The sequence below is a fragment of the Ctenopharyngodon idella genome, chromosome 9 (genome assembly GCF_019924925.1).
Source record: "Ctenopharyngodon idella isolate HZGC_01 chromosome 9, HZGC01, whole genome shotgun sequence".
In the NCBI taxonomy this organism is placed as follows: domain Eukaryota; kingdom Metazoa; phylum Chordata; class Actinopteri; order Cypriniformes; family Xenocyprididae; genus Ctenopharyngodon; species Ctenopharyngodon idella.
In genome coordinates this window covers 5,456,959-5,529,047 of record NC_067228.1, presented here as the reverse complement: position 1 = coordinate 5,529,047, position 72,089 = coordinate 5,456,959, and the positions used below count along the sequence as shown (strand labels likewise).

The following is a 72,089-nucleotide window of genomic DNA, read 5'->3' as shown; positions in this document are numbered from 1 at the left end:
GCTGATGACCACCCCCTACCCAACCTATCACACCCAAAACAACTTGAAACAATTGGTTATGCCTTAGGTCAAAATTCTCAAAATTCTAATTCAATTTGGTGGGATTTTTCTAAAATGCGTTTAGGTGTACAGCCTAAACGTTGAATGTGCTTCTGTTTTTACAGCTGAATAATTCCTTTGATTTCATTGTAGAGCATGTGCATGAGTGAGAACAGAAACGGCTTTTCAAAGGATCCTTAACAGCTCAGAGCAGTACTTGAAGAACTTTGAAGTCACAATAACCAAAACACCATGACAACCCCAACCTTCTTCTACAAGAATCTAAGGCTGTGTATGTAGTAACTGTCTACATGCATCCAGGGAAAATGTGGAGATATTGCAGAACAAGTAATTCAAGCACATATACTTTGATAGTAAAACTCCACAGGATGCATGCTTCTACTTCTATAAATTGTCTTTCCACTGAGGTCAAATACTGTTGGACAAAGCTGAGCTTCATTAATCTGAACACTTGAACCATGCAGAGTGAAGCCAAACATAGTACATCCAGAGCAGATTAACAGATCATTAACACTAAGCATACAATATCAGGAGATAAAATTAGTCACCCAAACCAGTAAAATCATCTAATAAATGAATATTTATCATAGTTTCAATACAAAATGCCATATTAAATAGGAGTTATTATATAAAGTGTTTTATATTATTGGCAAATTGAGTAAGGTTTGTCTTAAGCACATCACAAAGCAATTATTATAATACAGTATATAGATTGATATGATAGTATTTTGTTGATGCTGCATTTTATAGTGGCCTTAATCGAGAATCAGAATGGAAATGGACATACGGATTCAGGCCTGAACATCAAGTCTGTTGGGGTGCCAAGTATTTTTTGTGCATATAGCCAAGAGGGCATTATCAGACAGCTGAGGCAGCCAGTAGAAATGATTGAGATAACTGCCCTCGCAGTCCCTCTGAGCTCCAGTGCTTCACATTGCTGCGGACTGGGGCAGGGTGTTCTGGAGCGGCCCGGTGGTGAAAGAGTCTGTCTGACCTGGAGACGTATGGGGCGGGTGCCTGGTCATTACAGGAATTGGTTTCCTGGCTTCTGAAGTTACAATCAGAGCATGGTGCTGTCTCTTTGAAATCAATCCCGCAACCCATGACTTGGCAGACTGAAATTTCTGTACAGATTTCCCCGCAGGTTTGGACTCCTGAAGCCACCGAAATTGAGATCACCTCATGGAAATGTCGAAGGGACGTTTGCCTAGAGCGAGATTTACATGGCTTAGAAATGTAGACTTAGAAGGGAGGGTACAGGATGACTGGGTTGGCAAAAACAAATTCCTTACGGTTGTTTTCGTGATTTTACTCCTTGCGCGCGGTCCAAATGCATCGCGTTTATGAAATCAGCAAAGCCTAGAGTTTGTAAACCACTAAATTCGTCTTTTCTGTTGCAGGCTTTTCGGAGTGAGGACCAAAATCACTTTTTCCATGCTCGTGGTCCCCAGCTTGTAAAGGTTTAGCGGGTCTGTGTTTAACATCTGACACACAGCCAAGATCCTGGAACCCGGCCAAACCAGACGTATCACGTGTAGCCTGTCTATTCAAATGAGCTTTGGAAAGAATGCTCAAGAGGTATTGGTGTCTCTCCTCTTGGTCTTGCAAAACTTTTCATTAAGATAAAGGGACCCGAGCCTGGCCAAAAGAGATGCATGTGATAGGGCTCTGTTTAATAATTTACATGTGCGCTGGGCAATTATACTTCATGAATATCCACCGTTTCGTACAGCTTGGGGGCTGATGATGAAAGCAGATCCCCTTTTTGAGTTGCGTTGTCACCTTGTCTGATTTTTTTCTTTCTTCAGAATGTGCTGCCAAACAAACTGAGAAATGCAAATACAAGGTGCTTCTGAGATCCTTAGGGGCCTCAAACCACGTCTTTTAGTCTCTTATTAGCATGCACGGTTAGAATTAGGTCTTGCTATTGTTAAATATTCAGACTAGCTCTCCTTTGAAAGTCGTTCTTGAAGCAGGCCATTCTGCTGGGCTTGTCTTTGTCTTGCATTCATTGTCACAGACCAACCATGGCATCCCTGGCAAGATTCCACTGCTAAATATTTAAAGCCTGGACCGTGTCCACAACATGTTCGGGCCGCTGTAGCAGAGAAGCATGCTAGATTAACAGAAAACCACCACAAACGCAACCGTGCACTAATGCGAGCTAAAATCGGGGTAATTTCAAATTACAAAGTAATGTTAAGAGATAAACTTTGGGATAAAAGTTTCCATGTTGCAATATGCTATCGGTTACAACCAAGAAAGTCATCATATAACTTACTATTCAAACAAGTCCCCTGTAATTCAGGACAATGCAAAGTGATGACACCTGTCGATGCCCTTCAGGCTGAAAGCACATGTGCGCACCTCTCCATCGCCTGACCGTGTCTCATGTCATCAACACTCCGAAACATGAACTCAGGAGGTGCTCTTCAGGACATCAGTCGATCACTCCCAGTCGCTGATTTCAATTAGCTCAGACAATGGCAAGAGAGCGATACTGTCTGTAAGCTCAAGGCATCTTTCCATCAAGAGTATCTAGGTACAATCTTTCCTCTTCCAAACTATCTCAAGATTATATATAATCATTTATAGGGGATATGTAATTGTTCACGTGTGGCTTAAAGTGAAAAAAACACCTTTGGATGTGCATAATTATTAGGCCGCTTTTTTCTCTACAGGTAAAATAGGCCTTAAAAAGATTTTTAACTGACACTGAAAAGCCAAAAATTATTCAATGCCCATGAGAAAGATGCATTGTGGGATATATTGAAGGTTTTAAACTGTAGGAAGTACGACTGGGTGTTATGATGGTAGAACTGTGTCAGACAGAGATTTTGCTATACCATTTCAACTGTGGTACGTATATTTGCATGGCTATCAGTGGACAGGACTTACATTGTTTACACATGAGAGCGACAAAGAAACAAGCAGTAATGTGAAAATGCAGAGTGAGACGTGTCCAAAACAAGTCGAGAAAGTTTTGTATATTTAGGGGAGTAATATGAAGAAAATTTTGCTTGTTTAGTTGAGTGTAGGCTTCATTTGTGGCTCAGAATTTTTTTTTACTTCAATTTCCAGCAAAAATAATTATAGTACATTGCAATTACAGTGTCAAACTTTGGTAATTTTACCCACTTATGGTAGAGTAGTAAGTAGATTTGTTATGCACACAAGTAAGTGTTGTTTAGAGAATGAGCTTTATCAAATCATTTTCGAATAAATTAGCTATCCTGAGCAAGCCAAATTTTGAGTCTAAGCCCCAAATGTCGCCACATCAACAACCAAATGTAAGAACTGTAACAGAGCTAGGCTACTGCAAAGTAATGATTTTGTCTTGTGCTGTATCTTATCTATCCACTCGAGAATCCTGCAGGGCACATAATTTGAGGCAGTGCTTTGGAACCACATCTGAACCTGTGCTTCAGGCAAGAAATTAGGCACCTTTTGTTCTCCTTCCCTAAAGAAACGTGACACTGCGGCTCCCCCTCCACCACCCCGAAGCACATGACAGGAGGTTTCAACAGGTCGGCGTCTTCTGCTAAACCACATGGTTACAGCCCTGCTGTCTGCTTACATTCTGTATGTTTAATTTTTTAAACGTGAGCTGTAAACCCATAGATTAAATAGATTGTTTTTGTGCGTTCACTGTTTTGGTCAGCCTAACATGTGTTCCTATTTAAGCAGGGCCCAGCGTGAGGATGTCGCAGCCTGGGAATCACGTTTCTGACAGAGACGAGACTACTGTGCAAGCTGATTTTCTTCACAGCTGTTGCTCGCTAGCTTTCCAGGTGCCAATGACAAATACACGCTGGGCAGATTGCTGTTAAACTTTACTGGAAGAAGTCATTCAAGCGTGCCAAATAGGTTCCCTGCTTGCATACCTCTGCAAAGGATGACTGGGCACTTGATATATGAGCGCTGTAGATTGTAGGTTTGGTTTATGGTAAAAAACTGTAGAATGTACAGATTATACAAAGTTTCAAAAGCTGGGCATCACTTTCAAAAAGTTCAAGAGATCCATTCAGGTTCTTTTCAGTGAAGAGAGCCGTATATCTGTCAGTGTCAGTCTGATGTTGCAAGCAAGTATATGTTTCTGTGAGTTGGGCCTTTGGCATAATATAAAAATGAAATGACAGACAGGCAATAGAAGAACAACTGCGTTCCATTCCCTTGTAATCGTTGTTTAGTTATGGCTACGGCTCTAGTGGGTAAATAAAACGCATAAAGCACAGAAGTAACCGAATACAACAGCCAAGTTCTTTTGGCCTGATTCTTTACGTTTGTTTATTTGCACGCTCTTAGATTCAAAAACGTCTATGATGTGCGATCGGCGTTGCTAACGCAGACTTAACGGGCAAGTAGCCTGTAGTCATATCTGTAGGCAATTGCATCCAAGATCCACATGGCATGTCCAAACAGAAAGTCTCCCATGTGATAATCGACAAATTTGCAGTATTTGCCAATCATGGAGCTGGCATCACCTTTTGTACATGGCTCAGAACACTGAATCTTTAAACCATGAGTGCCAGCATTCAAGACCAAGAAGGTATGACACTATTCACATGTTATGTGATTCCGTTTTAAACGTGTATTTCAATTTTATGTTTGCATAACTGTGTAACTAAGGGGGAATAAAAATGGATCAGGAAGACATGAGCCACAAGGCTCTGAATCCTAATGCGGACAAGGACGCACGACCTCTCTCCCTCTCTCTCTCTGTCTGTCCTGCCCAGCTAGTAAAACCAGGCTGAAACCAAATACCACGGGAGGCTAGAAGCGTCCCTCTAAATTCATCCCCATGCTTGACGAACAGCTCTTGATAGATCGGCTCCACAGACATTTTGCTGAATCACAAGGGCTCGACTGTGTGCCCACTGCAATCACAGAAGGGGTAAACCAGCAACCGCACTCATCAGAGGACTTCAGATAGGGACAAACGGGTTTCTGATGTGCACCTGTGTGTGAGGGGGTTGTATTTGTGTACAAACGGTCATAGCGAAAGCCCACGGCTGAATTAAACCTCATCTGTTTTACAATAATTTTCTCTGTTTCATGCATTGCTGTTGTCTAAAAGATAGTTTTGTAACATAGAAGTCTTTTTTTGTTTCTGTAGCTCAACTGGTAGAGCGTTGCACTAACAACGCCAAGGTTTAGGGGTTCGATTCCAGGGGAAAGCATGACTTGAATGCATTGAATAAAACCATTTGCCAAATACGTAAATATAAATAAATACACATGCTGTGCATGGTTATTCTTCATAAATGTGTGATTTTTGCACACAAGAAGGCTTGTAGACACAATACAGCTACCCTCCTTCCCTTGGGTTTAATCTTTGAACGGTAATCCGACCCTCAACACCACCCACAGACTTAGACCTAAATTCAGAGCAACCTAGAATCTCAATCAAGAATATCATGAGGCGTGGGCACACCGTACAATGATGAGAGGTGTGATCATAACAATGGAGGAGTCACTAATGTCAATAGAGCACCATTGCCAAATCAAACACTAACTATGCACAAAACAAGACTGTATGGAGTTATGCATCTTGAGGCTCTTTACACAGTTCTGAGGAGCATACTAAATTATGCAGTTCTGGTGAGTCTGATGCTGCTTTGCTTCTGTGCCAATGAAATGCAGCATCAGAGCAGCCTTAAACTTTGCCATGATATATATTTAATTAATCTTTTATAGTTTTTATTCACAATCAGATTTTTTCATGAAATTTCACTTCAGATTATTTCTATGCACATACATTATATGCTACTTTAGCAGCTTCGGTACACAAAAATGGTACAATACAGTATTTCTTACAAAAAAGTAGTAATGCCATATAGGACTCCAATAATGGCATTTATTTGGTACTCCAGGTACGTCCAAAACAATACTATGATACTACTACGTTAAATGACAAAAAAACATGGTAGTACCATAGTATATGTCCAAAATACCATGGTACCACGGTAAAAAACATGGTACCTTTAGTAGTAGTGTTTGCTGATAATTGTCTTTGAATAAAACAATCTACACTAATACTTATAATGCGCAGCACTCAAATATGGAAGTACCAGGTTATAATACAATGGTAACTGAATTGCATTTACATTATATGTCCAAGAATACCATGGTACATTTCCAGAAAACGCGGTACTACCACGGTGCTTTTTTGCAGCGTAAAGATGGCATTGGAAATCGTTTGTTAATGATTGGCTTTGGATGAAACATAAACAGGCTTCACTAATCCTAATAATCTACAGCGGTGGAATATGATGGAAAACAGCAGTGAGCAGCACAGACCGGCCACAACACAGAGAAGCTCATGCAGAAACATGCGCACGCAATAAAACTGGATCAGCGCAAGCCACAAAGTTCCCACCAGATACACGATCTAAACGCAACAATGCTTCCGTGCAACAAATGCACACTGCTTTCCAGTCAACTTACCAATTGGTGGGTGCGATGGTTTGTATCCCTTTTCGTTCGTACACACTCCCCTGCCGTGCAACAGGGCATGAAGCGGCTTCTCCTCTCCGTTGCGCGGCAGGCAGCGCAGCCCATGCGTGCATGTACCGGTGTATACTCCGCACGCCTGCCCCTCCGCCAGAGCACAAGTCAAGCAGCAGCCACAGCCGGGCTCCTTCACCAGCTGACAGCCCACCGGGGCTTGAGGACACATGGAGAGCGCCTTCTGATCGCACGGCTCGCACGGAACATAAGAGCCTCCACTGATGGACAACGCCGTCAGAAATGTACCCAGCACAAGAAGAGCCATACTTCGTTTCAAAGTGAATGAGGTCCGATGGCGGAAAAAAAAAAAAAAAAAAAAAAAAAAAAAAAAAAAAAACTAGAACTAGATATGAGAGCGCATGAACGTTTGGCTCAGATTCGACTCAATGGGAAAAAAAAGTCCGCATGCAAAGTGAAAGCACTGGTTGGTGTGTTTTAAAAATAAGAAGATAAAAAAAATAGTTTCTCTAAAAGATGATAAAGAAGAATCCGGTGGATTTTCATATAAATACATATAAAATAAATGAATCACTTGGGTATTCTCCAATAGTCCAGTTTGTGCGCAATTGGTTGCGCACTGAAATTCTGGACTTTCCGATTCCAAAACACTTTCCCCTCTGGAAGTTTTCTGAGCAGACTGATCAACTTCACAGCAGTGCTTGCCTTTTTAAAAACAGCCAAACCCAAACCCCTAACTATGAATAAGCCAAACAGCGGTGAAGGGAGGCGCACTTGCCAGATCGTGGCTCAGCGCCAGCGCCTTTTTTCCCCCCTCGGCAATAGGATCAGTCTTTTACGCAGTGATGCCAAGAGCGCAGAGCAAAACACAAATCCATGCAAAATCGAAGATATGCTCCTCTGAGATCTTCCGTGCACTCTGTGGCTGGTCTAGCGTCAGATTCGTGCACGAAGCTCAGCGGCTTTCCAGCAGATTCAAGACAAAACGCGTCAGAAGGCAACATGGATGTGACATGATAAAGGCGCTCGCTCACATATACATGCGTTATTATGGAGAATACACGATTAGACCGTATATATTAGAGAGCGCAGAGGACATATATGAGTAGGGGAGAATGGGGAGTGTTTTGTTTCAACGACTGTGACTCTGCGTTGTTTTGCTGTGTGTGTCTCAAACTGTTACATATTATTCCCAAGTTCGGCTTCTACAAATTAAAGTAGTTTAGAAATCTATTACTTATCCACAAACTGTTCAAATGAGTGTTAAGCACAAAGTGTGCATAGACAATCAAATTTACTTGTTCAAAATAATGACAATGCCATTTGAAGCATTTCAATTAGGACATATTTTCATTCTAAACATATAAAACAAAAGACTAACAAGTGTCAGTCACACAGAAGTAGTTTTGAAGGCTCTCCCATGCAGAGAGCTTGTTTGAATGTTATATCTCAAATGAAACAGGATAACCTGCTGATTCAGATACTACCAGTTATGTCATGTAATCTTCATTAACGTGATCACAAATTGACCAGAAAGCCAGACGTGAAAGTATACTTTCCATCTCTTCTCATTAGGATGACATGTCAGTCATCAAAAAGTGATTTCATCCAGGTAACTTGTATCTTAATGGTTAAACTGATGGGGTTACAGCTCATTGTGTGTTACACAACTCCTCGGTCTCCCCTAGAAACTTATAACCAACATAGCGACTGACTGAAACCGTGAAGACAAATCACTGCAGTGCACAATTAAAACCAGCTGAGGTGTGTGGTAAATACTGTGGTAAATGCTTAGAATCTCTTTTCTCTCATGCAGAGAGGCTTTCGTTGAGTTGCCAAGTCTCGTTCGAGCTTTAATTACAGTGGTCTTGGTGGTAGTTGAAGAATAGGCAATCTACACCCACCTGTTCCAAACTCTGAAACCACAATTTGAAAAAAGATGAGATTTAACAGACACAATTGTTCAATCATGCCATTCGTTCAGTGTCCAAGTGGCCCTCTGCTGTTTACATGTCCCTGATTTGCCTTATAGAGTGCTCCAAAATGGCATTTGCACATGTCACATATGTAAAGTTCATCAATGCTGCAAAATGAGTTGCTCTGCTTTGCTTTAAAATCGCTTTGTCAGATGTGTGATACCGAGTTTAAAGAACCGCACACGATATTTCATTTCTTTTGATTGTTCTGCTGTGTTTTTCATACATGCTGTCTCTTGTTTTACCCAAGGCTGAGTGTCTGTGTGGGTCTTGCTGCTGGATTTAGTTCACCTCTGAGATTTTGACCACTAGAAGGAGCTGTTAGCAATGGTAAGAGGCTCACCGTGGAATGAACGCTGGCCCGCAGACGCTGAATGTTTCATTACCAGAGATTTACACAGTGCTGCTGTACACATCTCACACTCAGGAGTCAAAGAGACAGACATCAGCTGTCAAGAATGTACATGCTGTTTTGATACATGACGTTTAGTGATCTGTTGTCTCTGTATGCATGTTTAGAAAACTTTATCTATGTGCTTTTGTCAATCATTTATCATGAATTGTTTGACTGATGTCATCTTTACGCTAATGGGTCCACAGAGTAAAGATGACATCAAATGTCCAGAAAGCTTGCAAAGATGTTTTGCCGTTCACTGAATTATGCCTGTTTTCATATTAGTTCCTGCGTGTCTTCATGAGTCATCTATGATCTACCATTCTGGACCTGAACCGGGACTGTTTTCCAGTCGTATAAGATATCAGATTGCCCCGGTTCACTCACAGTGTATTTATCCCTGCCTGGATATAAAACAAACTTAATGGATGCAGAGTGCACAAGTTACTGGAAACAAGCTGGAACTGTTATACGCTCGCTAATGAGGAGATAAACGGTTGCAAATTACTGGTGTGAACATTACTAACCGCCATTGTATCACGTGGACGTGGTTTATTGATGTCATCTTTTTTTTCTTGTGCATATCATCTTACAATATATTGGATAAAATATTATCTAAAAAAAAATGTCATATTTTTTAAAAAGATATTAAATTATTATTTTATACATTTTTATTTTTTTTATAAAACTATTTTTTATTTTATAAAAGTATTGTAAATATGTATATATTTTAAAAGACATTAAAAATATAATTTTATACATTTTAAAACTATTTTTTATTTATTTTTTTAAATATTGTGCATATCATATTTTCATATATTGAATAAAATATTATCTAAAAATAAGTCAAATATTTTTTAAAAGACATTAAAAATATAATTTTATACATTTTAAAACTTTTTTTATTTTTTATAAAAATATTGTGCATATCATGTTTTAATATATTGGATAAAATATCTAAAAAAATAAGTCATGTATATATTTTAAAAGACATTAAAAATAATATTTTATACATTTAAAAACTTTTTTATTTTTTGTAAAAAATATTGTGCATATCATGTTTTAATATATTGGATAAAATATTATCTAAAAATAAGTCATGTATATATTTTAAAATACATTAAAAATAATATTTTATACATTTTAAAACTTTTTTTTATTTTTTATAAAAATAATGTGCATATCATGTTTTAATGTATTGTATAAAATATTGTCAATAAAGTAATATATTTTTAAAAAATATTAAAAATATTATTTCATAAATTGTAAAAAAAATTATTTTATAAAAATATTATTTATACAATTGTATTAAATATTGTATTATAATAAAAATATATTGTTTTTTTCTTTTATCACAATGACACAATTAAGTGAATGATTTCGTTGTATTTCACAAAGAAATTATTTCAGAGCAGATTAACTTTTAACATGAAAAACTGACCATTTATTTAGAAATATTTATTAAGAAAGTGTTTTTTTTTTTTTTTTTTTTTTAATTCAAGTGCGCTCCTTTCTCAAATCAATATGCTTAAAATAATATTTTTCATAACTTCTCAGAAATGTTGTCATAATCGGTCATCTATTTAAAGTTTTTCCTGTCCTCAATATTACTTTCCATCCTGTTAGTCTTTTCTAAAATCCTTTTAACTAACAGCCACTTCCCTAATGACATCATTCTCCAGGAAGTGACTTCATTTTGGAGGGAAAGCAACAGCACAAACATCTGTGAGTATGAGCGGTGGTTTGCTGTGTATGTAGCAGTCTAAAATATTTAATATTCTTTCATATGATAATATCAATGTTTCAAAATGTTAAAATGCACTTATAGTTAAGCGAACTCTCAATTCCCCAAAAGAAAGTGCTAATTGTAGCGCTATATTTCTTGCCATTGTGTAAATAATCAAGTTATAATTAATAAAGTTTAAGTGTTTGGTTCTTGACGTGTATTTAATTGAGCAAGATAGATATTGTTGACACTGTATGTTTATATCTTGCTACCTGAATAACAACATAGACATGTCTATGAATAACAACACATGGGGATGAATGAGAGACATTTGAACTTTATCGCCCCCTAGAGTACTGAGGGTTATTATCATTAAGCGTTTGTGTTCGTGGACTTGTGTAAAGTGTTTCGGCCTACTTCGTCTACTAGTACAGGTCCAGTTGAAATATAAAAATGTATGTTTTTTACTTTAATGGCTTAATGACATGATTTGCATGTATCTTTTGCTGTTTGTTCGCGTTAAGACCTTTTACACTGTTCTGACAGTGATATCTCAATCTTAATCACATTTTAATTGTGTTGTCTGGTTGTTTGAATATTTACGGTGCTTAAATGTTTCTTCAGCTTGCGAATGTAGTCGCCCACATGGTGAAAAATCGATGGAAAAATGTTGTCAGTGGAAGAAAGGTGTCTATGTACAAATATTATGAGTAGGATGTGGTCCGTGAACATCAGTGTAGGAATTTCTCGCACTCCATCATGTCTGCGTCACAATGAAAAACGCCTTAATTGGTAAATGAATGTCTCTCGTCGTGTAATGCTTCCATCTGTCTTTTATTCATTCAGGCTTGTGGGCGTCGCACTGTTTACACAAACTAATGATTTCAAGCGTTAACATGTATGTTAATATGTGGCTGTGACTGTACAATGGTGTTTTCGGTGTGGTGAGCTGCTCCCGTGTTATTTTAGAATTGTTTATATCCTATTATTATAGTATTTATTGCTATTTTGAAATAGCTGTTATTTTTTAAGTTTTAAGTTTTTATATTTTTGTTTTTAGTTTAAGTTTGAGTAATTTTGTGCTTTTGTCACTTTTTATGAGTTTTAATAGAAAAATCTTTTAGTAATTTAAATACTTCAACTTAAAATTATTTTATTTTAGTTAGTTGCCAAGGCAACATTTAATAAACAATTTAATAACAATTAATAAAAAACTATTTTTAAAGGGTTAGTTCACCCAAAAATGAAAATTCTGTCATTAATTACTCACCCTCATGTCGTTCCACACCCGTAAGACTTTCGTTCATCTTCGCAACACAGATGAAGATCTTTTTAATGAAATCTAAGAGCTTTCTGTCCCTCCATTGACAGCCTACACAACTACCACTTTCAAGCCACAGAAAGGTAGTAAAGACATCATAAAAGTAATCCATGTGACTCCAGTGGTTTAACCTCAGTTTTATGAAGTGACGTGAGTGCTTTGTTTGTGCAAAAAAAAAAAAACAAACAAAACATAATTTACTACTTTCTTTACAAAATATTAAAGGGTTAGTTCACTTAAAAATTAAAATTCTGTCATTAATTACTCACCCTCATGTCGTTCCACACCCGGAAGACCTTCGTTCATCTTCGTAACACAAATTAAGATATTTTTGATAAAATCTGATGGCTCAGTGAGGCCTCCATTGCCAGTAAGATAATTAACACTTTCAGATGCCCAGAAAGGTACTAAAGACGTATTTAAAACAGTTCACGTAACTACAGTGGTTCAAACTTAATGTTATGAAGGGACAAGAATACTTTTTGTGCACCAAAAAAAAAAAAAAAAAATAACGACTTTATCCAACAATATCTAGTGATGGGCGATTTTAAAACACTGCTTCATGAAGCTTCGAAGCTTTACACATCTTTTGTTTCGAATCAGTGGTTCGGAGCATGTATCAAACTGCCAAAGTCACACCCCCCAGTGGTGAACCATTGAAATTTCAAAACACCTATGACGTAACGAAGCCTCGTTTACTGAAATCATGTGACTTTGGCAGTTTGATACGTGGTGCTCTCTTGAACACGTGTTGGAGATTAAAATTTTATGTGGAAAATTATGTTTTTTTTGCGCAAACAAAGTACTTGCGTTGCTTCATAAAATTGAGGTTAAACCACTGGAGTCACATGGATTACTTTTATGATGTCTTTACTATATTTTTCTTGTGCTTGAAAATAGTTGTGTAGGCTGTCAATGGAGGGACAGAAAGCTCTCAGATTTAATTAAAAAGATCTTCATTTGTGTTCCGAAGATTAACGAAAGTCTCACGGGTTTGAAACGACATGAGGGTGAGTAATTAATGACAGAATTTTCATTTTTGGGTGAACTAACCCTTTAATAGTTTCAGTTAACAATAATAACAACACGGGCTTCTCTCACAAATGGTGCAATTCTTAAAAGAAATGCTCTCAAGTCAGACAGTTGAGAGATTTTGATTGTACACCGCCTTACAGATTTCCTCTCAGTGTATCTAGCCATTTAAATTTAGTATGTTTTGCTCCACTTCTGAATTTCAGTTTCCTGAACACTTCCACTGGTTGGTCAAACAGATAGTACCACCCCACTGGCTGAGTCGGTATTGGTTGAATCACTACATGGTTGAGATGCTCTAAGCTTTTCTTTAAAGGATTAGTTCACTTTCAAATGAAAATTAGCCCAAGCTTTACTCACCCTCAAGCCATCCTAGGTGTATATGAATTTCTTCTTTCTGATGAATACAATCGGAGAAATATTAATAAATATCCTGACGCATCCGAGCTTTATGATGGCAGTGATTGGGATCAACGAGTATGAAACTCAAGAAAGTGCTTCCATCCACATAAATAAAGGCCCTCTGAAGCGAAGCGATGCATTTGTGTGAAAAAAAATATCCATATTTAACAAGTTATAATGTAAAATATCTAGCTTCTGCTAGACCGCCTTCTGTATTCAGCTTACAAAGAAAGTGTAAAACTCTTGCAGTTCAAAACACTTACGCTATGTCCTACACCTTCCCTATTCAACTTACGGAAAAAAACTTAAATGACGTGATGCCAGTTTACACTTTCTTCGTATCTTGAATACAGAAGGCGGCTCATGCGGAAGCTAGATATTTTACTTCATAACTTGGTAAATATGGATATTTTTGTACACAAACGCATCGCGTTTCTTCTTCAGCTCTTCTTCAGCTCATACTCGTTGATCCCGCTCACTGCCATTATTTTAAAACTCGGATGCGTCAGGATATTTATTAATATTTCTCAGATTGTGTTCATCAGAAAGAATAAAGTAATATACACCTAGGATGGCTTGAGGTTGAGTAAAGCTTGGGGTAGTTTTCATTTGAAAATGAACTAAGTCTTTAAGTTTAGTTCTACAAAAAGTGTAAGATTGTAGAATTGAGGCATAGTTTGTGTCCAGATGTTTTAGGATTGGCCAGTAGTACTGGTCACAGTGATCCATCTCTCCATAGTTCATCTCGGCCTAATTCCTGGGATTACATGGCTTTCCTGATGAATAGAAGCAGCATCAGAGAGACAATGAGGGTGCTGGATGTCTTAAACTCACACAGCTAATTCTTTTCTAAAGCTCTCCCTCATGTTCAGCCACCCAGTAAAGCCCTCAGGCATATATAATATATATATATATATATATATATATATATATATATATATAAAACATAAAAAATCGTGCACTTTATGTGAGAAATGCTATTTGTACGATGCCTATGTTCCAAACTGGTAACTTTGGATTTAGGATGCTGAGCATGATGCTACATATACAGCATGTAGTTGACAAAAAGGCAGCTCACTAACCTTGATCAAAGCAGGTTGCTTTCTGAGGATGTACAGCTAAAATAGAGTTTTTAGCTTTAAAAATAAAGTTTATTTTGAGTTTTGCTGTTGCTGATTTATAGTTCATATTTTTTGCTGATGCATGAGTGTCCTTCTCTAGAAACGCTTGCATTTGATCTTTCTGTTGATTTTGAAAAAAATCCTTTCCTCTCATCCATCATTTCCCACAATATCAGAGTACATATAGACGTTACAAGCGCCATGAGAAAAATATCATTAATTTAATGCAAAATCAATAATACATTGTTTGTCTTTCATTTGCATTTCTGATGTGTGTTGGGATGTTTGGCCCAGGGACCGTGCGCATTCTAAGAGGTCAAAGCCGTGGTTTTTGCTGGCACAAAATAGTCTTCCACACAACGCATGTAGAATTTGTTCTCAGCTAACCCACGTTTCCTGACATTTAAAAAAGCACAGGGTTGACTAAATCATTCCTGACTGAGGATTATCCTACTTATAAAATGCCTAAGGGGCCTTTTTAAAAGGACATTATAAGATGGATAGCTTTGACTTGACTTAGATGGAATTTGCAGACTTTTCTGGGCAAAATCTTTGGATTTCTATGGAACACCTTGTAGATATGGTTAAATATGGTACACAGAGCTGAACCATACAACAGTTTAAAATTTGGGGTCAGTAAGACTGACAGATTCCAACATTACAAGATTCACAACTGTATTTACTATGGAAGCTTGTTTCCGCCACAAAATAAAAAAGGTAATTTGCGATTATTTATTTATTTTTTTTAATCTCACAATTCTGACTTTTTTTCCCCCTCAGAATTATGTGATATAAAATCAGAATTGTGAGAATTGTAAACTCACAATTCTGAGAAAAAATGTTAATTTATTTTTGCTTCACAATAGGTTGTTTGCAATCATGTGGTTCTGGTGACGCGTGAAATTCAGTTGGAGGGCAAGCAGTGAAAATTAGAATGGAAGAGATGGAGAAAAGTCCGTACTGTGCTGGTATAAACAGAAAATCACAACATATGTTGGACATGATCCTTATATTATGAAGAGGAGTGATTTTTCTACTGAATTGAAAGACTTGCCTGTCAGAGACAGTAGATATAGAGAATGTAAAGCTGCCGTCACGCCATGTTCAGTTCTAGTCTGGTTTTTTTATATCGCGCTGCCTTTCTGCTAGTGAGTTTAGGGCAGTATTTTGATTTTTGTCGTGATTGTGAAAAATGTCGCCATTGTAGGTCGTTTATACTGAATCGAGAATTGCAATAGGAACTCACATCATCGTTCAGGGAAAAAAATGGATGGTGTAATATAATTTTCGCCTTTTCTACGTGTCAAAACACTTAGGTAAGCAGGTTGAGGAGGTGACGGGGAGACGCCATATAGCAAATCTAATAATGTCACTGATTGATCCCACTGCCTATCACTCAATAAAATAATCACAGCTGAGTGTTTTTGAAAGTTTTGTATTTTGTTTGGTTTAATGATTAACATTACATTTGCAAGTATGACACTCGCTTGGCTTGTGAATGAGCATAACTTGCACGCTGCCGTTTCAAAACTGTTCACAAGCTTCTATGGGTTTGATTTTGGTTGTCATTTGTTAAAATAAATGTTAAAAATACAGTGTGTCGGTGTCTGTCCGCTGAATGTGACCCTCCGATTCTCCTCCGTCGTCATATGGGGAAGTGAATATTTACAAAGACAACATTAAAACTACAGTTACATTTACACCCTTTCAACAAAGAAATCGATTGACTTCTGTCAGCTTATTGAACACATTTTTATTTGTTTATTTATTTTTCTACCACATGATGGCTGAAGAAGCAGCGCGTGACACTGTTTTCACAGTAACCAGATCAACATTGTGAACGGAATTCTACAAAACTTAAGTTAAAACACCAAATGATCATGCAATGGGATAAAATATCTTCTCTTTCCTGCAAACGATACCATGAAGAATGTGAATAATTTAACCAAGTCAAAAACAAAAAAGGTAAGCAGGTATCCATATTCATTTCAGTATCAGCAGACGCAAAACGCTATTAAAGTTGACAACTTTTAAAGTTAAAAAACTATATAAGTTACGTGAACGATAAAAGCTCTTTGTGGCATCACGGTTTGAGAGATTTGATGCAATTCTGACTTTATAACTCGCAATTCTTACTTTATATCACGCAATTCTGACTTTATAACTCACAATTGCAGCCTCAGTTAGCATAAAGACTTCTTTCAAAAACATTAAAAAGTGCAATGTGCTCTGATTGGTCGGCTGGACCAGTGTGTTGTGATTGGTCAACCTGATTGAACATGTTTGGGAAATGTCACACCCTTACCATAACCCAGAGTTTCAACACACTACTAACGCAACTCAACCAGGCCTCGTCCCCTTTATTTTTGAGTATGCCTTGGGCGGGAATTATTTAAATGAGGAAGAACTGGAGACTACAATGGAGGTGTTTCAGGGAGTTCAGAAATAGAGCTTACTTATTTAGAGAATAACTCCCTTTGGACTGGAATTTGTGCTTTGTAACTTTGCAGACCTTTTTCATGCTCAAACAGCCATATTAAAGAAAGTTGAAAATGTAAAAAAAAAACATAATAGGTCCTCTTATAGTTAATCAGACAAAATAGTATGGAATCTTAAAGAGGTATATTTCTATATTGCTCATTGTGACAAAATACATGGCCTCTCATGGTACATGCTGCTCAACTTGAGTCCAGGCATCTGTGCCCTGCATTCCTTGCTCGTTTCTTTCCTCTAGGCCTGTCAGACTCCTGGCCCGCACAAACCGATGCATGTTTGACACGCTCTGCTGTCCTTCATAATGTCGTCACTACTTAAGCACCATTGTTTTTTCTACTTCTAGCAATCTGTCTTCTCTGACAGTATACCCCACCAAAGATATGCACCATGCGCACACTACAATGGATGTATTGTTGGAGTCTTGTGTTCACCCATTCAGAAAGGTGGCTGTGCTTTGACCACAATGAGGCCACACCAGTGGTATGTTCTGCTTTCTCTCGCACTGACCCAGCCAAGAGGAATGCTGGGACTTGTGTAGAACATGGCAGCCATTTGTAGGGGAATCGTCTGGTTCTTGGTTTTTAGTTTATGACCGTTCGGTGGGTAAGAATTGCAGTTTGGTCGTGGATCCCAACTGCGTCTACAGTTCTACAGAGACTCTCAAATAGTTCTAGAGAGGACATGGAGGCTTTACAGAGTATATAATTATGTTGCAAATTTTCCTGTGGTAAGAAGGATGTTTATCAAGGGCCCTCATTTTCGAACCCGCATACGAGAGGCTCCCGTCTCTGCAAAGGGTTAAGGCAAATTCTTGACCGAACTTTGTCAACCGTAAACCTGGCAGTGACCTGTTTCTTCCCCTGGCTTGTCTTAACGCAACACTTGAGTGTAATTAAGACAAACGTTAAATAAAGACAAGCCTTGCTGCGACAGCACTGATAAGCAAGTAAACATTAAGGCCACTTAAATGCACTCATTTCACAATGGTTCTATCTCAGCCGTGGAGAAAGTTCACTTAGCATGAGATTTTATTTGGAAGAGGATACGGTTTCTCTCATTACCATTTTTATTTTCCGATTTTAGTATGCTGCTAGAGTTGCCAGCCAGGGTGGAACCAGAGAAACACAGTCAAGGAGAGCATGAAGCGCTTCAAGGTAATTTATGTGCAATTTCAGCTTGGTGAATGAAACTTTTTGGCTCCCAGTTTAGCTCACAGGGAAGATGTCTCAGCGCTACTGTCAAAGTGGTTTGTTATTTTAGCAACCTGAGCAATATATTCACCCAACCATCCCAGTTCTGAACTATTAGCCCTCATATCTTTTAGTTTTCAGAGTGTTTAAATCAACATGAAATCAAAAATGATCCTTTTTGCCGTTCCTGGTCTTATTGTGCGTGTTTTTTTGGTGAATATGATTTCAAACAATTGAAAAAAGTTCACCTTTTCCCCCTTCAGTAACCTTGCTCCATTTTGATTTGTAATGCTCAGTTTTCATTAATCCTCAGTACATTTTATTTCTCATTTAATATTCTGTTTGACTTATAAATATGGCAAATTACTTAAGTAAAATGAGTTGTGAACATCTGCAAAAAGGACTGTTATTGAGTTTTCAAATGTATTCTTTTTTTTTTATAGACTTTTTTCCATTAAAAAAAAGTCTAAAAGTCTAAAGGCCTTGAAATAAAACAAAGTTGCAACCCCTTCAGCTGTGACTTATTCACGATACAGCACAAGCCTCGAGTTACCTTATTGCTTTTATAAAACGGTTACCACACAATACACATATTAAAGCCAAAAATATGTATCAATGCAACTTTCAAGTAAACTTTCACTAAAAGCCTTCCTTCTGCTGGGAAAAAATAGTCCCTGACTGTGAACAGCAACAGAAGTTACATTATTACGCCATTAGATGGCGGCAAAGATTGTCTTTATGAGCGTGTCAGTCAGTAGCGAAGACTTTTACATTGAAAAGACTGAATTGTTTTGAACACAGAACAAGACGCAACTGACAAATGCTTTGACTAGCGCTGTCAGTCACGGAAAACCCCTTAACTGTTAAAAGGACAAGATAATACATCGGGAAAATGCTAAATCTGAATGCAGGTAATAAACTCGCTCAGTCGATCTCTTTCTCACAATACTCTTCTAGTTCTAAATAATACAGTAAGCTTTAATGAACAATATCAATTGAGAACAAACAGTTTACATTGCTAAGAGTGGTTGCTAAGGGTGTTGTGTAGTGATACACAGAACCGTTGGGTGAAGCAGTCATAGCCGTGTTTTATTGTGAATAAAACACAGCTATTGACCAATCAGAATCAAGGACAGGAACTAACCGTTTTATAAATACTGAAAATATCTATAAAATCCATTACAATCATCTATTACAATCATGGTTGGTTATAGGGTTTGGGTAAGGTGTTGGACTTTATGGTCAGATTAAGGTTTGGGGCATACGTTTTTGTATTACCAAACTCTGTTCAAAAACGTGTGTTATCTATGATGTATTGTTGGTCTTAGCTGGTTTAAGATGGTCTTGCAGGTCTTAGTTCACTTGGTTTAGTTAGCTGGCCAGCTGGTCTCCCAGTCTGACCAGTTAACAAATGACAAAAAATCAGTCTAAAACAAGCAAAAGATGGTTTCTTCAGCTGGGTTTAAGACATCCAGAGCGACATTCAAATGATGTCTTAGCTTCACAACAAACTTTTACTTTTGTTTTGATATTATCAGTAGTTTAAGTGTATTTTCCTTGCTACTTTAAACAGTTACTGCTATTCAGGTACTGCTTTCATTTGAGCAGATATAGACCTTGTATTCCTGGAAAATTCAAAGCCACAATGAACATACGCTAGACATACCTCTCCTTGAGATGGTTAAAAGCTTAGCTAGCAGCCCCATTCAGAAACCCAGGGTTGAGCTTGGCCCTGAATGGGCTTTCAGAGATTTTGAAGGCATAGATTTTATCTGGCTTCCCTGATAATGTCTGTTGGTTGCTTTTGCCCTCTTCCCACCAGGAGAATGTGTAAGCTTTGGGAAGCAAACTGCATCCAGGCAGTTCCTATAGGGGCACAGCCTACAGTAGGAAGGGAGCTTTTGTACTCATTGACTGTAGCCATAGTCACTGATGTTTGTCACTGAGGTCTTTGTGCCAATGTATTTTGGCATGTTTTTGTATTAATTTAGCTGTGTCCATGGTGACAAGTTTTTGTTACTATGGCAATAGCAGACAGAAATTATGTTTCTGACAAATCATGTTCAAAGGGCCACAGAGAAGCTAACTCTGAATGCACTTTTCTTCTCTCTCACCATCTCCAGGTGATGTGCATGTTGTGCCATCAATGCCATCTTTTTAAAGGCCATTGATTTACCATTTATATGTTTTGCCAGTGTATTCCAATTTTTAGTCAACCTGGATAGTTGTTTCTGATTTGTAAAAGTTGATTGTCATCAAATCTTAAGTGGCCCTATTATGCTTTTTTGGATGTTACCTTTCATGTAGTGTGTAATATAGCTGTTTGTGAATGTAAAAGGTCTGCAAAGTTTCAAAAATCAGATAAATCGATTTGTCTCCCAAAAGAAAGAATCGATTCAGAACTGACTGAAACTAGTCCTCAGTAATTCAAGCCTTACTTCCTGCACGAACCTACATAGGTTTGTAACAGTTTTGCAAAATGTAAATGCTGTGGTCTTCAATGGCTGCCTATGAACAACATCTACAGTACTTTGACCTGCCATCAAACACTGTAGTTGTAGCTGAGGCTTGAAAGAGTTTGGTTCTTGTCGACATGTCGAGAAGAAGCTGTTTTCTGTGCTGCGAAAGCAAAACTTTGCATGCTTCAAAAGGATGAAGACTCTGGTTCAAAATAGATACAGTAAAAACGTTGTTACTGTGATAATGGGTGTTTCGTTTCAGACACGCACTGTAAGTGGTAGGCCAATCACAACAGACTGGGCCATCTGACCAATCAGAGCAAAATTAGGCTCTTGAAAAGGAGGGGTTTAGAAACACTGAACACTGAACACTTGATGCTGCAATGGATAGACCTATTATGAGGAAAAAAAGTGTTTCTTTCTTTTTTGTAATGCATGTAAACCTATTGTAGGAGACCTCCGAAACAAAATTAGGAAGCTTTTAAAACCGCATAAAAGGGGCTGAGTTTTGTATATTAGATACCCATAAGCAGAAAAATAAGTGTAAAATAAGCTTACTTTTAGGCAGGCAGAAATTCTGATGAGTCTAAACTCATCATTTTGTGATTTGTATTCAACTGTTTGCAAAGACTGCAATGCCATTATTTAAATTTTATTTTCTGTCACATTGGCCTATTATTGTGGTGTAATTGTACAGAGCGTCAAGCTGACATTTGCAGAAAAAAACCCCCCAACATTTTTAAATGCGAGAAACTTCAGCATGCACACAGGAAAAACTAGTGCAAGCTTATGAACATTTTGCCTTGTGCATTTGAAAGAATATTTTATGGAATATAGATTTTTTTTTTTTTTTTTCTGCAAATGCCATTTTAGGGTCTCTAAATTCAAAAACAAATCAAACCAAAATCAAATCGAAACAAAACAAAAACTGCGGTTGGTCAGTTCACATATCAATCTTCCTGTATAAATGGGTGTTCCCAGTAAGTAAACTGCAGTGTGGACCATTGCATGTTTGTTTATTGAGTATTTTGACTAATTTGAATATGCATTCCAATTATCTAATTTCCATTCAAACAATGCATTCCTTCAAACTCATTTTACCAGGTTTAAATGGGGAAAAAGGGTCTGTGGATCCCTTATGACCTTCCTTCACAGTCAGTGCCAACTCTGCAGTTTCACTGAGCAACTGTTTACATCTTTGGCCCGTTTGAGTAGTATGATAGCTTTTGCTGTACTTTACATTTAGGAGGTATTGTTAACAAATAATGTCAAATTCTATTTGATCAGTTTTTCTGTCATTACTTCTAGATGCCAAAACATCTGGAATATTGAGATTAAATTGTGTTTGAGGTTATATCCCTGCTCCTTTGGTCTGCTCCTGAAAAGTACATAGCTCAGAGTTCATCAGTAGCATATTGTGCATGATTTATGACATGTGAAGGATAATTCCTCCCATCTATATTTATGCTGTCCTACTAAAAAGTTTGAAGTAACGTTCACCTTGAAAGAAATGGGATTGTATTGGCATACTGTGCTGGAAAACCTGACAAATGACCAGCATTCTTGTGAGAGGGAAGCAACATCTGTCTGTCAGTTGTACGTTGGAAGAAAAAGCATGATAGAATGTAATGCTCTGGCAAGTCATCCCAACATTATATTCATATTAGTTACTCTGTCCCAGGGCAGAAATTATGAGGCTTTGGGTATTTACAATTCATGAATTAAAATTCATATACACTTCATTTTAACTCATGTTTTTTTTTTTTTTTTTTTACTACACAAAGATTGTCAAGCTTTGAATTTTGGCCTTTGTTTTGAAAAAAACGTATAAAGAGCTTAAAGTTTTGGATGTATGGATGGACGGATGTATGGATGGATCGAAGCATGTATGGATGTATGGACGCATGTATGGATGGACGGACGGATGAACTGGATGGATGCATGTATGGACGGACGGATGGATAGATGGATGGATGGACGTATATGGACGCATGGATGGATGGATGATTGGATGGATTGACTGGACGGACAGATGGATGGATGTATGGAAGGATGGATGGACAGGTGTATAGATGGATGGAAGCATGGATGGATGTATGGAAGCATGTATGGATGAATGGACGGATGGATGGACGCATGTATGGATGGATGGACAGTTGGATGTATGGATGGATGGACGGACAGATGGATGGATGGACGGATGATGGCTGGATGGACTGATGGATGGATGGATGAGTGGACGGATGTATGGATGGATAGACTTGATGGATGGATGGATGGATGGACGGATGGATGGATGGACAGATGGATGGACAGATGGAAGCATGTATAGATGGACGGAAGGATGGACGCATGTATGGATGGACGAACAGATGGATGGATGGACGAACAGATGGATGGATGGACAGATGAATGGATGGATGGAAGCATGGATGGATGGATGGATGTTTGAAACGCCCCCTTTAGAAGATTGTATTTTAGTTTATATATTTGATCGTATTTAGAAATTTAACTTTTTTGGTTCAGGGTGGAAAAACTCTAATATTTTCTAGAATGCATACTAAAATCATCATTATGTTTAAATTCAATAAATTCCTCTTCCTTTCATTTCAATTCCACTTCCTGTGGGGTTTGGATAATTCAATTGAAATTCCAAATTCTGAACCCTATACCATGGTATGACTTACAATAGTCTTGGTTTAGAAAAGTTTGTCTGCTAATATGGCAGACGGCAACAGTTGCTACAAGGTTGGACCGGTCAGAAACGTTTTTGAGGTGCGGCCTTGCAAAGGGTCAATTGTTTTAAATAAATGTCTCATTTGGGATACAAATCTAAACTAGCTTGTCTAACATGTCTTTGCAGAACTCTTTATCATTTAGCCTTGGCCGTGAGAGCGTCGCCTGGGCCTTGTAAATCCTACATTGCACAAGAAACTTTACAAATCCTAAACACCATCACCTACAAAGGATCAATTTGCAACTGGGTGCAATCAAAACATCCCAGAAAATATACATGGTCCATGTGGTCACAGCTCATGTGTTGATGTTACTGAGTCAGGACTGCTTCAGTATGGTTGGATTGTCTTGGATTGTTTACAGCGCATCTGTTCTCTCTCAGAGCTGAGCTGTTGTGAAAGATTTATGTTGCAGATCTGACATTAGCTAAGCTTGTGATGAGTTGCCATGGAGATACCAATTAGTGGTTACACATCATCTTGCCTCAGATATGGTAAGATAATGGATGTCGTCCACAGTGAAATCACTGTAGGGGCTAGTTTTCTCTCCAAGAATTACTCCATTTTTTAGCGCGCTTCAGAACAAATGTGTCCGTTGCATGTAATTGTATGCATGCAGCGATGATATCAGCACGGCGCACGGCCGAGCCAAAATCAAGAGCAATTTATCTTCATATTCCCTTTTCTGTCCTTTTCGCTTACTTTCTCACAGCAATGCACACAAGTAAGCAAAGCAATCGTTATACTATCTGCATTTCCTGAAGGAAATAACAGTACTTGCAAGGAAGCAAGTGAATAGTGTTAAAAGGGTTGTGCTAACCAGCCAAACCTTGACCACTTAATTCAGTATGCAAATATTATGATAACACCCAGCCCTTTGCTAAAATTTTAATGTCAAATCTGCAAACGCCACTAATAAGAAGTATGTTGCGAGCAATTCAGTGATTTACAGTGTGCATTGTAAAAGAACTTAATTGCTAACTTGACTATTTTTTAGTAGAGTGACAGCGTTTCAGCTGTTTTCAAAATAGTGTCGTTCCACTTCTTCCAACAAATTTCAGTGTAGCATGACAAAATGCTTTTATAGCAAATTGTTTGCCCATATTCACCTTTACAATTGAGTTATTAATCAAATGAACTCTCTTAAACCCACATCTATCTCATATGCCAAGTAAATGAACTCAGTCAAAAAGAAACGCCAAAAGGAATGCAGTTAATGTCTAATAAAGGTTGGTTTAAAGCACTTAATAATGAAATTTTACTATTTTCTGTGTCCGAATGAAATAATACTATGTCCTACTGTACCTGCCTGTCAATGTATGTTTTTTACATACCTTGTTCAAGGAGACATCATACGTCATCAGTGCGTTTCATGCTATGCAGAGTTTATGTAGACAGACGTCAGTCACCGAGCACCACAAACAAACAGCAGCCACCTTTTACAGTTCTTACCGAATCAAAACAACGAGCTTATGCTGCATTCACCCCATAACTACCATAATTAAGAGATGGCAGCCCGTTACGTTCTAACCGGAGCTGTTCAGTCAGACTCGGAATTATGCGTATCCGCGTCAACAGTATCAATACCGAAATGAATCTGCAGCAGTCAGGTACAAGCTCTCAAAGTTGTTTATGATCATTATTTGTGTAATGTTATGTGCTTTGAGACTCGTCGTAGTTTAACGCTGTCTCTTTTGACGCTTTGTCGAGAGCAGCTGTGTGTGTGTGTGCGTTCATGTGTTTTGGAGGAGGTTGCTGGGATTGCATGCTTTCTATGCTAGCAGGCTAACGTTAGCATTTCCCAGATCACCTACCCCACCTTTAACTATAGACTAATAGTTTGATGTGTAAACACTTTATTACTGTATACTTTTTATAAGGTGTTACCACATATCCTTTTAACTGTGTTTAGATCTGTTCATATTTTGAGATTCATTCATTCAAAAGCTTTTTTTTTTTTTTTTTTTTTTTTTACCAGAGAACTTTTTGTTGTAGCTTGTAGTATTGCTAACTACTTTTGCACAAAAAGAGTAGCTTGACTCCTAGTTTTACAGTATACTAATTGCAGGGAAGCTCATATAAAGGCTCAAGAAAGCTCTGAAAGCTTTTTGTCACCAGCTCAGATCCTTAACTAATTAGCTATGGACACCCTTAAGACTAACACCTTAGTTCTAATGACCTATATTCTTCATGGATGATTAAACCTTTGGATGGTTTCTGAGAGAAAAGCCTTGTTGCAATAGCTTCGGCTCTCCCGGGCCACTTGGAATTGACAAATACATTTTGGACCAGAGAACAGAAAGCGACATTACTCAAAGATCTGGCTTTCATAAAGCCTCTGTCATTACCAGCGTGACTTGCCATTCCAAGCTCTTGCCACAGTTTCTCTTATAAACTCGGGCCGTGCAACAGCCATGTGTCTTTTTGTATTAGACGGGTGTCAGTGTACCCACATGTCAGCACCCTGGACGTCAGAGAGGTTTAGTCAAGCCTCACGCCTGACCCCAACATGTGACCATTAACCCTAGAGTCACATAACCTTGCAGTTATTTAAAAGGTCATGACAGGGGGCCCCTAATGCCGTTTGCCACTCCTGACCCCTCACCTTTCGAGACACTTGCTCAATCTTATAATAAACATTAGGGCCAGTGCAGCTGGTCACCTGTGGGACATCTGCTTCAGAAGGCTGGCAATTGCTTTTGAGGTTCGGAGATTTTAAGAGGCTGTTGGAATTCATTAACGGAGCTGAATGCATTGATTGTGTATTGTGAGCAGCAGTGATGGGGAGTGACTGACTGACTGAAATTCGGAGATGTTAATCATTTAAACTACATTTTTCAGTAGCGTGACAGTAGTTCAGCTTTCAAACTAGAGCTTGTCCAGTAATGAGCAACTTTTGGTAGTGGAGGCATAGCGTGACTACATGCTGCATTGCTGTCTTTTGTCATTGTATTGCGCATGAAACTTAACAACCGGGCGAGTTGAGGTAATAATCAAATGCACTCTCTTAAAGGGATAGTACACCCAAAAATGAAAATTCTGTCATCATTTACTCCCCTCAAGTTGTTCCAAACCTGTATAAATTTCTTTGTTCTGCTGAACACAAAGGAAGATATTTGGAAGAATGTTTGTAACCAAACAGATCTTGCCCCCCATTGACTACCATAGTAGAAAAAAAAATAAATAAATAAAAATACTATGGCAGTCAATGGGGGGGTGATATCTGCTTGGTTACAAACATTCTTCCAAATATCTTCCTTTGTGTACAGCAGAACAAAGAAATGGCTTTTTGTTGACCAAACTTTTATTTTGGTGCAAAACCTTTTGATTTTCTGTATGCATCTGATGATATTTTATCAAATGAAGTTGTGAAATGCCCTTTAATTGACTCTTAGAGCAGTTCTGGACTTGAAGAGCGTCCTCATACAGTGAGACGGCACATGCTGAAAACACCACGAGCGAGTATCAGTAGACGAAACTATGCCACTTATTCACACAAAACATGCTGGCTTCTAATTTAAATAGAAGTCTTTTGTGGTTTTATATTCATAGACACTATAGTCCATATTGTGAATTGGTCAAGTACACCAAATTTTGCCAAATTTCATGACATTCTGAATTATAGAGTAAATAAAATTTTTATGACTGGATTCCACGATTACGTACGCATTGTGGCAATCATAGGCCCCAACTTAGCCTATATAAATTAGTGTTAGATGTTTTATAGTTTATTTGTTGAATGGCAGACCAGTAACAGATAGGTGGACGTTTTTGCATTGTTTTTGCAGTTGAGTTTGGTGAGGTTTGCATTAGTCTAGAACAATTACACACTTCACTTTCAGTGATGATTGTTTTGTCATATTCAAGTACTGCTTATCCAATATCAATATGCTATATCATTTTATATTTATTTATTTAAAAAGCCATTGACGCCTTAAGTAGCTTTCATGTAGTCAGCTACTTTAACTTGTAGTGCTTCAAACTAGTTTTGTGTAATACTTTAACCTACTATATCCAACAGAATAAATTGCTGTTGACATGTCATCAAGAATCAAAGCTCATGTTGTTATTCGTGTGTGAACACATTTTGTGATCAGAACTACAGTTGGGGAGAAAAATGATCTTATAATTGATGTATCTTGACTGCTATTAGTTGTGTTAAGTGCGCTCTAACATGTCAGAAGTCTTTAAGTATGTGTTGTGCAGCTTGTCTTGGTGTTTTGAATACACATACAGCTCATGGAAATAAACACAATGGCTGATACAATATTAAGAGCTGTTGCTCATAGAGGTCTGGCTCTGGTTTTTGAAAAGAGATGAAAAGCAGGTTCGGTTTTTGACAGCACTAAACAATTTCTGGCATCATGATTGAGAGCAAAAGGGGTAGTTGGGCTGTGCTGCTTCAGAGGTTTGTCCTGGAGAGCCACAGTCCTGCAGAGTTTTGCTTCAACCCTAATCAAACACACCTGAACAAGCTATTCAAGGTCTGAAGGGTTACTAGGAAGCTACAGGCAGGTGAGTTTTTATCAGGGTTGGAGATAAACTCTGCATTACTGTGGCTCTCCAGGACTGGAGTTCACCACCCCTGCAATAGAGGGTTAAAAGATTCAGTGATGCTTATCATCAAAAGATTCTTCTAATAAGGGAACAGTTTCATACCTGAAGGTCATTAGATGCATTTGTTAATGCCAGTTTTGTCTCAGAAGTGGACTTCTCTGTATTTTTGGCTCCAGTGTGCCAGGCAATTCAGTCTTGAAAAAATCATCCTGGCCTTGTGAACGTCCTCGGCCAAGCTTCACTCATCAGCTTCAAAGTGCCTCGTGGGTAGTTTTAATGTGCTATTGTGATGCTCAGCAGTTTGCGGGCATTATGGATGGAAGTCACAGCTTGAGGGAGTCTATGGGAAACGGGCCATGACACGGTGAGATGAGTCACTGAGGAAAGTGCTGAGTCCCTCGTTTTCGTCTTTAAAGTGTGAAGGATGAGAATCATTCAGACTGTAAAATGAGTCAGTAAAAGCATTAAACTCAACCACAATGTTTCCCTGTCACATCTTATGTGTGATTTTCATTTATTTTATGCAAACACAAGCTTTGAATACTGGGAAAAAATAATGTTTTTCAGTGATCGGCTTTGCACTTGCAAATATTAGCCATTTGGGAGTTCATTGCTTTGCCAATAGCTTTGATTTAAATATGAAGCAATAACTAATGGTAGCAAATCAATCCAAATCATTTTACTAAAAACATAATAAATGCTTCTGTCATGATATAATTCCCTTGGTAAGAAACATTTTTGAAACAGCCATAACTTACTTGAAAGATCTGTTCTCATTGTAGAGAAGACCAGCTTGTGTTTCTAAGCTTGTTTGAGTTCACCAGCAAGCTGATTTGCTAAGTTAAGCTAGTTAAAAAGCTTGGTAACTGGTTGGTAACCAGCCATAATCAGCCTAGTTTTTTGAGCAAGGCTATGACAAATGCACCATTTTTTTTTAAGACTGCATAGTTTTAAAATTAAAAATGCATGTTTTTCTATATATAATCTATTACATATCACTCTCTAAATCAATATTTTAGTGTTAAAAATGTAAAATATCACTGCTGTGTCCAATTATTTTGATTCACTTTAATCTACATGGATGGTTCATACATTGTAAAAAAACAAAAAGACATTTTGTTTCTTTATTGCATGTGTGTTTTTTTTTTTTTTTTTGGTTTACTTACTTTTATAGCAGATGAGAAAACTTTTTTTTTTTTAAATAGTCAATTCAGATACATTGGACAAATCAGTTGGATGAACACAGTAAAGTAAGTTTATCTTAAGCCCTGGATACACTGCACGATTTTAGCAATCCTATAAGATCATTACGTTATCACACCATGCGACATGGATCTACTAAACTTGGGTACGACATGCATGTAGGCTGTACGATCATGACACCTATTGAATCGTAGGCTACGATGCAAGATTCTATAGAAGAATAAAACGTCATCAGCATGCGCTAGTGGTAAACAAAACACCATGTTGAATCACACTTTGGCAGTTGTAGTTTTTATATGTGCTAAAATGATTTGAAGTGTCCTTAGATGGGTGGGACTTTGCTAAAAAACTGACATTACTTCTAAAATAAACTAAAGTAAGACTAAAATATTGTACAAACATTGCATTTGTCAAATATATGTGTGTGTGTGTATATATATATATATATATATATATATATACAGTATACATTTTGCCATTGATAAATGCACAGAAAGTTTGCAAGTAATCTCCAAGTGTGCTTGTATTTTGTATACTTATTTTTTTTAAGATTGACATTCATTTTAGGATCCGGTATGCTCATCATTAAGTCATTTTCATCATTTGTACCCTCAAGCACAGTTTTAAGTTCTTCTTCCAGAAGTTTTAAGGATTTGGATCCCCCTTTGATGTTGATTTGAATGAAATGATGATCAGGCAGGCCAAAGAAATGACAACACTGAAACGTACACCATCACCCATTATGATCCTAGAGTAAGAGGTAACCTAAGACCGCCAGTCACTCCGGTGTGTCCTCTGAAGAGTGGACTTATAGTATTTCATTTATTTATGTTTTTTTGCCTTTCCAGAGACATAATGTAGAAAACACACAAGCTTATGCATGTTTTGAGGATGATAGGTTTATTGAGAGATCATAATTAAGACTGTGGTTATTTGTCGATCCAACAATCTCATTGAATCATCACGGGAGGATTTTAAAAGCAGCTTAGATTACCCCTTTTTTGTCCTGGTTTGAATTCTACCTTGACTTTGGCCCATTCAGTTTGCCATCTACTTGAGAAAGATTCCTCACACATTCCCAAACACGTGCCATGGATGTGTCTTTCCACTGGTGCGGAAGCGCTTTGTCTACTATATTCTCTTACAGGGTTCCATTTCAATAAGCACAGGATCTATATCTCCGATGAGTGAGATGTGCAGACTAAAGAAAACAAATAAACTTTGGCAAGGGTAGAGAATCTGAGAAAAGACTATGTCGAAGAGTGGTAGAGGTGGGTAGGCCTGAGCCAAGGCCTTCATTGTAACCCAAGTACTGGGTATGTGGGTGCACTCTCCAGGTTTTGGGCAAGCTGCAAGCTAAAACATGTCGGAATATAATCTCTTCCATTGGCAGGACGGTGAAGGAAGCCGTGAAGATAAACAGACACGTCAGTTACAACACTGGCCGAGTGTACTTTTTTCCTTGTGTCGGACCTACAGCACTTGAAATGTGAACGCTGATATGGATGGCAATCATGTATCAGATAAGCCCGTTGGGTTCAGGCACGCCACCGATGAGTGAGAATTTGCACCCTTCAGTCACCTTCATGCGTCATTCAAGGCTGCCTGAGAGCTTTGACCACACCTTGGGTTTTTGATTTGGAAACCATCAAATATGATTTTTTTTTCTTGATGTGCTCCACATTTTAGTGACAAAATATGCAGTGCATTACAGCTGCATAGAGAGTTTGAGTGGGTGGAATATCTTTCTGATAGCTTCCAGAGCATTTGGCACTTTGTGATGGATATCAATGTGAGCTAGTGTCAAATGTTGTTCACTGCGCCATCTTTGTGTTTGTACAGTAACTGTTCTTGTATTCTTTTTAAATATTTTAACATTTTTTTAATAATATATATATATATATATATATAATATGGGTCAATGATGTGACGGGTCTTTTTTTTTTTTTGTCCAAAGGCCTTAATAATAATAAAAAACAAAGATTTGACATCCAAAGTATGTAAGATAGTACAACTAGATCTCTTTTATTGAATCCAAAATGTTTTAATTATATTTAGCTACATATAAAGGTATTTTAAAGATTTTGAAGTGTCAAAGGGTCATTCGGTTTAACCGTCCAAAGGCCAATACAGCCATTTCATTTGTGGTTAAAATATCTTAAAATGTAATAAATGTATATAATTTTTATTCTGGCATGATTTCATAACATCATATATCAACACAGTGCAAAATGGTTTTAAAATTATGTGTAGAAGTCATTGCTTTATGAGAAAGAATGTCTGGAAAAATGAATTTCATTGATATAATTCAGAGTAACCAAAATAAAGGGGCCATTTTGGATCGCGTCATGCGTTAAATATCATGTGACAGGATGTGACATCATTCAGACACCTGCAAAGGACCACATGGTCATGAAGCAAAGTAACTAACTCTCTCTTAACTATTTGAAAAATTCATGTTTTCACTTGCTCATACACACGTCCTGAAACATCAGGTCATTCGGTACAACCGCTATAAAACATGGAAAATGTTGTGATATTTTAAAAACTTGTACTAAATATAAAATGTTTGATTGTCCTTTTGCTAGCTAGCTAGATATCAGCCTGTTAGCATTGTTTGAAAATATCGTCATTTGGTAAAACCAAAATGTAGGTAAAACCGAATGACTTTTTTGGTGACAAATTTTGTCCATCTTGTAAAAAATGACAAAAGCAGTGATTAAATTGATTATAAAAACCACATAATCTCATTGTTAACACTTAATACAACTTCAAAATTAATTATATCTGGTTTTTTTTTTTTTTTTTTACACTTTTAAAAATCTTATTCATCAATGACCCATTTAATGACCTTATATTTTAGCAAGGTAGTTCCATGCATAATCATATATGAGGGTCCTTGGCATCAACTCCTGACTTAACCAGCAAGACTTACTTGGTTAACCAGCTTCACTAGGAAGACCATGCTTCTTAACCAGCACAAACCCGCCTGGAAATTCATTCGGGTCTAAGCTGGTCTTTTCAGCAAAGTAGGCAAAATCCCAGAGCGATAGGAGCAGTGATTCTGTTTGCTTTGGCGTCTGCGTGTTATATGTCAGTCAGCCACGTCTACAGAGCATTTATGTGTTGGCCTTGGCTAATGCTGCTCTGACAGGCAACAGGATATTTCTGTTATTTTCTTTCTTCCAGAACTCGGATGCCTCAGGATTGGGTTTCCAGAGATGGCTACAATGACAAATAATTGTCAATGGTACAATACCACAATCACATTATGAATGCAGAGAACAAGTCCTTTTGTTTCTAAGGAGGTTTGGAGACAATAGTTGAGAGGTGCATATTTATCATTCATTTCATTATTCTTGAAACCAAAGCACCTCAAATAGATACCTAGCTATGTTATATCAGCTTCTCCAATCTGGAGAAGGTTTAGTAAGATGTCTAATAAGCTAATGTTTATGACTACAGACTGCAGACCTTTATTTTAAAGTAGATGCTAAACCCGTGATAGTCCCAGAGAGTGGTTTCAGTAACCAGCTCTGCTTGAGCTAAGTGAGACATAATGTCTGTGGAGGTTCATGAATGGGTCACCAAAAGGGTTTTGGGGGCATACGGGAAGAACAGTGTTTTGGCGTTAGAATTGATGCCAGGGTCATGACTAACCTTCCCACACCTGACCTCTAATGACTCATGGATGAAACTGGGGAAAAGTCATGGAAATATCTGTGTCTTGATGGCGTAACTGGTTGTGGAAAAACCACTCGTGTTTTTCTCTACGGATTTAAGCGAATCTGACTCTTCTTTGTTATTGTTTAATAAGAGGGAGTGTATTCACCGTGATGATATAAAGCTTGAATGGTGTTGTATTTAATCATGATCACACCAAGGGTCCACCCTTTACCTCCCCAAAGACGACATATGAGGAGTAGAGTTTGAGGGCCAGCATTTCAACCTTTCTCTTAGCATTAAAAAAAACAGTACATCCTCTAAAATGGCCATCTATGACTGATTTGGACAAGTTAACCTTTTGGTACTGTGGTTTCATGCATCTAGAGTTCAAAATAATAATAATTAAACATCCCTAATTGTGACACCATTAGCTTTGTACAAGTCTGCTCAAATGATTCTAGCTTGCAATGTCTTTCTCAGCAAGGTTGCAATCTGAGACCAAACAGTAAGCCAACTCTTGTTGTAAATGTTTAGCAATTTGGAATTACAAATTGTACGTTTTAAATGTGAAAACCCTGCTGAGTCAGTGTTTGCCTTTTCTGACCTTGCCCCTGGCGGATGTTGAGTGATTCAGGCTAGAATACAGTCAGCAAACATTTTTAGATAATCAAAGCCAGACTGTAACTTACAGGCTAAACAAACTAACCATTTCTTTCTGATTAAGTAGGGTATAAGCTATCAAATTTATACAGTTAGCTAGCAGGTAAATGTTAGCGATTTATTTGTTGTTAGCATTGTTAGCAGTTTCTTTATACATGAACTTTTGACGTGCTTCTTGTTAATTCAATTCAATTCACATTTATTTGTATAGCGCTTTTCACAATACATATCGTTTCGAAGCAGCATTCCAGAAAATGTACGTGACTACATTACAATTTAGAGTGATCTTTTATCAGAGGTGACTGTGTCCAAGTAATGTTTTTCAGAAATATACATACAAATCATGCAGTTGGCTAACATAATGTTTTAATTTTAGGCAGATTGTGAACATAATGATTACAATATATAGAAAATTTAGCATTGGTGCATGTTGATTCATCATCTGAAGTCCTCACAGGGGTTGGAGTCATCTCTTCACAGGTATTGGGGCATCTGAAGTCTTCATAAGAGGCTAAATCCAAACTGGAGCTGACATACTCTCTAGTTACCTTGGGATGGGCATCCAGAGATAAAACAGAAAAGCAAATGGAACATAAGTAGCATAGCTGCTGTTCATAACATTTCAAGCAAGTATAATCATGTGCATTTGATCTGATATAGCTGGAGTACAAGGTTATAAGATATATTATGTGATTGCTTGGCTAAAGAGATGTGACTTTAATCTATATTTAAACTGGGATAGTGTCTCTGACCCCCGAACATCATCAGGAAGGCTATTCCAGAGTTTAGGAGACAAATGTGAAAACGCTTTCCCTCCCTCCTAGGACTTAGATATCCTAGGTACAACCAAAAGTCCAGAGTTTTGTGATCTTAAAGAGTGGGATGACCGGTTAGATAGAATAACGGTTAAATAAGTGTGTAAGAATGCACCAAAAAGCATCACAGTTGTTAGCAAAAAGTGATGGAAATGTTTCTACTTTAATGTAAAATCTGACAAATTTTGACATGGGATACCTTCTGCTGAGAAAATACATTAAGACCAGTGTTGTAGGGAAATGAATAGGGCCTTTTGGGATGACTGTAGAATGAATGAAGACAGTGATCTTCATTAATGTCACTTTATAAAGCATGATTTTCTTGATCGTTTCTCATTGATTATCATTGTAGGTACTGCAAGCTATTATTTTTAGGTCAGGTGAGTGACTTACACCTTTTCTTTTCCTTTTTTTTGCCAATCAGAGACACTTTCTTCCTGTCAGTATTTTCTTTGCTGACATGGGGTTGGCTGACATGTCTTTGGAGGTGGGTTTTGGAGAGAGAGTATATGACTTAAGTTATCAAAACAAATGAAATTAATTAGAACACTTTTGATGACACCATTGTCATTTACAGACTGCAAGTAATCAATTTGCCTATTAATACAGCATATATACACATGAAATATGAGCTATTTGTGTTTCTTTTTCTTTTTAATTATTATAATTGTTATGTGCAGTTCTCATAAGCATTTGCTCTTGCACATTTTCTCAAATACTGTAGTTAGAGGCATTAGTAGAGGTGAAGTAGAGGACCGTTTTAGTTGTACATGGTAATTGTGTTTGGAGTAGCATACTACCATACTACACTTAGTATTTCTGCATTATAATAATATATATACTTTGCACATAGGCAAATTTTCTCTGTGAACAGAATAACTGGATGGTCTACAGTATTATTTTGACCAAAATATGCTGTATGCAACAAAGCATATTACACTTTTTATTCCACAATGTGTTTATCCCATAATGTGCAATGTGCTCAACACACTGTGTTGAGTGTTGCAGGGATGACACTTTTGTAGGCCAACCCGGAAGTTAGCATCACCCTAGTTCCCTCAACAAAAGGCCTATAGAATTATTTATTGGGTTTTGGATTATTGCAGAAAATAAGCTCTGTGACCAACAAAAGTTTATGAACATGTTTTGTCCATCAAGATGGGCACAAATAAACAAGTTTTATTAAGTTTGAAGTCTAAATTCAGTAGCCAGAAGTAAAAAGCTATAATGTTAAAGGGTTAGTTCACCCAAAAATGAAAATTCTGTCATTTATTACTCACCCTCAGACTTTCACTGATCTTCAGAACACAAATTAAGATATTTTTGATAAAATCCGATGGCTCAGTGAGGCCAGCAAGACTTTCAGATGCCCGGGAAAGGTATTAAAAACATTTAAAACAGTTCATGTGAGTACAGTGGTTCAACCTTAATATTATAAAGTGACGAGAATACTTTTTGTGCACCAAAAAAACAAAATAACGACTTTTCAACAATATCTCGTGATGGCTGATTTCAAAACACTGCTTCTTGACTTTGGTGCTCCGAACCACTGATTCGAAACAAAAGATTCGTAAAGCTTTGAAGCAGTGTTTTGAAATTGCCCATCACTAGATGTTGTTGAAAAGTTGTTATTTTGTTTTTTTGGCACACAAAAAGCATTCTCGTAGCATTAAGGTTGAACAACTGTAGTCACCTGATCTGTTTAAATACGTCTCTAGTAGTTTTCTGGGCATTGAAAGTGTTAATTATCTTTCTGGCAATAGAGGCCTCACTGAGCCATCGGAGTTCATCTAAAATATCTTAATTAGTGTTCCGAAGATGAACGAAGGTCTTACAGGTGTGGAACGACATGAGGGTGAGTAATTAATGACAGAATTTTCATTTTTGGGTGAACTAACACTTTAAGCTATAAATAACACCATGGTCGCACAACTTCAATGTCATGACTACTAAACTTCCAACAACTCTTTCAGTCTTTATTTAAATAAAGTATTTTATTTATATATTGTATGTTTATGCTGAAATATAATTCTATAATGGTTTGTATTTAAAAAAAAAACACATCTATCACGTGTCATTATGTGTATTGAGTTGGCTCACATGAATTTTTGTTTCATGCTTCAGAATTTCCGTTAAGGGAATATAGTGAGCATTGATGCTCCCTGGTTTTCACAGTGTATTTTGAGAGTTTTTAGGGAGCGAACGTTTCAGTGCACTGAAAGGATTTTGTGATTTGAGACAACCCTTAAATGACTCTCTGATCAGTGTCCATACTGAACTAGGGAGCTGATTGAGACACACCCTGAGACTACTGTTGAGCCTGCCTGAATCCTGTTTTGTATTCATGTTTCCATAGTCTTGCCTTGGTTAGGGAACAAGATTGGAATCAGGTGTGATGAATTACCCCACCTACAGGGTCTCCTCATTTCAATGGAAATACCTTTGAAGTTGTTTCTATACAACAGCTCGATACTATTTCAAGGTGTGTATATACACCAAATAAATCTTGCTTTTGTTAGGACACAAATTTGCAATTGGGTGTGTTGTATTACCTCCACAGATAGGAACTCCTTATTTGGAAGCGAATTCCCCTGATTCCAGCCAAGAAATTTCCCTGCTTCACACTTTTGGTTTGGTTTTGTATCCAGTATCCAGAGTAGTTAGTTCAGTGCCTGAGGGTATAACAACACAGTTTTGTAATTAGGTGAAACCTCCCTGTCAACCAACTAGTCATGATGTCCATGGAACATATTAGCAGGTCTTGTTTCTACCTCGCTGATTGATTGTACCTCTGGAAGAATTGATGACGTACAATTGCGATCAATGAGAGTATGGGAGAGATGAGTGGGACAACCATGGTGGGCTTCCTCGTGTCTCTGCAGCCCCACTCTGATCAAGCAGATGACATCACTTCTTGTCCCTGGCGGAGAGAGGTATGCAGAATAGACATTTACAAGGAGGAGCGGCACTGTTGTCCAACTGCGATCGGTAATGGAAGAGTTCTTAGTCACACAGGGCCAAACCACACAGCATCGAAATAATTTGCTAAAATGATTTAGATCAGACCACATCATGCAGGAATTAATCTTTTACATCATCCGGACAGCTTCCAGTTATCACAGAACAGTTGCGCAAAATAATGCATTATGCATCAATGAGCACATTTTAAGTCATTTCAAATAAACAGAATGGAAACAAAGGCCTGTTCACGTTTTATCTTACCTTACCTTTATTTATTTAATTTACTGATTTGATGCCAAGTGCTATCAAGGCCAGTATTGTCAATACCAGTACCTTTAATTTTTTTTTTTTTTTTTTTTTTTTTCAATTTTGAAAGGAACTAAATGAATAATTATGGCCATTTAATATTTATTTATTTATTTAATAGGCCTAACAAGCTTTGTGAAAAACTCCCAAAATGTACCTATACATACAATTTACTGCTGTTTCCAGGTGAAATGAATACTAGTGGTAGTGAAACCATCAACCTTCATTCATTTGAACACAAATTATGATTTCGGGGCAGATTATTGATTAATAAAGACTTATTTTCGCATGGTTCCTTACACAGTGTTTTATGACTATAAAACACTTTTACCATAGTGCATGATTTGTAAACTAACACATTTTGATGTTTGCTTTGATGTTTGTTTCAGATAAAACACGCTTTTTGCAGACATTTCACAACAGAAAGCATTGTGAAATGTGCAAGAAGCAACGTAATATCATTTTTGCAAAAATTTTGCTCCAGCTTCTGGCTCTATCAGTCCATCTCTAGATGTGATCACTTGAGGCCAGATATGCAGATGGGTTTTGTAAGTACAGACATGTTCGCACAATGTTTCGGAATAGTACTTGATCAAAATGGGTTTTCAGTAGCCAGTTCTTAAACTTTTACATTTGGTCACCCTAAATCTCAACAATTTGCTTACATGTTTGTATGAATGCATTCATATCTTGCTATGTTAATGTGTTGATGCATGTTGATGAAGTTCTAAAACATTGAACAAATACATTGGCATTTTAATCTAACAACAAATGATGTTTGGTGAAGAATTAGCTGTTTTAGTTGAGTAGCTGAACATCGGATTTGGTTCACTTTACGAAGTTGACAAATCTTTGTATTTAGCAACATCCTATTTCAAATATATTGTCTGAAATGGATGCTAATACTTTGTGTAAATGGGTCTAATGTGCCATTTATGCATAACCATGAAGTAAATATCAAGAAGACATTGATTTGTCACATCTCTGTGATTTCAGCTTGCTATTTGCACAGGTGGATGATGCAAATCAAGGGAACGCTTCAACTGTTTTAGAATCGTTCGTTTACAGTTGACCTGGTGTGGTCTAAAGCCTCAGCTCTGACTAAACCCAAGGACAAACACTGACTACATTCAAACCCAATTGTCTAAGACAAAATAATGAATGCAACCGTCTCTGGTGTTTCTTTCTCTAAGGGGGTCAGAAGAATGGGATAATGACATAAGGAATGAGCAAACACATGTAAGGAAGCCATGGGTGATCCCACACTGCGCTTGTCAACACTTTGTCTTGGAGTGAGGAATGTTTTGCTCTATTGTATCAGTGTAATGGTGTGGCCATGTGTAACAGGTCTGGTGATGCCTCGAATATTAATTAATGTGCTTTGACTTGTGGAATTCGGGGAAAAACAACGTTTATTGTGCTCTCTAAAAGATTTATTTGGTTCTTGGAAAAGAGAAGGTTTGTTTTTCTACTGGCCTTTTAGTATTATCCGTAATTTGGTACAGCTATATATTTTTTAGCCCTACAGTGGAACTGGAGCTAATTGCAATTTGTGTAATTTTGGGATGGAAGGGATATTTGCTTGTCTGATTGATTTGAGTTTGATTATATGTATATACTGATCAGGCATAACATTATGACCACCTTCCTAATATTGTGTTGGTCCCCCTTTTGCTGCCAAAACAGCCCTGACCCGTCGAGGCATGGACTCTACTAGACCCCTGATTGAGATCTGGGGAATTTGGAGGCCAAGTCAACATCTCAAACTCGTTGTTGTGCTCCTCAAACCATTCCTGGACCATTTTTGCTTGGTGGCAGGACACATTATCCTGCTGAAAGAGGCCACAGCCACCAGGGAATACCGTTTCCATGAAAAGGTGTACATGGTCTGCAACAATGCTTAGGTAGGTGGTACGTGTCAAAGTAACATCCACATGGATGGCAGGACCCAAGGTTTCCCAAAGCATCACACTGCCATAACACTGCCAGCTTCCCTTTTTCCCATAGTGCACCCTGGTGAAAATAGGGACTACCCTATTTTCAATCTCCACCCATGTTGACATATCCAACAAATTTATTGCAATATCTTGAGAACAGTGAATAACCTTGAGTTCTCAGGACAGACATTTGACCACTTCCAAAAATATTTCTTAGCATAACAGGGGATTTTAATCGTACTTTTGATAAAACGGTTGCCCACATGACATTCAAGACCTTGGGACACCAGCATATAAGGTCAAAGGGTTTGTTCTCAGAAGAGCAGTTATGTAGCTATGTGTCAACTGGAGACCGCAACAATGATTCAAATTGAGATGCATAACAACAGGGATTGAAAATAGATTTTTTTTTTGTGTGTTTTTCATCACTCTGTAAATAACCTTTAGTGATTCGGTGGCTTCTCAGGCTGGGCTGGTTTTGCGAGCTCAGTGTTGATGGGTGCCATGTGTTCCCCAGGTAAGCAACGCACACGTAGCCGGCCATCCACGTGATGTAAAAGACAACATGATTCATCAGACCAGGCCACCTTCTTCCATTGCTCCGTGGTCCAGTTCTGATGCTCACGTGCCCACTGTTGGCGCTTTCGGCGATGGACAAGGGTCAGCATAGGCACCCTGACTGGTCTGCGGCTATGCAGTCCCATACGCAACAAACTGCGATGCACTGTGTATTCTGAAACCTTTCTATCAGAACCAGCATTAACTTCTTGAGCAATTTGAGCTACAGTAGCTCGTCTGTTGGATCGGACCATATGGGCCAGCCTTCGCTCCCCACGTGCATCAATGAGCCTTGGCCGCCCATGACCCTGTCGCCGGTTCACCACTGTTCCTTCCTTGGACTACTTTTGATAGATACTGACCACTGCAGACCGGGAACACCCCACAAGAGCTGCAGTTTTGGAGATATGACCCAGTCGTCTAGCCACCACAATTTGGTCCTTGTCAAACCCGCTCAAATCCTTACACTTGCCCATTTTTCCTTCTTCTAACGCATCAACTTTGAGGACAAAATGTTCACTTGCTGCCTAATATATCCCACCCACTAACAGGTGCCGTGATGAAGAGACAATTAAGTGTTATTCACTTCACCTGTCACCGAAATATTAGCACTTTTGACACTCATGGGTACATGCAGTAAAGATTGGCATAGCAATGCTGAAAGTGTTTTCTCAGCTTTCTTAGTCAAGTTTTGTACACGTCAATTCTATCAACTTTTCTGAGCAATAGGAAACGAAAATGAACTGATAGTTGTCAATTCTGAGTTGTAATGTGATCAGTGAAACAAGTTTTAGAGTTGGTAAACTGAATATTGGTACAGGGTTGTAACATCACTATAAAGATAGTATGCTGATAAAGTCTTCTATAGTTAGACACCATAAAAAACAAATCAAAGTCTGGGACATTTGATTTTTTCAACAATGAACACAGAAGTCAGTGAGTTTCAAATTCTATACAATAGCTTCCACTTCCTACAGTTGGATTCTGTAAAGGCTTCATGCAGATATATTCCATTTATTTAGTGTAGTTTCAAAGCAACTTTGTGAATTAAAAATCAAATGACAAGACTGAACGCAATACTTTTAGTTCATGCAAAGAGATTGAGCAAGGAATACAATTCTCAGTGCTTGCTTGGCCTTCCTGCCAATTTCCTTGTTATTGTACCATGTCCTTCATTTTGGGCGCTTGTCTGATAAGCCCAGGGTGGCTGCTCTTTTCATGAGGGTGAACAGAGCTGGAAAAGTCCCCATCCTTCCCGGGTGTCATCTGAATCACCGCTGCCTGGCATGAACTTGAAAAGACAAAACCACTGACCAGGAGGGGAATTCTCAAATGTGACGAAAGAAGAATCCGATAATTGCTGTGGGGCATCAGATTTTCCTCAAATTGACAAGAAGTCAGACCAGTTTCTTAATTTGAGAAAAGGTGAGCTGTACTGAAACACAGCCTTCTAGTTAGTTGCAGGAAGTGAACAACAACTGGAAAGTCCCTGTGAGGGAATCAATGTGGAACTTTCCGGATAGAAAAAAATAGCTACAATACCGGTTTTGTTTGTTTTGACAATTTATATTTAGTTTGAACCGAAGGTTTGCTATTTTAAAAAAGAATTACATATTGTAGGTCAAAGATGAGTCATTTTAATCATGCATATGAAATCACTGCGGATAACTAAATTTTTTGCCCACATGTGGCATTAATTTATCTTTGTTTATTGAGCTTCTGCGTAAACCTGTAGGATACGTCCCACCTCCTTCAAAGGTGAAAAAATGGTGTCATTTTTTTTTTTTCATTAAATGTTCATAATGTTAAAAAAAAAAAAACTACCACTTTAATGTGCAAAGACTACTGTAAGTAAGCCATTTGTACGTTAACAACCCGAAAATGTTTAAAAACAACATTGTTGATTGACCCAACACATCTGGATTACCTGTTTGTTTGACCAATAATTGACCTGTTTGAAAATAGTCATTAATTTTGCAATTCTGTCTGGTGATGGTAATGGTGCAGAAATGACACAATTCACCTTTAACCTAAACAGGGTTGCAAAATATTCTCTAGCTATGAATCTTGCAAAGATTGCATGGTCTCCCAATGGACCTTCGTTAGTTGGGCTAGATGGTGTATTTAATTTAACAAGGCTGTGAGGGACATGCATACAACCCCTTCCATGCGTGGCACTGCAGACTTAATGTCTTAGGTCATGTCTGATTTTTAAAATCAATGACTTTCTGAAGGTTTTGTCCATTTTAAGATGTTTTGGAATGGATTTTCAATGTTTTTGCTAATTGACAACAAGGTAGCCAATAGTACAGCCCTTTAAATGGACCGTTAGATCAAATATGGTGTCTGTCCTGACTGTCTATGTGCACGTATCATGCAGCGAGTAGGATCAGCATGTTTAAAAGTACATAGATAACACGCATCAGACCCATCTAGTCCTTCGCTCAAGGTTTTTCACTCCCACTGCGCCTCAGCTATTTTCATGAGCTACAGATACTGGGAGTAAATGAGCAGTGTCTCTGTGAGATGAGTCAAAACAAATACCAGACTCTGTATTCGGAATGAAGAATGTCCTTGCAAGGAAAATCCTTGTGAAGAAAACCATGCTAAAAACAACCCAACTGTTTGGTTGTCCAGTCTTGTCTGAAGCACTTGTTTTAATCCTAGAAGTAGCGATTTGCTTGAAGGTGTCCATGTTTTCCCAGAATTAAGCAGGTCTCTTTCGAAAAGTGGAAATCCTCAGTGTGTGTGTCTCGTGAAAAAGCCATGTGTCACCTGTCAGCCTGCAGAAGATAATTGGATGTGTGTGAAGGAGGGGAGTGTGAATGAATACACAAACTGAGTTTAAATGGACATGTAAGCGTGCTTAAACGGGAATGGAACATGTTCCAATTACTCTTAAACTTGACAAGTTGTTTTTAACCAGTTTCCACAGCACCTTACAGTTTGTTTTCATTGGTCAGCCGTTCACTGGTGGTAAAACAGCTGATGTTATCTCCCCCCAGTATGCATGTTTGATCTGTGCTGTAATTTTTTTTTCACACCAGTTTTCCTGTCATGCTTGAATTGGCAGATAACGTACAATTGACACGTGGAATACAGCACTTGAATGGAATTTTAATGGATCGCCTTGATTTCTCATAAACGACACCCTGTCCCTCTTTGACGTGTCGGTGGGGATTTTTTTTTTTTTTACCAGCCGTTTTCCTCAATATCGTTTTCATGATGTAATGTTGATAAGATCCTGTTTTTTGCTGGATAATTGACATGCAGTGACTCACTTCTTTCACAAATCGCCCATTAGGAAATGGTAACACTTGTAGAGAGAATAGGTGCAGCCAAGGTCCAAAACGAACACTCGCCAAAGTGCAAATGAGAGGAAAAATTGGCTAGATACTTGTCGGATATGGCTGGTAACTTTATTAGTATTTGCAACTTTACATGTTTTGAGATGAATTTTAAGAACAATAATCTGACCTTCGGTGATGTAACTGATGTAAACAATCCAAGTGAAAGACATATAAATCATTTGCTAAAGAAGAATTGTAACACTTTACAATAAGGTTCAATTTGTTAACATTAGTTAATGTTAAAGGGTTAGTTCACCCAAAAATGAAAATAATGTCATTTATTACTCACCCTCATGTCGTTCCACACCCGTAAGACCTTCATTCATCTTCGGAACACAAATTAAGATATTTTTGATTAAATCCGATGGCTCAGTGAGGCCTCACAGCAACGATATTTCCTCTCTCAAGATCCATAAAGGTACTAAACATATTTAAAACAGTTCATGCGAGTTCAGTAGTTCTACCTTAATATTATAAAGCGACGAGAATATTTTTGTGCGCCAAAAAAACTAAATAACGAGTTTTCAACAATATAGTGATGGGCCGATTTCAAAACACTGCTTCGGAGCTTTATGAATCGAATCAGTGACTCTGAGCGCCAAAGTCACGTGATTTCAGCAGTTTAGCCGTTTGATAGGAGATCCGAGTCACTGACTCGATTCGTAAAGCTCCGAAGCAGTGTTTTGAAATCGGCCCATCACTAGATTCTTGAAAAGTCGTTATCTTGTTTTTTTTGGCGCACAAAAAGTATTCTCGTCGCTTTATAATATTAAGGTAGAACTACTGAACTCGCATAAACTGTTTTAAATATGTTTTTAGTACCTTTATGGATCTTGAGAGAGGAAATGTCATTGCTTTGAATGCAGACCTCACTGAGCCATCGGATTTAATCAAAAATATCTTAATTTGTGCTCCGAAGATGAATGAAGGCCTTGCGGGTGTAGAATGACATGAGGGTGAGAACTAAATGACATTATTTTCATTTTTGGGTGAACTAACCCTTAAAGTTGTCATGAATTAATAATGAACAATACTTTACACCATTTAATCTCGGTTTATGTTAATAAACATTTCAAGTCAAAAACATTGAACATTTATTATTCAAGTTATAAGTCATAATACATTATTCAAGGTAATGAATTATAAACGAAAATCACTGAACAATAAAGTAGCATTAACCAAGATTAATTAATTCTGTAAAGATTGTTTATGTAATATATGCCGTTCATGCAAGTAATGCAAAATTTCATGGCTGTAAAGAATAATGTATATAGCTGGTAATTTTTCTCAGTTCACCCATTGTCAGGTCTGGTAAAAAAGTTAATTTGGGATTCTGGGTGCAATCTAAAAGGTTCAAGCATAAAGCCTGAAGGATTTCACAAAGCTTTAGTGTTCATTTGCCATTGGTCGGCCAAACAGATGGTCCTGCCATAACTCACACCATTGGTTGCGGCTCAAAGAAGCAAAGCAAACCTTTTCAGAAATCAACCGTTAAATGACTCACTTACATTTGTCTGGCATACTGTAGGAGTAAGTATTTCAAAACCAAAACAGTGACATGCATCAGCTGTAATGAAGAGCAGCTGATTTGATTTGTAACAGTGGGCTGTTAATATGACAGGGTTGGGTTGGACAGGATGTATCTCAGACTCAGCTTATTGACAAAACCACATAGCTGCAGGGATGAGATCAATACTCACCGACCATTTTTCCCACACTGGCATGACCTGCTGACCCCTCAAATCCACGTGCCTCATGAACAGTGTTTTAGAATGGTACTATTCGAGAAGCTCATGCATGGAAAAAAAAAAAAAAAAAAAAAAAAAAATATATATATATATATATATATATATATATGTATATATGTGTGTGGACAGGCATAACATTATGACCAGGCATAACATTATGACCACTGACAGGTGAAGTGAATAACACTGATTATCTCTTCATCACGGCGCCTGTTAGTGGGTGGGATATATTAGGCAGCAAGTGAACATTTTGTTCTCAAAGTTGACGTTAGAAGCAGGAAAAATGGGCAAGCGATGTGGTCTGATCCAACAGACGAGCTACTGTAGCTCAAATTGCTCAAGAAGTTAATGCTGGTTCTGATAGGAAGGTGTCAGAATACACAGTGCATCAGTTTGTTGCGTATGGGGCTGCATAGCTGCAGACCAGTCAGGGTGCCCATGCTGACCCCTGTCCACCGCCGAAAGTGCCAACAGTGGGCACGTGAGCATCAGAACTGGACCACGGAGCAATGGAAGAAGGTGGCCTGGTCTGATGAATCACGTTTTCTTTTACATCACATGGATGGCCGGGTGCGTGTGCGTCGCTTACCTGGGGAACACATGGCACCAGGATGCACTATGGGAAGAAGGCAAGCCAGCGGAGGCAGTGTGATACTTTGGGCAATGTTCTGCTGGGAAACCTTGGGTCCTGCCATCCATGTGGATGTTACTTTGACACGTACCACCTACCTAAGCATTGTTGCAGACCATGTACACCCTTTCATGAAAACAGTATTCCCTGATGGCTGTGGCCTCTTTCAGCAGGATAATGCGCCCTGCCACAAAGCCAAAAATGGTTCAGGAATGGTTTGAGGAGCACAACAACAAGAAGTTTGAGGTGTTGACTTGGCCTCTAAATTCCCCAGATCTCAATCCAATCGAGCATCTGTAGGATGTGCTGAACAAACAAGTCCGATCCATGGAGGCTCCACCTCGCAACTTACAGGACTTAAAGGATCTGCTGCTAACATCTTGGTGCCAGATACCACAGCACACCTTCAGGGGTCTAGTGGAGTCCATGCCTCGACGGGTCAGGGCTGTTTTGGCAGCAAAAGTGGGTCCAACACAATATGAGGAAGGTGGTCATAATGTTATGCCTGATCGGTGTATGTACATTTATTGATAATATATATGCTCTTATTAATAATATTTATATTATTCATCTCTTTAATAATAATAATAATAATAATAATAATGCATGTCATTTTTCATTTAGACAAATATACATTTTACCATTTACTCTAGCTCAAACATATGGCGCGATTTTCTTACCACTAACTTTATTAGGTTTGCCAGATTGCTACATGAAGTAAAATATACATTTGTGTTCTGTTGGCCTGGTTTCATGTGCTGTCTGGCAGTCTATTTGAATGTTTTAAGCAGTGTAGAGCTTGTAGTAGTTTCTATGAGTGCGTATAGTGTTCTCTTTCACATACCATGTTTGCATGTTCAACCATAGCCAGTAAGAACATCATTATGGCAATGAAGCACTATATGCACATGAGTTATAGGCCTCATAATTATACACATGCCATACAAAAATTGTTTTTTTTTCATCTTAAACAATGCTTCTTTGTTTGTTTGTTAAATGACAATGTAAGAAAACACATTATTTATGTAATGGTGTGTCCAAAAGTCTAAATTAAAATTGAAAAATTGAATTTCTGATCGATTTTACATGTGTTAAATTATATATGTGTTGCAATTTTTTTTTTTTTCAAAACCCTTAAACTTTATTTGCTGATTTTCAATGTGGACTTTTAGACCTCACTGTACAAGGCACATTAGGTCTTTTCTGCATGACGTGATTTAAATCAGTCCTTGACATGTTGTACATTACTTAGATGGTGCAGAGTGGAGGGCAAACCCCACTCATGCCTGCATTATTAGTCTGCTGTGTGTTTTATGAGTCGAGTTTATAGAGCTGGGCCTGGGGCGGCCGTGAATTTCACTCGCTAATCCATCTTCAGGTACTGTAAAAGCTAAACTCGTGGCTTGAAACAAATTTATGTTTTGTGTAATCTGTAGCTGACTTGAGACATTACAGCGGTTGTTTTTTTCCCCCTCTGCACGGTCAAGGTCGGGTTTATTTATATTTAATTACGGTACACAAGAATGTTTCAAGACAAACACAACAAATCTAATTCAATCCATCAGTCTTGCAAAGCTTAGCTTATAAATACATTGACAGAGATGAAAATTCTCATGCAGGCCAAGAACTGGATTGGAGGAAACAATCCTAAAAATATCACTAGCTCATCAATCGACTGTATATCATCCCGGTTTTGTCGGGAATAAATCCTCACGGATTTATTTTGTTGTTTAAGGTCAGAGCATTTCCTTTAACGGGAGAGGAAATGACTACCCTATTTTCAATCTCCACCCATGTTGACAGATCCAACAAATTTGTTGCAATGTCTTGAGAACAGTGAATAACCTTGAGTTCTCAGGACAGACATTTGACCACTTCCAAAAATATTTCTCAGCATAACAGGGGATTTTAATCGTACTTTTGATAAAACGGTTGCCCACATGACATTCAAGGCCTTGGGACACCAGCATATAAGGTCAAAGGGTTTGTTCTCAGAAGAGCAGTTATCATGTAGCTATGTGTCAACTGGAGACCGCAACAATGATTCAAACTGAGATGCATAACAAAAGGGATTGAGAAAATAGATTTTTTTTTGTGTGTGTTTCATCACTCTGTAAATAACCTTTAGTGATTCGGTGGCTTCTCAGGCTGGGCTGGTTTTGCGAGCTCAGTGTTGATGGATCTCTGGGGTGTTTACCAAGAATATGTCTCAGTGAGGTTTGGAGTGATGTTTATCTGGATAGCTCAGCTGTGATGTTTTAATCTGCTCCTAACCAGTGCATAATTCTCAGCAGTGGCTGTTTGTCTCTAGGGTCTGGAAGTCTTTCGAGGATCCTGAAACGTGTAAAATTAACTCTCAGTAGCTGAGATGAGATATGACAAGTTTCATATACATGGCGGCCAGTCACGGTTGGAGAAGGTACTTTAAACCGTAACTTACCACTACAGTCAAGCTATTTACACAGTAGTTAAATATGTTTAAGCTACTTAAAGGGATAGTTAACCTAAAAATGAAAATTCTCTCTTTAATTACTCACCCTCACGTCGTTCCAAATCCGTAAGACTTTCGTTCATCTTCAGAACACATCTTTTTGATGAAATCTGAGACCTTTCTGTCCCTCCATTGACAGCTACGCAACTGACACTTTGACACTTCAGAATTGAATAAACAGATCGTAAAACTAATCCATATGAATTGAGCTGTTATGGTCCAAATTTTTGGAAGAGACATGATCACTTTATATGATGAACAGTTTGAATTTAGGCTTTTATTCACAAATAAACATTGATCAGCAAACATAAACAGAAGCTCAACCGAACCTGCTTGACGCCTGAGAACAAACCTCATTGGTTCTTGCAGAAGCTCAAACATGCTGCGTAACACACAACAATGAACCTCATTGGTTCATTGCACATCAATCAAACATGCTTGAGCTTCCGTTTATCACAACTTATGTGTGCATTGATGAAAGTTTATATGTGAATAAAAGCCTTAATTCAATCTGTTCATCATAATGAAGCGATAATGTTTTTTCAGAAAATTTGGACTAAACCCCTCAATTGATTTGGATTAGTTTTACGATCTCTCAAAGTGTCAGTTGCGTAGCTGTCAACGGAGGGACAAACATCTCTCAGATTTCATCAGAAAGATCTTCATTTGTGTTCCAAAGATGAACGGAAGTCTTACAGGCTTGACATGAGGGTGAGTAATTTCAATTTTGGGTGAGCTATCCCTTTAAGGGAGCAATTTCATATTAAGTTGATATCTATTACAAGATATAATTCATCCTTTTACATCACACTCTTAAAAATAAAGTTTCTGGCATTGCTGGTTCCATGAAGAACCTTTATGGACATTCATGGAAGCTTTCCATTGCACCAAAGGTTCTTTATAGTGGAAAAAGGTTCTTCAGATTATTGCATTGTTCTTTACACACAGGTTCTTTGGGGAACCAAAAATGGTTCCTCTATGGCATTGCTGTGAGAACCCTCTTTCAGAACCTTTATTTTTAAGAGTGCAGGGTAGTTTAAATAGGAAAATATTGCTTGAAGGTTGTACATTCATTTAATTGAGTCCTCAGTTTAATTATTCAGATTGTCTCGGATATTTATCAAGTGAAATAGAAATGGAAATAAAATCTCTTCTGAAACAGAGACATTTGAGATTACAGGGTCTTTATTTCAGGAGACACATCTGAGAATAAGAAGATTAAGCAAAGGTCATTGCTGTCTAGGAGAAACAATTGACATTAAAATAAAGAGATCTTATTTGTTATTTTTATTTCATGTGTACATTTATCTAGCACAAAACAACTGAAAATGAGAATCTCAGTTAGGTTTACAGATACATGAAATGCGCCTTATAAATGTCCCAAAGAGTCAAACACATAGCGGCCTGGTTTCACAGACAGGGCTTAGACTAAGCCAGGATTAGGCCTTAGTTCAATTACGGCATTTAAGTAGCTTTTATAAGAGTACCCTAGAAAAAAAAAAAAAAACATTACTGGTGTGCATCTTGAGACAAAACAATGTGACTGACATATTTTAAGATATGTCAGTGCAAGTTGCTTTCAGTTAAAACAGCTCAAACATGCATTTTAGTCTAGGACTAGCTTAAGCCTTGTCTGTAAAACCGGGAGAGCAGCAGAAGTTCACTAAATATTTTGTAGAGATAGAAGACAGGGATTTTGCTGATTCAGATTCTTTTTTTGAGAGATAAGACAATTAGACAGTGTTTTTGATTATTACATCAGCTGTAGATATCTGCGTACAATACAATGTAATAAAAAAAGGTTTGGTACTAGAAAAGCTACACTGTTGTAAAAACAGCTGAACTACTAAAACAAAAATGGTTTGTGGCATCTCTACTGTAAGTTATTTACTCTTCAACATCGATGGCAGTTTAATGTCAGTGTATTGCTATCCTGTGATCAATTAACAGCCAGTAACATTACAACAGTTCAACCTGTTTGTCTGAACCCCCCCTTTTTAAACTCCAACCCAAGAAATGACATACCCAAACTCAAATGGTTGCAGCTCACGAACGCTTTGTACTGCAGGCACAATTGTGGTCTCTTCTGAAAGAAGACACTTGGGAGTGTGCTGTCCAAGAGTCAAGATTAATTAGTCACATAGGAATATAGTTAGAAATGTTTAGAAATATTCATTGCAAAACAAATGATTTTCTTATTCAGTTTTTTTTTTTCTAGTTTGCCAGTACAAATATTTAAACATTTCTTAAATAAAGATACATTTACTTGAGATGCAAAATGACTTAAAATATTAAGTATTGTGTTTTGAAAAAGAAAAGTGAATGAAAAATATCTGTCAGTTAGGGTAAGAAAAATCTTGTTCTCTTTGAATTATTTAAATTTTTCTTGGCTCACATATATTATTTCGATGGTCCACTTTAGACATTGTACTTACTAATAGTAACTTTGCAACTACAAGTCAGCTAACTCTCATTACAGTATTAGTAGACTGCAGTAGATTTATTATGTTAGGGTTAGCTGAATAGGTTGACATACTCACAAAGAACTTCATAGTCAGTAGAATGTCTATTGGGGAGCATCAAAATAAAGTGTTAGCAAATATTAAGCAGATTCTACTCTAATACTCTAATGAGAGTTAGTTGACATGTAGTTGCAAAGTTACTTTTAGTTAGTAGAATCTCTAAAGTGGACCATCGAAATAAAGTGTTCCCAATTTTTTCTTGTTTTAAGCATAAATTCACTTTGAACTGACTCAACACTGAACTGACCTCAGCTGAACAATGACACTATTTTCTTTTTAAGGCCGCTTTACAGCAGAATTAAGATCTGTTCGCATCATTGAATTATTATTTTACTGTTTATTCCTGTAAAGCTGCTTTGAAACGATCCGTATTGTATGCTATATAAAGGTGACTTGACTTAATTTTGATTATTCTTTTTGGTAAACAAGTCATTTTACTTCTCAAGTATATGTATCTTGATTTAAGTTTAAATATTTGTACTAGAAAACACGACAAAAATACTAAGAAAATATTTATGAAAAAATACACCAGAATATTCCATATGGTTACATGTGTTAGAAATGCGATATGTAAAATGTAAATTGACACTATAATTTCAGTGCCTTATAGTGCAAATGGATAAATTAAATGATTTTACTCAATGAATTTTAAGTTTTTAGTAAATTAAGCAAGCAGCAAAAATCGTTGTGTGTTCTTGGTTTACGAGGACACAAATGTGTATAAATGACATAGGTATTACAACGTAAATGGTTAATGAGGACACTTCCTGTGTCCTCGTTAACCAAATGGCTTAAAGGGTTCGTTCACCCAAAAATGAAAATTATATCATTAATTACTCACCCTCATGTCCTTCCACACCTGTAAGACCTTTGTTGATCTTCAGAACACAACTTAAGATATTTTTAATCAAATCCGATGGCTCAGTGAGGCCTGCATCGCCAGCAATAACACTCCCTTTTTCAATGCCCAGAAAGCTACTAAAAACATTTTTAAAACAGTTCATGTGACAATAGTCGTTCACCCCTAATATTATAAAGTAACGAGAATACTTTTTGTGCGCCAAAAATAACAAAATAGCGACTTTATTCCACAATATCTAGTGAAGGGCGATTTCAAAACACTGCTTCATGAAGCTTCGAATCTTTACGAATCATTTGTTTCAAATCAGTGATTCGGAGCGCGTATCAAACTGCCAAAGTCAAGTGAACCATTGAAGTTTCAAAACCCTTATGATGTAACGAAGCCTTGTTTACTGAAATCATGTGACTTTGGCCCTCTGAACCACTGATTCGAAACAAATGATCCGTAAAGACTTGAAGCTTCATGAAGCAGTGTTTTGAAATCGCCCATCACTAGATATTGTGGAATAAAGTCATTATTTTGTTATTTTTGGCGCACAAAAAGTATTCTCGTCGCTTTATAATATTAAGGTTGAAACACTGTAGTAACATGAACTGTTTTAAATATGTCTTTAGTAGCTTTCTGGGCATTGAAAAAGGGAGTGTTATTGCTGGCGATGCAGGCCTCACTGAGCCATGGGATTTGATCAAAAACATCTTAATTTGTGTTCCGAAGATGAACGAAGGTCTTACGGGTGTGGAACAACATGAGGGTGAGTAATAAATGACATAATTTTCATTTTTGGGCGAACTAACCCTTTAATTATTCACCCTCATGAAGTTCCAAACCTGTAGGACCTTTGTTCATCTTTGGAACACAAATTAAGATATTTTAATAAATTTCGAAAGGTTTTTTTATCCTCCATTGAAAGTAACGAAATTACCACATTCAATGTCCAGAAAAGTAGTAAAGACATCGTTAAAATAGTCAGCGTGACTACAGTGGTTCAACCTTAATGTTATGAAGCGACGAGAATACTTTTTGTGTGCGAAAACAAAACAAAAATAACGACTTTATTCAACAGATTTGTCTCTCTTCTGCTACGCTATTTACGTTGCAGCTTCCAGGTTCTACGTCCGAACGGTGGCTCTTGGCCGACGCCTCTTCACGTGAGCAGCATGTGGCATGCGTGTGATGCTGATACAGGAGCCGGCCAATAATGAGCCGGCGTTTCTGCCGTAAACACGGAAATGCAGCATCTGCTTAACAGACTGAGGGAAGAGGAAAAATCGCTGAATAAAGTCGTTATTTTTGTTTTGTTTTTGCGCACAAAAAGTATTCTCATCGCTTCATAACATTAAGGCTAAACCACTGTAGTCTCATCGACGGTTTTAAAGATGTCTTTAGTACCTTTATGGACATTGAATGTACTAATTTCGTTGCTTTCAATGGAGGATAAAAAAACCTTGGTTTTTATCGAAAATATCTTAATTTGTGTTCTGAAGATGAACGAAGGTCTTACGGGTTTGGAACGAAATGAGGGTGAGTATTAATAACAGAAATTTCTTTTGTGGATGAACTAACCCTTTAAAAAAATACTAAACAGTGTTTGTTTTTAAATTCAAGAAATGCCAAAAGTTTTCTGTGAAGGGAAGTTTAGGGTTAGTGTATATAGAACATACAGTTTGTACAGTATAAAAAACATTGTCTATGGAGAGTCCCTGTAAACCATATATTCGAGTGTGCGTGCGTGCGTGCATGTGTGTTTGTGTGCGTGCATGTGTGTTTGTGTGTGCGTGTGAGAGACAATACAGAAACACCAAGTCAGAAAGCAGAAGAATTTGCTTTTCAAAGAAAGTCAATATTAGTTTTGTATATTGTGGTGTGATTCTGTGTTGTTATGGCAAATTTTAATCAACACAGCAAAGTAGTTTTAGTTTGTGGTTTTTTTTTATTATTATTACTTAAAGTTTGGTATTTCTAGCAAAGTTTTTCTTGACTTTCTCGGCACATCATGGAAATGTTTTTGAACAGGAATCCCAATGATTGAGCAGAACATGGCCCACTTGTTTCAAACAACCATGAAATTGTGTGGAGCCAGATAAGACCTGCTTAGACACGTCCTGCTCTGAAAAACCCTCTCCACCTGCATCTCTACTGCTCTCCTTCTAGTTTCTTCTATAATTTCTCTTGTATTTCCTGTACATAAACCTTATTCTTTTCCTTTTGTAATTTGAAGCACATCAACCGGCTGACCATCATTTAAGCCTGTTGTTTCTGTTTAAAACCTGTAACACAATGTTTACTGCACAATAATCCCTTAATCCTCTTGATCCAATAATTCTTAGCAATTTCATCGTAAATGTGGCCACACATGCTTAATGTAATCTGTACGTTTCATTTTGGTGCACGATTGTCAGAGCTTATTAGCATGAAAACTAAAGCGAACTACATGCTTCGCCTTGTGTAAGCACGACTGCTTCCAAGAGGCTGTGGAATCCGCAAGTTGTTATTCATTTTCTCAATTACAGCATACATGCAATTACTCCCATGGTTCTCCTCCTTCTCTTGGACAGAGTTCATAGCCGCAGTTTGCTCGTCACAAAATGAATTAATCTAAAATCAACTCAATGTGTAGTTAAATATACCCCGTACAATATACGCAGATAAAAATAAAATATATCGTGCAATTAAGTGCAGAGGGTTTTTACCCACCAACATCCTGTATTGATTTACTGAGCTGGGATCCTAATGGCAGATGAATACTTTACTGCTGCGGCGTATGGCTTTCCCCAGAATAACTGGGACTGAAACCAAGTTCGAGCGCTTGGCCAATGATAAATATATATATTATCAATGTTAACAGGACTTTGATACAGAAAATGTGGTTGAATTGTTTATGTAGCGTACAACTCAAAAAGTCAAGGCCCTTGTAATCATAAAGCTTCTTTACATATGGGATGCTCACATAAAACATATTGATATTCAGCATGATGCACAATAATAAAAACAGTATTTGTGTTTGGTTGCCAGGGCGTTGCTGTGTGGTTGCTAATGTGTTATTTTTGGTTTTTAGTATGTGATTCCTGGGCGTTTGATTGGTTTTCTTTTTTTTTCTACTGGCCTAATTCAAAAGAGCCTATCCTTAAGTTTTTATTATATTCCGATTCATATATGGCACCATTCACTCCTTCAATTTTTTTTAAAAGTCTGATCTTTTTGAAAAGTAGCAGCACATCTCTCCTAGTATCATTAATTTCTGTAGCATCAACGTTGCTCGTTTGGGGTTTGTTCAAATCATGCTATTTGTTAAAATACGCACTAATAATAACTGCTATTAGGCTTTCCGTGTTTGCTCGCATTCTCTGCACTTCAAATGAACACAAAACATACATATGCAGCTGATGTTGCAAATCTGGACAAATAAATTCTGATCAAATTAAATCCTGAGATATTTTCCGACGTTTGGCTTTTTGCTCAGGAACATCTTATTTCAATTATGCATTGTTTAACTCTATTGCCTAACAATGATGTCAACAATGTACCGGAGGAGTTAGTTGAATATTATTATTATTGTTTGTACTCTAAATGAGGTGGAAAGTAAATTAAAAACTGTGTGAGAGTCTGAAGATGTCTTGTGGGCCATTAGCTACAGTATTTATTGCAGCCTCCAAGCTATACAAGATTGTAGTACACTGACATTTTTATAATAAAGCTGTGTTGTCATTGGCAGCTGGTTGCCACTTCCAGTTGTGGCATTATAAGTAAAGCTAGTGTCACCCTGACATCTTCTCCTAGTTGAATAAAGTGCAAAGTGACCGTGACCTCTGAAGCAGGAAGTGTGGGTTTGGCCTGAGGCACTACTGACTTTGAGCTTCTGTTATGAGCGGTGGCCTGCATGAGAATTTCAGCTCTGGTAAGGAACAAAAAATTGATGCAACTTTCAGCCACACTGAGACTCTATGCTATTGTTTGCTAGTATTTGTTCCTTTTGTTCCTGTATCAGACGACATGTCACTGTCTGCACTTCTATTGGCAGATGATGCTCATTTGCATAAAGTTGATAATGAATGACTTGAATTTGCAGTTTATCACTTTAGTAGTGATGTATGTATATACAGTCAAACCAACAATTATTCAGACATTTTTGATATTTTGATATATTTTTACTAGTGGGTGCAGGATGCTATAGTTCATTTATGTAAGTGAGGATACAAAATAAAGTAAACTGTGACATATTATACCCAAAAAATTCTTCATACAGTGGACTACCAGTAAAACTGATAAAAATTTTGAACCAAAAATTATTCAGACACTTTGACCTGAACATGTTTTGCTTAAGTTTTATCTGACATAATTAAGATTATTATTATTTTATTTATTTATTTTTTTGCTGTCATATTTTATTATTTTTTTTTAAACTATAGTGAATAAACTGTAAAATGAATGAAATGTTCAAGGTGTCTGAATAAATTTTGGTTTGACTGTATATGTGTATATACTGTGCATATACATGCATCTATACAGTACAGTTCAACATTAAGGTTTCTTAATGTTTTTGTTTATGAAAATACAGTAAAACAGTATAATATTATTACAATTTAAAATAGCTGTTTTCTATTTGAATATATTTTAAAATATAATTTATTCCTGTGATGCAAAGCTGAATTTTCAGCATCTTTACTCCAGTTTTCAGTGTCACATGATCCTTCAGAAATCATTTTAATATGCTGATTTGCTGCTCAAGAAACATAATTATCATCAGTGTTGAAAACAGTTGTGCTGCTTAATATTTTGTTGGAACTTGTAATACATCTTTTTCATGGTTCTTTAATGAATAGAAAGTTCAAAAGTCTTTATTGTGAAGAAGTAGTTGAATTTTATGTGTGTGGAAAGGGTATATATATACACACATGTTGGGTTTTCATGTTTTATGGGGACTTTCCATAGACATAATGATTTTTATACTGTACAAACTGTATATTATATCCCCTAACAAACAGCAAACAAAACAAAAACATAATTTAGTGTGATTTATAAGCCACTTTCCTCATGGGGACCAAAAAAAAAAAAGTCCCCACAATGTCATAAATTTCTGGTATTACCATCTTTGTGGGGACAATTGTTCCCCACAACATAGGGTTTACCAGGACCACACACACACACACACACACTGAAGTTGCAACTGTGACCTGAAGTTGTTTATTTTCAATTGTATGCAAGTGAGTATCAATGCATAGTCATAAGTTGATTTGTCTAGAATCTAGAATACGCTTTATAAATGCCGATAAACTGCTATTGGACTCTTTTTAGAAAGTTGTAAACACTATGGCAAGAAAATAACAACAATTTTTGGACTTAATGTTATAGGTCCTGTTTCCATAAAGGTTTCTAAACACACCCCTGTCTGCCATTGGTTGGACAAACATGAATTCACATTCCAAACCTGTGCCATTGGTTGCGTCAAAGTTGTGGTGTTGAACAAACTCGAACAAACCCAGCAATGCTTGAGAACAACAGAGCCACAGTGTTTATATTTTTCAGGGAAATCAACTTACGAATGGTTTACCTAAAGTTGTCTCTGCATAAGAGAAAGTGTTTTATCATTGAAAACATTACATACATCACCGTTCACTGGCCATATGTGGGCTGCCATACACGCTGGCTTTTAGTAACACAAACACTGAGCCTTGGAGATTATCTCCTTAAATATTCATATTTCACGCAAGAACCTAACCGTAACCACACGTAGACTCAGACAGCTGTGACGTAATCGGCCTGCTTCTATCTCGTCCAGTAAGCGTGGCCGAGACACATTCTGTCCTGATCTATGTAAATATGTCTCCAGGGACAATGCCAATCTTTCCCCTCACATTTCCTTATCTACTGAATATCTCCCACGGCCTTACGCTTGTGGCCTTTCCATACACATAAATTCAACTATTTCTTCTTTATCACACTTTGTTTTGCATGCAAGTCGTCGTCTCATTTATCACTGGAAATAGGGCATTAGAAGCTGATTATAGCACTCATGCATCAAGTACTGATTTTGCATTTAGCCCATTTAACCCCTACCGTAGGTTTTGGAAGGGCTCGTCATTCACAGCCAACCAAATGTGACCCTGTATCAGATATTCAGTTCAGTGTGCGCTTTATGCATAGATTGGTTGATCTTTGCAAAGGGTCATTTGAAGTTTGCAACCGGATTAGTTACAGAGGTGTGATGGCATTTTTTTATCTAAAGGGTAGGTGGCTAAAGGGTAGGTCTAGGATTACTTCAAACCTCTTTTTGTGCTTGCAAAGAAAAAGCTGCTGTGCCTGCAGGGTTTGGAATACAATCAAAGTTCTCAATTTTCTACCGTTCTCGAAGAGAACAGAGTTATGTCCATAGAACATACTGCATTATGTTCACAGCATGTCTTCATATATTCATGTCCCTTTAGCCTCTTCAGTGCAGAAGAGATGTGTTTTATTTAAATTGCCTTTTGGAGTGACATGAGTAATAAAGAAAGTCTAGAGTTCCCCAAGGGACACAATAGGGTGCAACATTTCTGGTTCTTTTCTCCATATAGAATTTTTTTTTTTTTTTTTGAATTATTATTTAAAGGGGTCATGAACTGCATTGTTTTATTGTTTTATAATGTTTCCTGGGGTGCACTTATAATGTTAATATGCTTTTTACATCAAAAATTATCATAATTTAGAAATAAAAGGCATTTTCCTACCCTGTTTTAAGGGCGTGTCCGCTGTAAAACTTCAGTGTAAACGCCCACTGCTGTGATTGGCTAACATCTTTGCAATATGAAATAGCTGAGTATACTCTCTTGAAAACTTTTAGCACATTTTTACTATTACAGCTCTCGAGGTTAACTAATTGTGAAAAGTGTTGATTATAGCATTACACTTAAATCTATGGCATGATTGTGGCATGAAAAGTTGCAGTGATGAACAGCCAATCACAGACATGTTGTTGAGCGCATGAAAGCAGTGATCTCGTCATTGCAACTCAATTTCTGCACACTAACGAATGATTTCAACATAACTAACAGTGCAATCTTGATGTAACTAAGAGATTCGTTGAATAAAATGGGAGTTTTTGATTGACAGCTCCAGCTATTGTAAAGGGAGCGTTCTTCTTTCCTTCTAGTCTCACTAACACATCAGTGGGCGGGGCTAATGTTGCAATGATGAAGTAGGCATTGATTTCTTCTGCAGAGGCGGGTTTCACCTATCTATGACATAAATAGGCACATTCCAGGAAGAGTCGTTCGCTGGGCCTGGTGTCAAAAAAAGCTTTTATTGGACTAACAAGGAAGTTTTCAGTTCTGAAACTTACAGGATATTCTTATAGTACGATGACCTCATATATCAAAAGCTCAAGGAAAAGTTGATTTCTCAATTCATGAACCCCTGTAAACCTTTCAGTATTCACCTACCGTAAGCTATGATTCACATTTCTGTAAATTCCACAATTCAGTGTTTAACATGTTCAATTCCCAAAACATGATGAAATAAATAAATATAGTAATTTTTATTGTCTATTTTATAACATTTTTTGCATACTTTATAATCAATGACTTAGTTAATATTTTTATATTGTACCATCATTTATGGGAAGTTGCACACAATGCTTTGTTATTTGCAGTGCTCATGAGATAAGTACCAGTTGTTCATTCATTATCATTAATAGCATTTAAGTATAGATTATTGCATGTTATCTTGTAAGTTTTATCCTTTTTCAGATTTTAATATACATTTTTTTTATTATTATTCGAACCAAAAGTTATAATATTGTGATTCATCCTAGAGCTAGTTGAGCTAGTTCATTTACTAAAGAATTTCTTGAAATGCCTATGAATGGGGAAAATACTTCAGGAACCAAGGCCACTTATAAAGTTGCTGTTCACTGTTGCCCTCTATTATGCAGTGAGAAAAAGAGCTCTTGCACTCAACTGGAGGGCTGACAGAAGCAAGGATAAAAACATCAGAAGGATTATTCTAAGCCTTTAGTTGAGACTGGATTTTATTTCTTTCTTCCTGATATTTTTTTACCCTTTTAATTCTAATAGTGAAAAAACACAGAAAGGACTCACAGCAAAGATAAAGGTGTTTTGCTTTCTTGCAAACTAATGTTTAAATTTAGTTTCAGTAAGGAACTAGAAACGGTAAAGGGAGTTATGAAATATGTCAGGCTTGGCTAGAAACCACAGCCGATGGGTTTTACACCTTTAGTAGCTCCTAATTTGTTGAGATAATGAGCTGATTATATTTAATTTCTCTCGCACCCTGACATGACCTCATAACTTCAGTAAAGTGGAAAAGTCTTGTTTATACCTGTAATTTTCTCATCATTACATAACCGTTGTGACTCAGGCTAAACATTAAGTCAAAGGAAAGCTGGAAATGCAGCGGTAGTGTAATTCTTTTATGAAGCTGTAATGTAATTCAACACTGTTGAACAGATGGTACCCCAGTTGACTGCACTGATGACGATCATCAGGAAAGTGTCATTGTCAACCACCGCCAACAGTTTCCTGTGCCGAAACCGAGTGTTAATTAGTCACATGGTATATTCATTAAACTGCTTTAATACCCAATGCGTCATCATTTAATACGTGTTAAACTAATCCAAGTAATCAATCCATCTAAGATTTATTATTGTATTAATTAAAGCATTTTTTAAAGGGGGCATGTGATAAGGAATCATATTTTCATGATATTATGAGATAAACAGTTTGATATACTGTACCATAATTTGCAAAACTTCCAAATCAGTCCATAAAGAGCCCTTTTTTAAAAAATGTTTACAGATGGATCTTGACATTTCCATTTATAGCGGATGTCTGTTTAATATCTATAATTTCATATGAAAGCAAGGTGTTTCTTTAAGGATCAGCAGAATGGACAATTTTAATTATAAGGCTAAAGGAAAGAGAAAAAAGTCATCCTTTTCATGGAAAATTAATTAAGTCTGTGATTATATGGCCCCTTTGAAGCTGCATGGAATAGAATACATTTCAGTACATTTTTGAGTTTTTTTTTTTATTTTTTTTTTTATTAGTTTTTGTAGTTCTCTTTTAAAAACAGAAGCCTGTGAGCATGACATCATATCCTTTTGCCAAGGGGTCTGAGGTAATTTGCATGCTTGAAGTCTAGCGTGACCGTACCTTTAAGATGAAAGCCTTTGGTGGACTAATTATTGGTTAAGTTTACATTACATTACAGCCCATTGTAGCTGCATGTATGCTGCACAGTATCCTGCTGCGGGTGATTTTCAAGTAAATTAAGAAATTTAATGAATGGGGAAAGATATTTTAATTTCAAATTAAGAGCCAGAGTTTGGTTTCAGCTGACAACAGTGGAACACATAAACTTTAGGGTCATTGTTATTCAAAATCCAAACAAAAGACTGGTTATGGCCCATCTTGTACACTGCGTAAAGCTGAGCTGAAACATAATGCCGCACTATGGTTCATAAATCTCCAATATAGTCATACAAAAGAGCTGCACAGTAATCATGGCCCCAGTGATTATGGCCAAAAGAAAAAAAATAAGAAAAGGTGGGAAGCTGAAAAGCATGCAGCAAAAGAAACTGGCTCTTGATCAATGGTAATTTTGTCAAGTCAAGGTATGAGTCTATGTATATGGCTCGGTTTGAAGGTTTCAGTTTCAATATGATAGGGGGAAAATGCTGTAATACCACAGATTTACAACCTGTTGTTCCAATGGCAAATCACCAAACCACAACTGAAAGGAACATTTGAGCCAATAATTTTAAAGCGAACACTCTATCTGCTGTTCAATGTGTCCCCCCACTAAAAGTAAAAGAAAGCCCTAGGAAAGGAGGTGATGTCATACTTAAAAAGAAGAAAAGAAAAAAAATCATGCACCTGAATGTGAATTGTGTCGGGGGAGGAAAATTCCCTTTTAATCCTTCATTTGACACCAGGGAGGCTTGCCTAAACTGTTTGGGAGAAGTAAGTTGACAATGCAATGTTTCGTCATGTCTAGGTTTACCAAAAAAAAAAAAAAAAAGTATTTTTTTAGTATTATTTCTTATTGAAGCACTATCCTGGTAAATGTGTATTAGTTAGGACTTTTGTTTTGCAGTTTTTCAGTAAAACTCAATATGGCAGATATATGGTCAACGCACCGTAAAATTGGTGATTGTTTTGCTCTGCATGAGCCACGGAATTTAGAAAGAGCAAGCAGCATGATTGATGATTTGGTCATAATTATTGTAATGCAAATGTTTTGTTTTTGACCACTAGGTGGTGCTGTCACTAACCTTCTCAGGTGCCATTACGGCATGGTGCCAAAAGACATATCAAGTCGATCAGGAAGTAAAGCTTTTTCTCGGAAGCTCTTTGGGGTAATGTAACCAGGAAAATTAACAAAACCTGGAGAAAGCTATTCGTTAGCATGTGATGTTTCTTGAAGTCGCTCTTTCACCCTTACCATAATGATAACTTAGGTAATCTTTGGTGCAATTGTGAATTTTGTAATGGATTGCAGAACTGAAGAACATAGCATCAAATTCTTTAAATTTTATTAGATATACATTTTGCAACCAAATCCATATGAATTTTGCATACGAATTCATACGTTTTGTACTATTGTAAATATTTTGATATTGAAAGATACCAAGCTTTTTTTAAATGTTGGAAACATATGTCAGAAGACAGAATACTAGACTTAGTATTGTTTCCATTGGTTTCCATACAAACCAATAATGAGCCCGTGTTCTGACGTGGAACCTGGAAGTGCTGCACTGTGTTTACTACGTGATCAGCGTAGGAGACTGACATGGAAGAGAAGAAATTGTTGAATAAAGTCCTTATTTTTGTTTGTTTTTTTGCACACAAAAAGTATTCTCGTCACTTCATAACATTAAGGTTGAACCACTGTAGTCACATGGACTATTTTAACAATGTCTTTACTACCTTTTTGGGCTTTGAAAGTAATAAAAACATTGCAGTCTATCAGAGTCAGAAAGCTCTTGGATTTCATCAAAAATGTCTTAATTTGTGTTCTGAAGATGAATGAAGGTTTTACGGGTGTGGAGCGACATGAGGGTGAGTAATTAATGACAGAATTTTCATTTTTGGCTGAACTAGCCCTTTAAGTTGTCAAATAAAAACTTCAAAAAACCACAAGAGTTTTTGTTTACATGACGAATCTGACAACTGTTGTAGCAACCTGTTATCAATTTAGCAGTTTTAGCAGTCTAGGATGGTCCAGCTGTTCTCAAGCTGGTTTAAACTGGTCTCCCATCCTGACCAGATGAAAAGTGGCCAAACACCTCATAAACCAGTCGACAGTGCAGGCTGGGAGTCCAGCTTAGGGCTGGTTTAAGCTGTGCTTGTTTTCAGTAGGGATGTAAACAAAATACAAGGTCAAGATGGGTGTGTTTTTTTTCCAGCACCAACCTAAATCTTCACATTCCTATTTAAAGTTGGGAAAGCAGAGACATTTTTACGTACACACACTCCAGAATATCTCAAGAAATTCCTTGGCACAGTTATACTGTAAACGTACTTACTTTTAGAAAAAGCTTTGCTGTGCTCTGTCTTTTTTTCAGGGGGAGTTTAGGTACAACAAATTAAAGATCCTCCATGAGGTTTGTCGGGTTAACCTCTGATTAATTGTTTCTGTGTAGCGCAGTCAGTTGTGGTGAGAGCACGCTACTGTAATTTTGCAGCTGCTGTCTTTAGCATGACCAGTATGATACACAATCCAACTGGCCTTCCAACCTCATACCAGAGCACTTGAAATAGTTTTCTTTCTGTCTCTCTGCACATTGCTCCATCAATCCAGCAAGCTGGGATTTTTAATATTATGGCTCTTCAATTTTGTTATCCATCCAAAACCATTAGGCTAGTTCGAAGAATGTCATAATGCTGAATTGTACTATTGCCCGCACACATGTCCTCTTGATAAGTGTAGACAGCTCCGAGGTTCACAGCACCAGGCAAGTCAGGTCACAGAGACCTGGCAAGAAGCGTCCTTTGGAGGGTCATTTTCATGCTTTCTCGAATGATTTAAGCAGGCCGCGTAAATCCCTCGTTTTTATATTCACTGTAATTGAAATTGATCAGCCGTACCCACCCTTAACCGAGGGATATGTAGAGCTCGGGCAGGCGCAGCAACGACCTCTCAGCATGAAGCAGGACATTACCCATGGCTGTCTTGGAGGAGGTCCAGACCCTGACCGACAAACCAGAGTGAGTCGGCCCCACGACGTGGCAATGCCTCCTTCGGTGCCTGGGGAAGTATTTGTGAGATTCCTCAGTTATATTTTCATAGCTAAATGATGTATTTATCTCCCTCTGTGGTGAGTCAAATATATGCATGAAACACATCTTGGGCAAACATCTCTAGGGAGAAGAGGAGGAGGGAGCGAGGGGAAAAAAGAGCCGTGATTCGATCAGCTTGTCAGGCAAACGACACGGCGAAGAAGGGAGAGCGACATAACACAGAAAGATTCACTGAGATCTCATTATTTTGTGCCATAAAAGGGTTTTTCACTGTGGCGCAGCCGCTCTCGCTCTCCCCGAGAGTGACAATAGTCCTCAGGAGAAGGAGGTCACAGGTGAGCGAATTGATTTCACACTCGTCCCCCAGCTTTGATAACCGACATTGTCTCATGTTCTGTGCTGTTAGCAACTGTCCGTATAGATAGCCCTCTCGTCGCTGATCTGTTTGAGTTATTCACTAAGTAAGATGTGAGGAAGACAGCTCTTTTGAAGTAGCTCATTAAGTATTCCCTGCAGATGATTCCACACTTAGGCTGATTAAAACGAGGTAAATGGGGCCCATGTGAAGAAGCTGGGAGTTTAAAATGAAGGTGACATGCCAAGCTAAGACGACTGAACTGTTGAACTTCCTACCTCTCCGTGTTCTTTGTGAATTCACGGTTCTTTTATGCGCTCGCTGATGATCCAATCTTTGAGGTTGCACTTTTGTTGAACTTTTCTCATTAACCTGTCCAACCCCTTTATGCCCTGAGCCCTCGAAAGTGCTTAACCTGTCTTCACATGCAAAGAAACCCGCACAACACCCTTTAACACCCAAAACCCTCTACACATGCAGCCAACGCAACAAATTGGCACGCACTTACATGGCAAAATTGGCATGATTGTTTTAGGAGTTGCATTTCATGCATAATAAAACTTACTACAAGTAGTGATGCTAAGCTAGTTTGATGTCTTCCAGCCTGGTTTGCTGGTTTTAGAAGGGTTTTAGTGACTTCTCAGCTGTCAAGTCCAGCTGGTCGACTGCAAAACAGCAGCCTGTCCCAGATGGGAGAACAGCAAAACAGTTTAAGCTGTGCTTTTTCAGTAACATGTCAGTAGCTTAATAGTGTCAGTTTTCCAGTAACAAGCTACGCTATTCAACAAGTAGCAGCATAGCGTGACAAAAGGGAAATGCTATTGCGCACACAGCTTTAACCAAGCAGGCTGAGACATTGACCAAATGCAATGTTTCTTTTTTATGTCTGTAATTTTGGGAAATCATTTAAATGAATCATTTGTTCAGTCGGTTTAAAAAAAAAAAAAAAAAAAAAAACAATTCACTGATTCTTTCACATGCATCCCCAAGTCTTTTATAGATGCTGCAGTCTCTTTCAGAGGTGTAAAGCACTTGAGTAAATGTAATTAGTTACTGTACTTAAGTATGTTTTTGGATACTTTGTAGTTGTACTGAGTATCAAAGATATTGGCAACTTTTACTCTCTACTTGACTACATTTTTTAACAAGTAAATGTACTTTTTACTCCACTACATTTGTCATGAGTAATGCAATTGCATATTACATTTTTCATGGCAGCTAACTTTTTCTGCAGCAGTTTATTTCTGCTATAAAGAAGCGATATCGCCATCTAAGGGCATTGAAGGTACTATATCTTGTGCATTTTGCCTTTACTCACCCAAAACTTGTCAACAAGGATACATTGCGTGAACGTGAGTGCATTAGCAGGTAGTTGCTGATCGCAGGTGTTTTATTTATTAGATGAGGTAATGACTGCAGCTAGTGATGAGGCTCAAACCAGCACATACAGTAGACTTTGACTATTTAATTTTACTTAACATTGTTTTATTTATCCGCTATATTGACAAGACCGTTTTGAAGGATATTGGTTTACTTATGGCCTTTCTGTGCACTTGAGCTTAACTGAAACTTGAAAGTTTGTAGACGTTTAAAAGGTTGTTGTGTCAACCTTGATTTATTGCAATATTGAGGTGTTCAGTTTTATTGTGATTTTAGAAAATAAACTTGATTTCTCATCTTACAAATCAATTGTTTCTTATTTTCAGACTAGTGCATCTCTGAGCCTACATTCAGCATGAGCAAAATACTTAAGTACTGTTAAAATCAGATACTTTAAGACTTTTACTCAAGTCGAATTGGAATTGGTTACTTGTAACTTGTAGTGGAGTCATTTTTGATGTAAGGTATCAGTACTTTTACTCAAGTATGGTTTTCAGGTACTCTTTACACATCTGGTCTCTTTGCACAATCTGTTGCCTCCATTGTCGCTGTAGCTTGCATGCGTTCCGCGTTGCATGCATAAAAATGAAGTATACTTTGGGCTTTAGGGCATTGTCTAGTTAAATTAGTTGTTTGGTTTAAATGTATGTGTTTAAGATTACTGTCATTACCTGATTTGAGATCCTTGTTTTTTGTGCCAGATAAATACTGTTCTGATTATTTTCAGTTGTATTGTATTGTAGGATCTATTGTAGGATAGATGTATATTTGAAAAGATATCGCTCCTTTTAAATAGCTTTATTTTAGTTAGCTACTTAGCTAGCATAACTTCCTTAACTACTAAAGAGTATGAATAACTACAGTTTCAAAGTAGTTTCCACTGAAAAACACATAGTACCTGTCTTACTCTCGCTCACACTTTGTTTGACATGATAAGACTGTTGTCTTTATAATGACACCTCAATTTTTTATTTCCCTGACCCCAAGATAAGACGTAAGTGTGGTTTTTGAAGTGTAATTCTCATGAATAATGGGGACTGTTAAAAGATTTGGATTTCACATAGAGGCTGAACACCTGGAGCCAATTATTTAACCTCCAAATGAGGCATCCAACAGCAGCTGTTTTGGCTGGGACCTTTGCCCATTTACTGGATGGAAGGATTGAGCTTGTCTTTAAGATGCTTGGCTCATGATCCAGCCCACTGCCATCACTCAGAATCATGTTCCAGGGACCGAAATGAGATGGTGCACTCTTAACCCCAGAAAAGGATGCTTTAGCGTAATTACCATGACAAGCACATACTTATTGCTGTATTTGAGATACTGAACGGTCTGAAATCTTCACATTTAAATGTGGTAAATGTACAATGATGATCTCCTTTAGAAGGTTTGATTGGAAACACATGCATATGAGACCCATGGTAACCAATAATGACTGGACATGGAGGCAGATCTTAAAGAGCAGCTAGTTTGACAGCTCTTATTTTATAACAGTTGGCATGTGACCCATTTTACCATCTCCATGTGTCTCACAGAGCTCATCCGATGTTCAAACCTGCATTTAATTGTGTCTCTTTCTTGTAGAGGATGAGATTTCCACCATCTATCTTACCCTACATGTCCACTGATGCAAAGTGATGCACGAGTAGCCGTGTCCATCATTCTCCAAGGGAGCAGATTTGCATGGGGCATTCTGGGATTGACATCGGAGCAAGTGGTGAGAGTGTCAAAAAGTTGGGAAATGCTCAACTTTATGCAAATCAGAGTCAAGAAATGCAAAAATTTGCTATAAAGTTGAGCCAAGAAAAAGTTGTGACATTTGTTTCAAAGTCTGTTACAGAGTTTCAAACAAAAAATTAACATTTACAAATGGAGATTTTAGGCAAAATGTAATTAACTTTTCCATACAATGAAAGTAAAATTTTTTTTAAATGCCAAGCTAAAAAAAAAGTAGTTCATATGACTTCTGCACTATACTGTATTCTAGTCTTCTGAAGCCAAATGATAACTTTGTGTGAAGAAATTTAACTTGTTCAGTGATATTTTAGCATTCACAGTTGCGATCAATTAAAAATCGATCCCTTTGGAGACATCAATGCCAAACGCCATTGGTTTTGTGCCACGTGACTGACTGCGACATGAACAAGAATGACATTTGAGAGCAGTCTCGGATCTATACATATGTGGGCTTACATTTCACTGTATTTAATTTGATTTCAAATGCGGTTTGCATTCTTTCATTGTGGCTAGGGTGTGGATGGGTCAAGAAAAGTGTATTAAATAGAAATTGCATGTATACTCAGGCCGTTCCAAATTAAACTTAGCATTTCTCCAAGATTAATCATGCATAAATGTAATGTCTTTATTGACTCTGTACATTCCAAGCAATAGTAGATCATACTAAACGTAAATAATATTTTACAGACCTGAAGCAGCAGACCTCAACCGCTTTGGTTGACATTGAGAACGATTTTCTTCCATGCCACTGGACACGTAGGGTCACCGCTCTTAAACCCCAGCTGCACCTCACCCATCTTTGTAATTGGGCTCCATTGTGTTTATGAAACACTTAAACTTTTCATAAGGCACCGTGAGTTTGCATGTATAAGAGATTGAAATAAGCACATACAGTAATATGTGAAGTGCCTCATTTAGGCTCTTGAATGCTCGTGACAGCTCAGAAATTACAATGTCTTTTTTTGCACCCCTCAGGAAATTAAGTTGCGACCGCAATGCGTTTTGCCTCACTCCAAAACGAGAGCGCTCACACCGAGCCAAATCCTTTTCATTTGCATGTTTTGTGCAAATTCCTGCGAGTCGATGAATTAAAACTGTGCGAGGTAATAAATCGCTCTTGCATTCTTTTGTCTGGATCGCATATTAATGTGGTCGGTTATGTGGAGCTTGTTATTTACTTTTTATTCATTTTCCAATTACAGCCAAAGAAGTTGAAAGACATATATACATATATAGGAAAGAATCTATGCCATGTCTGTGTGGAACCATCGACTCGGACCTCAAACTCATTTGGACGGAGCGTGCAGTCCCTGTCCCCGTACGGCCCCAGCTGACAATGCTCCACATCAACACCCTGACGATTGAGAGATCAAGAGTGACATGGGACCCTCTTCCATTCATAATAAAACAATTAAGATGTTTGCTGGGGAATGGACGGAGTGTTCCGTCAAGCTACGGATTAGTCTCCTGTGAGCAACTGCGTGATTCCCGTTCCCCCCACAACAGAGGCGGACAGCTGGAGGTGCTGGCGGAAGCAGGCTTCGTGCTGTCTGCTTGGCCATCTGGAAAAGAGCAGTATTCCAAGGCTGATGGTGAGGTGAAGAAAAGTGCTTTCCCTTCTGCTAGGCAGCATAGTGATTTGTGTTACGCCATTTGTGAAAGGACCTGCACTCTCTCTCTGTGGCTATTCTGACATTTCTCACTTCCCATCTTCTGCCCCAGGCATTTACAAGGGCCAGCGGAGAGATTTCCCATCCCTGGTGGCGCTGCAACGCTTTTGCACATCAACTTTAAGAGCCCGTAGGACAGATATGTGTCTGTATGATAATATTTCTTTAATACGGCCTCTTTAACCTTTTAACACTGATATTTGAGAAGCAGGTTGCTCTCGGTACATCTGCTTCGTTTAAAGAGGTCACGACTTTCAGAACTCAAAACGTTCTTCCTTCCAATCCATTTTTAATACACAGTATTTTGCTGTACTTTGGCAACATCAGACAGATAAAATTTGAACATGACCACCCACATTTACACATCAAGGTTTCCAATTCCGTGTTAAGAAATTTGGCTTGCCAGTTAATGACTAGTAATTAGGACAAACCAAGTGGCCAAAGTTATGCAGCTCTTAAAAACGTGAAATGGACTTTGTCACAGCTCAGAATAGTAAAAAGGTTTGTGTGTGTTATTTTGATAACATCAGCTCTAGAATGATTGGTCATATATCATTTATAGGTCAGGTGATTGGCTCCAAAACTTTTTGGAACTTTCCTTTGCACAGGTTGCACGTTTCAAATCGAATTCTTGTCCTTCCCTAGCCAAGTAAACGCCTTTGAGATTAATAGGAATGCTAAAAGATTGTATTAGCAATAGATTTGATGAATTCTGTAATTCCTTTGGTGCATTAGTTGGTTAATTTCACTTTAAAACATTCAGTCCTGAATAATAACATTACAGAAATCAACATTTAAAGGATTAGTTCACTTTAAAATGAAAATTACCCCAAGCTTTACTCACCCACAAAGCCATTCTAGGTGTATATGACTTTCTTCTTTCTGATGAACACAATCGGAGTTATATTGATAAATATCCTGATTCATCCGAGCTTTATAATGGCAGTGAAACGGAACAACGAGTTTGAAGCTCAAGAAAGTACATCCATCCATCATAAATGTACTCCACATGGCTCCGGGGAGTTAATAAAGGCCTTCTGAAGCAAAACGATGCATTTGTGTAAGAAAAAAAATCCATATTTAACAAGTCATAAAGTAAAGTATCTAGCTTCCGCCACACCGCCTTCCGTATTCAACTTACAAAGAAAGTGTAAAACTCTCACAGTTAAAAACGCTTACGCTACATCCTACGCCTTCCGTAATCAACTTACGAAAAGAGTGTTTTTAGATATTTTACTTAATAGCTTGTTAAATATGGATATTTTTCTTACACGAATGCATTGCTTTGCTTCAGAAGGCTTTATTAACCCCCCCAGAGCCGTGTGGAGTACATTTATAATGGATGGATGCACTTTCTTGGGTTTCATACTCATTGGTCCCGTTCACTGCCATTATAAAGCTTGGATGCATCAGGATATTTATTAATATAACTGATGAACGATTGTGTTCATCAGAAAAAAGAAAGTCATATACACCTGGGATTGCTTGAAGGTGAGTAAATCTTTGGGTAATTTTCATTTTAAAGTGAACTAATCCTTTAAATAGATGGTTACAAAAACATCAAAATGAGCTTCAATTTGATGTCCTCATGTAAGGTACAGTAACTAAGCAATGATCAACTTTAGCCCTGTATTTGCATTCTGTTTTTTTTTTTTTTTTTGGCTTCATGTAAATGTTATAATTAAGTGCCTAAGACTGTGCAGAGCACATTTCAAAGTTTTTTTTTTTTTTTTTTTTTCTTAAAAAAGGTTCTGCATAACAAAAAATACTCCTTTTGCTTTATTACTTAATGGTGATAGAAAAAAAATAGATGGGAGGAAAAATTAAATGTCAATGCTTTTGCGTTCGCTCGCAAACGTTTTGCTTTCCCCCGAGAAGCTTTGCGATCACTCACAAAATGTTTGCATTCCCCTGAGAAACTCTGCGTTCCCATGAGAAATTTTGCGTTTGCTCGCTGACAAAACTTTTGCGTTCTCTTGCAAAGATGCAAAAGTTTTGCCAGGGAACGCAACGTTTCTCAGGGGAACACAAACATTTTGCTAGTGAATGCAAAGTTTCTCCTTCCTAATGCCATTTAGTTGTAGGATAGAAAGAATGAGAAATCTTTCCAATTTGAAATCTTTCCAAGTACTTCCTGAAACCTGCTTACTTAAACACCCTGTAATGTCCAAGTACCCTTGGTTGGTCAGACCCTCATCTCTTGCTGTTGTGCTGATTGGTCCTGCCTGTCTGTCTGTCTGAGGACAAGGTGTTTTGGAAAGTTGAGACTGAAAGCTCTCAGCACTCGGGAGGACATGGCGAGTGATGGGGCCAAGCAGAATGGGCTTTAAGTGTGTGAAAACTGGGGCTTGATAACAGGTTTTGGGATCATTTCCATTTAGTCTGTTTGTTTTTAAAATGTTGTTGCTAAGCAGTAGTCAAGTTAGTCTTGCGGTAGTGCAGGAACACGCAGGTCGTAATGCTGGAGGCACATATACTTCATAACATCTTACTTCACTCAGATGATCACCTCCACTCATCAATTTCTGATAGCATATTTACACAAAGAGAAGTACATATTTGTGCTCTGATGCAGCTAATTTTTCCACCAATGATTTCTGAAGGATCATGTGACACTGAAGACTGGAGTAATGATGCCATCAATGCATTTTAAAACATATTCAAATACAAAATAGTTATTTTAAATTGTAATAATATTTCACAAAAAAAGCTTTTTGATTAAGTAAAATGCAGCATAGGTGACCATAAGGGACTTCTTTCAAAAGTATTTCAAACTTTTGACCCGTAATATGTATATATTTATTCTTACAGCTGTCATATTGAATCTTACACTTTCTCCTATTCATTTCTCTCCAAATAGTCTCTCTCCTCATGTTTATTCTGTCTCTGACTGGATTCAGCATTCATTTCCAAGATAACGAGGTACAAAGACAGGGATATGGCATGATCCAGTCATTATTTTCATCCAGTAATCATACATTTCACCTTCTCCCTTTCTTTTATGAGGTCTGTGCACAGAAGATGACTTCTCTTCACTGAGCAGTTATTATTAACTGCAGTGACA

At 37.6% G+C, this 72,089-nt stretch overlaps 1 protein-coding gene and 1 long non-coding RNA gene across 3 annotated transcripts in view; both read right to left on the bottom strand.

Moving 5' to 3' along the window:
• igfbp5b (insulin-like growth factor binding protein 5b) overlaps positions 1-7,425 on the bottom strand; it is a 15,916-nt gene extending 8,491 nt beyond the window's left edge. Inside the window, exon 1 of one of the 2 annotated variants that reach the window (XM_051906057.1) lies at positions 6,508-7,425. In XM_051906057.1, coding sequence (XP_051762017.1) covers positions 6,508-6,835 — 328 coding nt within the window. In that variant the 5' untranslated portion in view covers positions 6,836-7,425. The remainder of the gene's footprint in view (positions 1-6,507) is intronic. The other variant, XM_051906056.1, reaches the window with a different exon arrangement.
• A 26,291-nt stretch (positions 7,426-33,716) lies between these two features.
• Positions 33,717-63,923, bottom strand: LOC127518780 (uncharacterized). Its single transcript, XR_007931657.1, has 4 exons — positions 63,169-63,923; positions 37,053-37,201; positions 36,834-36,953; positions 33,717-34,014 (listed from the first exon to the last, which is right to left on the bottom strand). It is a non-coding gene; the product is annotated as an uncharacterized LOC127518780 (long non-coding RNA).
• Positions 63,924-72,089: the final 8,166 nt, after the last annotated feature.